This window comes from Lampetra planeri, chromosome 48 (genome assembly GCF_965212315.1).
Source record: "Lampetra planeri chromosome 48, kcLamPlan1.2.h2, whole genome shotgun sequence".
Lineage (NCBI taxonomy): Eukaryota > Metazoa > Chordata > Hyperoartia > Petromyzontiformes > Petromyzontidae > Lampetra > Lampetra planeri.
Genome location: NC_136154.1, coordinates 1,124,135 through 1,185,082, shown reverse-complemented (window position 1 = coordinate 1,185,082; position 60,948 = coordinate 1,124,135). Strand labels below are relative to the sequence as shown.

At 50.1% G+C, this 60,948-nt stretch overlaps 8 protein-coding genes across 8 annotated transcripts; all 8 read left to right on the top strand.

Moving 5' to 3' along the window:
* The first annotated feature begins 17,673 nt into the window (after nucleotides 1–17,673).
* On the top strand, nucleotides 17,674–19,032 carry LOC144733813 (histone H1.2-like). Its single transcript, XM_078615824.1, has one exon. The coding sequence runs from the start codon at nucleotides 17,737–17,739 to the stop codon at nucleotides 18,397–18,399; it is 663 nt and encodes a 220-aa protein (XP_078471950.1). The 5' UTR covers nucleotides 17,674–17,736; the 3' UTR covers nucleotides 18,400–19,032.
* A 456-nt stretch (nucleotides 19,033–19,488) lies between these two features.
* On the top strand, nucleotides 19,489–19,800 carry LOC144733680 (histone H4). The gene has a single exon (XM_078615706.1). The coding sequence runs from the start codon at nucleotides 19,489–19,491 to the stop codon at nucleotides 19,798–19,800; it is 312 nt and encodes a 103-aa protein (XP_078471832.1).
* An 836-nt stretch (nucleotides 19,801–20,636) lies between these two features.
* Nucleotides 20,637–21,118, top strand: LOC144733865 (histone H2B type 3-B). The gene has a single exon (XM_078615873.1). The coding sequence runs from the start codon at nucleotides 20,674–20,676 to the stop codon at nucleotides 21,073–21,075; it is 402 nt and encodes a 133-aa protein (XP_078471999.1). The 5' UTR covers nucleotides 20,637–20,673; the 3' UTR covers nucleotides 21,076–21,118.
* A 796-nt stretch (nucleotides 21,119–21,914) lies between these two features.
* Nucleotides 21,915–23,618, top strand: LOC144733679 (uncharacterized). Its single transcript, XM_078615705.1, has 2 exons — nucleotides 21,915–22,311; nucleotides 23,140–23,618. Exons 1-2 carry the CDS (start codon nucleotides 21,915–21,917, stop codon nucleotides 23,598–23,600), a joined length of 858 nt encoding a protein of 285 aa, XP_078471831.1. The 3' UTR covers nucleotides 23,601–23,618.
* Nucleotides 23,619–25,778: 2,160 nt separating this feature from the next.
* Nucleotides 25,779–27,135, top strand: LOC144733812 (histone H1.2-like). Its single transcript, XM_078615823.1, has one exon. It carries the CDS (start codon nucleotides 25,840–25,842, stop codon nucleotides 26,500–26,502), a length of 663 nt encoding a protein of 220 aa, XP_078471949.1. The 5' UTR covers nucleotides 25,779–25,839; the 3' UTR covers nucleotides 26,503–27,135.
* A 456-nt stretch (nucleotides 27,136–27,591) lies between these two features.
* LOC144733678 (histone H4) lies at nucleotides 27,592–27,903 on the top strand. Its single transcript, XM_078615704.1, has one exon. It carries the CDS (start codon nucleotides 27,592–27,594, stop codon nucleotides 27,901–27,903), a length of 312 nt encoding a protein of 103 aa, XP_078471830.1.
* A 712-nt stretch (nucleotides 27,904–28,615) lies between these two features.
* On the top strand, nucleotides 28,616–29,017 carry LOC144733676 (histone H2B type 3-B). Its single transcript, XM_078615703.1, has one exon. The coding sequence runs from the start codon at nucleotides 28,616–28,618 to the stop codon at nucleotides 29,015–29,017; it is 402 nt and encodes a 133-aa protein (XP_078471829.1).
* Nucleotides 29,018–29,860: 843 nt separating this feature from the next.
* On the top strand, nucleotides 29,861–31,552 carry LOC144733675 (uncharacterized). The gene is made up of 2 exons (XM_078615702.1): nucleotides 29,861–30,257; nucleotides 31,086–31,552. The coding sequence occupies exons 1-2, from the start codon at nucleotides 29,861–29,863 to the stop codon at nucleotides 31,544–31,546; spliced, it is 858 nt and encodes a 285-aa protein (XP_078471828.1). The 3' UTR covers nucleotides 31,547–31,552.
* The last annotated feature ends 29,396 nt before the right edge of the window (nucleotides 31,553–60,948 follow it).

Here is a 60,948-nt window from a genome sequence, read left to right as displayed (position 1 = left end):
TGGCTGCCGAGAAAATCCAGCGGTACCTGTCTCGCACGGCGTGGTGGCAGCCAGACATGAGCTGCCCACGTCTTCCCTTTAACACCCTTGTCGAGCGCGCACGTAAGTGTGAAAGAATTCACAGCGAACGCGCGCAGCTCCGGGGGCTGGGACGAGAGCGCGCCATTGCGAGCCTGCTCTCGGAAGACGAGGAGGAGGAACAGGAGCTCGCGAGGACGGTAAGGGGCCGGGAAAGAGAGCCTCCAGTGTCCCGCGAGACAACCCCGGGATGGGTTGCCGGTATACAAACGGGTATAAAGGATGTCTCCGGCCAGGTAACCCAGATAGACAACAAGGTAAACCAAGTAGGTGAGGAAACGAATAAAAATATGACCCAACTGCAATCCTCCGTTGAGACCATCCGATCCGAAATGGGGGACCTAGACTCCACGGTAGGAGGGCTAACTGGAAGGATAGCCCGACTAGAAGCAGAGTATGAGCAACAGCGCACGGGGGGAGGAGGGAGTGGGCAGAAAGTTCGCCACAGAGCCGCCACTCCTCCCAGGACGTGTTATGTGTGCGACCGTCGAGGGCATCTCATGAGGGACTGCCCTCAGCTCGCCCGTGCGAGGCCGATGCATAGGTCAAACACTAAGCCCCCCCTAGAGAGGGGACCACCGGGGGATGAAATCGACGTAGACCCGACCCAAACCAGCTGTAATAATAATGGCGAGCGAGTGATCCATAAACAGGTTACAACGACAACACCCAAGGGCGCAGGGACCTCGGGCGATTGGCTGCGGGAGCTGGTGGCAGGGATAACGGGAGCCACGTCGCTGGTGGAAGGCCAGGTGAACGGGCAGCGCACCCGGATCCTGTTGGACACGGGCGCCGTGGCCTCTCTCATGAGCGCCGCGCACTGCAGCATGCTCGGGGTGGACGTGGGCTGCCTGCAGGCCCCGGATCGCGCGCTGCACACGGCAAGCGGAGCCGGGATGGGGTTGCTGGGGAAGGTCTCCCTCGAGGTCCGTCTAGGAAACCAGGTGTGCACACAGGAATTCTACGTTTCGAGTGTGTTGTGCCACGAGTGCATTGCAGGAACGGACCTCCTGGAAAAGTTGGGACTTAACGTACAGCCCCGGCAACGATGCGCTACGGTGGAGGGCAGCGGGGAGCGGATTCCGTTCCTAGGACAGGAGCCGAATCGCCCACGCTTCACACCCGTGGCCGCTACGCTGGTGTCGGCCGTCACCATCGGGCCTCTCGCCGAGATGCTGGTGCCAGTGGCAACCCTCTCCACCGACCCAACCCACCGACCATCGGGCGAGGTAATGCTGACTCCTCACCCGGAGTTGGCATCGCGATACGGGGTGGTAGGGTCAGCCACACTGGTAAACGCAGATGGGGGCCGGCTGTTTATACGTGTGTTTAACCCACACAGTACCCCGGCAATGATACGACGACGCACCCCGGTAGCCACCGTACACCCCCTGCACGCTCGCCACTCGAACGACTCGGTGTTCGCACTCTGGGCGGAGGACCCTGGCCGCCCCGAGGACAGCCAGGATCTGGCCTGGCGGGTCGGCCCGACCCCCCGAGCCGAGATTGTTCCCCTGCAGGATGCGTTACATGTGCCTTGGGCAGCCTTACCTAAGGGGGAGGCCGATCAGCTGCGCGGGTTATTGCGGGAGTACGCCGACGTGTTCAGTGAGCACGATTCGGACGTGGGCCGGACCGACCTGGTCAAGCACCAAATTGACACAGGTGCAGCCCGACCCATCAAACTCCCTGCATACCGAGTGGGCGCGCCTGAACGGACCCAGATCAAAGAGGCAGTCACGGATATGCTACGCGATAACATAATCCAGCCCTCCGCGAGCCCTTGGTCTGCCCCGGTGGTACTGGTAACGAAAAAGGACGGATCGACTCGGTTCTGCGTTGATTACCGAAAATTGAACGCAGTCACCCTCGGCGACGCTTTTCCCATCCCACGCATCGACGACACCTTCGACAGTCTCGCAGGAGCGCGGTATTTTTCCACCCTCGATCTGGCGTCCGGTTACTGGCAGGTGGAGATGACGGAGGAGGATCGGCCAAAAACAGCATTCACCACCCCGATGGGCCTGTTTGAGTTTCGAGTGTTGCCGTTCGGACTCACTAACGCGCCCGCGACGTTCCAGCGGTTGATGGAGTTGGTGATGCGGGGCTTGCAGTGGGAACAGTGCCTGATTTACCTGGACGACGTAATAGTGTTCAGTAGGTCGCTGTCCGAACACTGGTCCAGGCTGCGGGAAGTATTCCAGCGACTGCGAGCAGCCCATCTCAAGCTCAAGCCACGTAAGTGTTACATTGCGCAACGCGAGGTGGGGTACCTCGGACACCGAGTCAGCGAGGCAGGGGTGAGCACCGATCCCGAGAAGGTGCGTGCCGTAGTGGATTGGCCGCGGCCGAGAAACCTGACGGAGATCAGGTCATTCTTGGGTCTCGCCACTTATTACCGTCGATTTGTAAAGGGATTCAGTGAGATTGCACGCCCCCTCACCCAACTCACCTCCCCTAAGAACCCCTATCAGTGGTCGGAGGCCTGCCAGACGGCTTTCACCACACTCAAAGACCACCTCACCCACACCCCCACCTTGGCTTTCCCAGATTTCACCACCGATTTTATTTTGGACACTGACGCCTGCAGCAGTGGGCTGGGCGCGGTGCTGTCGCAAGTGCAGGGTGGGACGGAGCGGGTCATCGCATACGCCAGTCGGACCCTGAGCGGGGCCGAACTGAACTATTGTGTAACCCGTCAGGAACTGTATGCTGTAATTTTCGCGTGTAAACAGTTCCGACCGTACTTGTACGGCAGGAAATGTCGTGTGCGCACCGATCATTATGCACTGCAGTTCCTCCTTACATTCAAGGAACCGCGGGGGCAGATGGCTCGATGGCTGGCGCAGCTGCAGGAGTACAACCTGCAGATCGAGTACCGAGCGGGGCGAACACACGCGAACGCGGACGCCTTGTCAAGACGGCCCGCGGTGCGCGCTGAGACGAGGGAGGGAGACGCCTGCCCGTGCTTCACGGGGGGACGCTGCCGCCAGGCAGCAGAACCCAAGGAGCGCGCGGAAACTAAACTCCCCCCCCCGAGAGAGAGTGCAGTGTGCGCCGCAGGAACCCCTGCAGAAGGAGCCCGGGGACAGACGGATCATCCCACCCCAACCGGGCGGATCCAAGAGGATGTCGGCTGCGCCTTCCCGGGCTTGGACGACGAGCAGCTGCGACAAACCCAGCAGCGGGATCCGGATCTGGCGGCGGTGGAGGCGGCACTGCGAGAGAGGAAGGATGCACTACCAGGGCCCTGGAGCGGTTTGTATGCCCGGTTGTGTGTAGAAAACGGGGTGGTGAGGGAACTGGCCGACGCTGGGCAGCCGGGGTGCATCTGCGTTCCCGCCCATGTGCGACCCCAACTACTACGACTGGTACACGACCACCCGCTCGGGGGCCATGATGGGGAACGGCGCACCCGGGAGACTCTGCGTCGCCAGTATCTCTGGCCTAAATTAGCGCAAGATGTGGCCGCCTGGGTGCAGGGCTGCCGGGCCTGTCAGCAGTGTGGGCAAAAGCCGGCGAGGTACCAGGTACCCCTGAGGCCGTTCCGAGTCAGTCGGACGAATCAGTTGGTCGGAATCGACCTGCAGGGGCCCTTTCCACGATCCCACCGGGGCAACCGATATATTCTTGTAGCGGTGGAGTACTTCACCCGCTACCCCGTGGCGGTGGCTATCCCGGATAAAACAGCCCTCGTAGTGGCCCGGGCCTTCGTGGAAAACTACGTACTTAAGTGCGGGATCCCCGAACGAGTCATTACCGACCAGGGTAGTGAATTCGAGGCCGAACTATTCCAGGCGCTGTGCCGAGAGTTCGGGATCCAGAAGGACCGAACCACGGCATATCACCCCCAGGCGAACGGGATGGTAGAGAGGATGAACCAGACTCTGGCCGGGAAGCTTAAACGCATGGCGGCCGCGAATCAACAGGACTGGGACGAACACCTCCCCTATGCCCTGTTCGCCTACACCACCGCCGTTCACACATCTACAGGACAGACCCCGTTCCTAATGATGTTTGGTCGCGAGTCTCGCCTGCCCGCAGATCTGCTGTTCGGTGTCCCTCCGCCGCAACGGGAGGAAGGGAGCCACCCCGTGGAGCACTTGCTGGAGACCCTGCGAGGGGCCAGGGGCCGAGCCTACCCGCACGGAGAGGCCGCGCACCAGCGGCAAGAGCAGGGTGCCCGACCCCGTATGGAGCCCCCCTTCTACACTGCGGGCTCCGAGGTGTGGCTGTACACTCCCCGCGTCGGTGCCGGACAGGTGGGGAAGCTGACCACCTTCTGGCGAGGACCCTGGATTGTGAGACGGCAGATCTCACCATGGACGGTGCTGATTCAGGGAGGAGAGAGGGGCCGGGAGATGGTGGTCAACATCCGCCGACTGAAGCCGTGGCGAGCAGCCCCCGAGGGGGGGAGCCCCGCCGTCCAAGTACCCCGAAACCCCGGGGTCCCCCCACCCCCCGTGCCCGGGGGCCTCGCGCAGTATATGGGCCCCACGGAGCCCCGGGCTCCGAGGGGCCCCGGGCGGGGCCGGGGGCGACGAGGACGGCGACCCTTAAACCCCACCGCCTCTGAGTTTGTTCCCCAGCCCGCAGGTGCCAGAGACCGAGGGGAGCCGTTGGAATGGAGGAGGAGACCACCGCCGGAGCCCCAGGAGACGGAGCCGCCACCCCCGAGGCCAGCCACAAGGGCCGGGCGAATCCCGCGGACCCCGCGGCGATACCTCGTGGGGGCAACCCAGGCGAGGTGCTCCAGTCAACCCGGGACGGGGACTGGCACCCCGGGGGGCTATGTGGTGCCACAGCGACGGGGCCGCTCGGCCGAGCCAGGGAGCCGCCCGGCTTCCACCGCCGCACTGCCCCCCATCACCCCCCCCACATAAACACGCACCCGCACCCACGTAGGGCCTCGTGGTCGGGTCACCTACCCTGAGTTTTCACCCGAGGGCCCCCTAGGGGGGTTACCCCACGGTTTCTCAGGGCCAGGGAATTGGACAGGACCCTTCCCAGGCCAAGTAACACTGCGGCGCCGTGGGCGGATTTGAGATCGCACGACCATGGCGAGCTCAGAGAGCCCCGCAGTTAGAAACGCATACAAACACAAACACGGGTCAGCAAGGCAGATAGCTGGGATCAGGACCCGGGACGACTGATTGGTCGAAAGTTCAAAGGCCGGCGGGATCGCAAAAGAGCGGGAAATCCTAGGCTCAGGATTGGTCGAGAGACCAAGGCGGTCGGGACGGGGGCGCCTAGCCTTTGATGTGAATAGTTTAAAAGAAAACGCAGGGGCAGTAGGGAACTCTCTTCTTCTGGAGTTTGGACACGGGGTCAGCGACGAAGGAGTCATCGGGCGAGCCGCTAGATTGTCTGCAGGACGATCTGAGCGCCGCAAGGTCACCAAGGACTACAGACGGTATCGTGTTGCGCGCCTTACAACACCTCAGAGCGGAGGGTAGGATCCGTAGGAGAGGGTTAGTTCGGGGTAAGGACGAGTAGGAAAGCGGTTTAGCAGAGAGCGCAGCATAGAATAGGGCTACACGGCACCAGAGTGTGGGTTAGAAGCGCCTTGCTGTCCCGCACACACACACGGGTGGCTCGGTTGGTTAGCAAGGGCTAATAAAATCTCGAGCGTAGTAACAAAACCGTGTTGTTGGGTGTTTTTGGAACGTGGTATTAGCGTGCACTGCATTCGCGAGTGTGTGGTCGTTGTACGCATAAAGGCCGTGGTCTCTGTACGATTGTGCGGGTACGGAGGTGTGTGCGTTAACGCCCGGGGAGAGCACTTTTGGTGTGTTGGCGTGACTACGCAGCCGTGTGAGAGGAGAATCGTCCTTGTACGATATTTGTGTTGACGTGCACGCGCGAGTGGGGGAGGGGACGAGTCGTCGTGTCGGCGTGTGCCCCGCTTGCGTGCGCTCGCTACTTGCGTAAGCTCTCGGCGTGCGTAATCGGCGTGCCCAAGGTGCGCGATCGTAACGTGGGCGGCCAGCGCGGCGCAGAGCGGCGCAGGAGTGGGTATCGCGTGTGGAGCTGTATGCGTGTGTGCGCGCACGTTCACGACGTGTGTAACACAGGTGCGCGATCCTAACGTGAGTGGTCAGGGTTGGGTGAGTGCCGTGCAGAGCTGTGTGTGGGTGTGCGCGTGCGTGGTTATCCATGCCTGCTACGCGGACCCGCGGTGGAGGGGAATCCTCGGGTGACGGCTCCCACACCCTGGGTGAGGAGCCTAGCGGCGGTTCGCTTAGCAGCGGGGGGGCGATTGATGATGTTAGTCCGGCCGTTAGTATTATCGAGGGAGGGATCTCGGGGGCTAGCGACCCCTACATTCCTCCTCGTCACGCGTGCCAAAACGCTGATCGAGTCGGCGCATCAGCTCCTCTAGCTGTGTCTGTGCGCTCGCGGGTAACGCTTCTACAAAATCGGCTGCCCGCCCATCAAGATTCATATTAAGTTGACGTACTGCCTGCACGTCCGTCCATCCATTAATTTCCTTAGCCCCTAAGAGATTGCGGGCGAATGCCTTCCACGAAGGGGCCCCCCTGCCGGTAAATATTAGTCTTATTTTAGCGTGAGGTAACGCGGGGGTCCGTACCGCTTCTGACACCAATTTGTGGGGTCGCTAGCCCCCGAGATCCCTCCCTCGATAATACTAACGGCCGGACTAACATCATCAATCGCCCCCCCGCTGCTAAGCGAACCGCCGCTAGGCTCCTCACCCAGGGTGTGGGAGCCGTCACCCGAGGATTCCCCTCCACCGCGGGTCCGCGTAGCAGGCATGGATAACCACGCACGCGCACACCCACACACAGCTCTGCACGGCACTCACCCAACCCTGACCACTCACGTTAGGATCGCGCACCTGTGTTACACACGTCGTGAACGTGCGCGCACACACGCATACAGCTCCACACGCGATACCCACTCCTGCGCCGCTCTGCGCCGCGCTGGCCGCCCACGTTACGATCGCGCACCTTGGGCACGCCGATTACGCACGCCGAGAGCTTACGCAAGTAACGAGCGCACGCAAGCGGGGCACACGCCGACACGACGACTCGTCCCCTCCCCCACTCGCGCGTGCACGTCAACACAAATATCGTACAAGGACGATTCTCCTCTCACACGGCTGCGTAGTCACGCCAACACACCAAAAGTGCTCTCCCCGGGCGTTAACGCACACACCTCCGTACCCGCACAATCGTACAGAGACCACGGCCTTTATGCGTACAACGACCACACACTCGCGAATGCAGTGCACGCTAATACCACGTTCCAAAAACACCCAACAACACGGTTTTGTTACTACGCTCGAGATTTTATTAGCCCTTGCTAACCAACCGAGCCACCCGTGTGTGTGTGCGGGACAGCAAGGCGCTTCTAACCCACACTCTGGTGCCGTGTAGCCCTATTCTATGCTGCGCTCTCTGCTAAACCGCTTTCCTACTCGTCCTTACCCCGAACTAACCCTCTCCTACGGATCCTACCCTCCGCTCTGAGGTGTTGTAAGGCGCGCAACACGATACCGTCTGTAGTCCTTGGTGACCTTGCGGCGCTCAGATCGTCCTGCAGACAATCTAGCGGCTCGCCCGATGACTCCTTCGTCGCTGACCCCGTGTCCAAACTCCAGAAGAAGAGAGTCCCCTACTGCCCCTGCGTTTTCTTTTAAACTATTCACATCAAAGGCTAGGCGCCCCCGTCCCGACCGCCTTGGTCTCTCGACCAATCCTGAGCCTAGGATTTCCCGCTCTTTTGCGATCCCGCCGGCCTTTGAACTTTCGACCAATCAGTCGTCCCGGGTCCTGATCCCAGCTATCTGCCTTGCTGACCCGTGTTTGTGTTTGTATGCGTTTCTAACTGCGGGGCTCTCTGAGCTCGCCGTGGTCGTGCGATCTCAAATCCGCCCACGGCGCCGCAGTGTTACTTGGCCTGGGAAGGGTCCTGTCCAATTCCCTGGCCCTGAGAAACCGTGGGGTAACCCCCCTAGGGGGCCCTCGGGTGAAAACTCAGGGTAGGTGACCCGACCACGAGGCCCTACGTGGGTGCGGGTGCGTGTTTATGTGGGGGAGGTGATGGGGGGCAGTGCGGCGGTGGAAGCCGGGCGTCTCCCTGACTCGGCCGAGCGGCCCCGTCGCTGTGGCACCACAGAGCACATCAGCTCAGGGTTGTGGCCGGTGTTAGCTGATAGTAAGCAAAAAAGTACTGGTAAACGCTGGGGATGTCAACACTCGGTAAAGTATAATATTACTTGTCAAATAAGATGGTACAAATATGTGTAGTTAAATATTTTTTACATGGTTAATAACATCTTTCCAATGATTACTCATTCGTGTTACTTAGTGCAGTAAATACGTGTTACTTATTGCAGTAAAAACAACCCATCGGATGAACCATCCTGCGCTCCTAGAATATCAACTCTGTCGGTGCATTAAACGTAAGATTATATATTTTCTTTAAACATTCGACTGCAGAGTCACTTGAGTTGAATTTGAGTGGTGATGATTGTGCACCTGTGGTGCCACAGCGACGGGGCCGCTCGGCCGAGCCAGGGAGCCGCCCGGCTTCCACCGCCGCACTGCCCCCCATCACCCCCCCCACATAAACACGCACCCGCACCCACGTAGGGCCTCGTGGTCGGGTCACCTACCCTGAGTTTTCACCCGAGGGCCCCCTAGGGGGGTTACCCCACGGTTTCTCAGGGCCAGGGAATTGGACAGGACCCTTCCCAGGCCAAGTAACACTGCGGCGCCGTGGGCGGATTTGAGATCGCACGACCACGGCGAGCTCAGAGAGCCCCGCAGTTAGAAACGCATACAAACACAAACACGGGTCAGCAAGGCAGATAGCTGGGATCAGGAACCGGGACGACTGATTGGTCGAAAGTTCAAAGGCCGGCGGGATCGCAAAAGAGCGGGAAATCCTAGGCTCAGGATTGGTCGAGAGACCAAGGCGGTCGGGACGGGGGCGCCTAGCCTTTGATGTGAATAGTTTAAAAGAAAACGCAGGGGCAGTAGGGAACTCTCTTCTTCTGGAGTTTGGACACGGGGTCAGCGACGAAGGAGTCATCGGGCGAGCCGCTAGATTGTCTGCAGGACGATCTGAGCGCCGCAAGGTCACCAAGGACTACAGACGGTATCGTGTTGCGCGCCTTACAACACCTCAGAGCGGAGGGTAGGATCCGTAGGAGAGGGTTAGTTCGGGGTAAGGACGAGTAGGAAAGCGGTTTAGCAGAGAGCGCAGCATAGAATAGGGCTACACGGCACCAGAGTGTGGGTTAGAAGCGCCTTGCTGTCCCGCACACACACACGGGTGGCTCGGTTGGTTAGCAAGGGCTAATAAAATCTCGAGCGTAGTAACAAAACCGTGTTGTTGGGTGTTTTTGGAACGTGGTATTAGCGTGCACTGCATTCGCGAGTGTGTGGTCGTTGTACGCATAAAGGCCGTGGTCTCTGTACGATTGTGCGGGTACGGAGGTGTGTGCGTTAACGCCCGGGGAGAGCACTTTTGGTGTGTTGGCGTGACTACGCAGCCGTGTGAGAGGAGAATCGTCCTTGTACGATATTTGTGTTGACGTGCACGCGCGAGTGGGGGAGGGGACGAGTCGTCGTGTCGGCGTGTGCCCCGCTTGCGTGCGCTCGTTACTTGCGTAAGCTCTCGGCGTGCGTAATCGGCGTGCCCAAGGTGCGCGATCGTAACGTGGGCGGCCAGCGCAGCGCAGAGCGGCGCAGGAGTGGGTATCGCGTGTGGAGCTGTACGCGTGTGTGCGCGCACGTTCACGACGTGTGTAACACAGGTGCGCGATCCTAACGTGAGTGGTCAGGGTTGGGTGAGTGCCGTGCAGAGCTGTGTGTGGGTGTGCGCGTGCGTGGTTATCCATGCCTGCTACGCGGACCCGCGGTGGAGGGGAATCCTCGGGTGACGGCTCCCACACCCTGGGTGAGGAGCCTAGCGGCGGTTCGCTTAGCAGCGGGGGGGCGATTGATGATGTTAGTCCGGCCGTTAGTATTATCGAGGGAGGGATCTCGGGGGCTAGCGACCCCCACAAATTGGTGTCGGAAGCGGTACGGACCCCCGCGTTACCTCACGCTAAAATAAGACTGATATTTACCGGCCGGGGGGCCCCTTCGTGGAAGGCATTCGCCCGCAATCTCTTAGGGGCCAAGGAAATTAATGGATGGACGGACGCGCAGGCAGTACGTCAACTTAATATGAATCTTGATGGGCGGGCAGCCGATTTTGTAGAAGCGTTACCCGCGAGCGCACAGACACAGCTAGAGGAGCTGATGCGCCGACTCGATCAGCGTTTTGGCACGCGTGACGAGGAGGAAGCAAAATCGGCCTTAGAGGCGCGCCGTCGCCAACCTGGCGAAGATCTCCGTGATTACGCCGAGGATGTGCGCGAGTTAACAAAGATCGCACGCCCGGGGTACGCAACTGAGGTTATTGAGGAACTGGCTGCCGAGAAAATCCAGCGGTACCTGTCTCGCACGGCGTGGTGGCAGCCAGACATGAGCTGCCCACGTCTTCCCTTTAACACCCTTGTCGAGCGCGCACGTAAGTGTGAAAGAATTCACAGCGAACGCGCGCAGCTCCGGGGGCTGGGACGAGAGCGCGCCATTGCGAGCCTGCTCTCGGAAGACGAGGAGGAGGAACAGGAGCTCGCGAGGACGGTAAGGGGCCGGGAAAGAGAACCTCCAGTGTCCCGCGAGACAACCCCGGGATGGGTTGCCGGTATACAAACGGGTATAAAGGATGTCTCCGGCCAGGTAACCCAGGTAGGTGACAGGGTAACCCAGGTAGGTGACAGGGTAACCCAAGTAGACAACAAGGTAACCCAAGTACGGGCACACATGACTGCGCTGGAGACAATGGTAGAGACGGTCCAGGCCGAGGTAGGAGGATTAACTGGGAGGATAGCCCGACTAGAAGCAGAGTATGAGCAACAGCGCACGGGGGGAGGAGGGAGTGGGCAGAAAGTTCGCCACAGAGCCGCCACTCCTCCCAGGACGTGTTATGTGTGCGACCGTCGAGGGCATCTCATGAGGGACTGCCCTCAGCGCGCCCGTGCGAGGCCGATGCATAGGTCAAACACTAAGCCCCCCCTAGAGAGGGGACCACCAGGGGATGAAATCGACGTAGACCCGACCCAAACCAGCTGTAATAATAATGGCGAGCGAGTGATCCATAAACAGGTTACAACGACAACACCCAAGGGCGCATGGACCTCGGGCGATTGGCTGCGGGAGCTGGTGGCAGGGATAACGGGAGCCACGTCGCTGGTGGAAGGCCAGGTGAACGGGCAGCGCACCCGGATCCTGTTGGACACGGGCGCCGTGGCCTCTCTCATGAGCGCCGCGCACTGCAGCATGCTCGGGGTGGACGTGGGCTGCCTGCAGGCCCCGGATCGCGCGCTGCACACGGCAAGCGGAGCCGGGATGGGGTTGCTGGGGAAGGTCTCCCTCGAGGTCCGTCTAGGAAACCAGGTGTGCACACAGGAATTCTACGTTTCGAGTGTGTTGTGCCACGAGTGCATTGCAGGAACGGACCTCCTGGAAAAGTTGGGACTTAACGTACAGCCCCGGCAACGATGCGCTACGGTGGAGGGCAGCGGGGAGCGGATTCCGTTCCTAGGACAGGAGCCGAATCGCCCACGCTTCACACCCGTGGCCGCTACGCTGGTGTCGGCCGTCACCATCGGGCCTCTCGCCGAGATGCTGGTGCCAGTGGCAACCCTCTCCACCGACCCAACCCACCGACCATCGGGCGAGGTAATGCTGACTCCTCACCCGGAGTTGGCATCGCGATACGGGGTGGTAGGGTCAGCCACACTGGTAAACGCAGATGGGGGCCGGCTGTTTATACGTGTGTTTAACCCACACAGTACCCCGGCAATGATACGACGACGCACCCCGGTAGCCACCGTACACCCCCTGCACGCTCGCCACTCGAACGACTCGGTGTTCGCACTCTGGGCGGAGGACCCTGGCCGCCCCGAGGACAGCCAGGATCTGGCCTGGCGAGTCGGCCCGACCCCCCGAGCCGAGATTGTTCCCCTGCAGGATGCGCTACATGTGCCTTGGGCAGCCTTACCTAAGGGGGAGGCCGATCAGCTGCGCGGGTTATTGCGGGAGTACGCCGACGTGTTCAGTGAGCACGATTCGGACGTGGGCCGGACCGACCTGGTCAAGCACCAAATTGACACAGGTGCAGCCCGACCCATCAAACTCCCCGCATACCGAGTGGGCGCGCCTGAACGGACCCAGATCAAAGAGGCAGTCACGGATATGCTACGCGATAACATAATCCAGCCCTCCGCGAGCCCTTGGTCTGCCCCGGTGGTACTGGTAACGAAAAAGGACGGATCGACTCGGTTCTGCGTTGATTACCGAAAATTGAACGCAGTCACCCTCGGCGACGCTTTTCCCATCCCACGCATCGACGACACCTTCGACAGTCTCGCAGGAGCGCGGTATTTTTCCACCCTCGATCTGGCGTCCGGTTACTGGCAGGTGGAGATGACGGAGGAGGATCGGCCAAAAACAGCATTCACCACCCCGATGGGCCTGTTTGAGTTTCGAGTGTTGCCGTTCGGACTCACTAACGCGCCCGCGACGTTCCAGCGGTTGATGGAGTTGGTGATGCGGGGCTTGCAGTGGGAACACTGCCTGATTTACCTGGACGACGTAATAGTGTTCAGTAGGTCGCTGTCCGAACACTGGTCCAGGCTGCGGGAAGTATTCCAGCGACTGCGAGCAGCCCATCTCAAGCTCAAGCCACGTAAGTGTTACATTGCGCAACGCGAGGTGGGGTACCTCGGACACCGAGTCAGCGAGGCAGGGGTGAGCACCGATCCCGAGAAGGTGCGTGCCGTAGTGGATTGGCCGCGGCCGAGGAACCTGACGGAGATCAGGTCATTCTTGGGACTCGCCACTTATTACCGTCGATTTGTAAAGGGATTCAGTGAGATTGCACGCCCCCTCACCCAACTCACCTCCCCTAAGAACCCCTATCAGTGGTCGGAGGCCTGCCAGACGGCTTTCACCACACTCAAAGACCACCTCACCCACACCCCCACCTTGGCTTTCCCAGATTTCACCACCGATTTTATTTTGGACACTGACGCCTGCAGCAGTGGGCTGGGCGCGGTGCTGTCGCAAGTGCAGGGTGGGACGGAGCGGGTCATCGCGTACGCCAGTCGGACCCTGAGCGGGGCCGAACTGAACTATTGTGTAACCCGTCAGGAACTGTATGCTGTAATTTTCGCGTGTAAACAGTTCCGACCGTACTTGTACGGCAGGAAATGTCGTGTGCGCACCGATCATTATGCACTGCAGTTCCTCCTTACATTCAAGGAACCGCGGGGGCAGATGGCTCGATGGCTGGCGCAGCTGCAGGAGTACAACCTGCAGATCGAGTACCGAGCGGGGCGGACACACGCGAACGCGGACGCCTTGTCAAGACGGCCCGCGGTGCGCGCTGAGACGAGGGAGGGAGACGCCTGCCCGTGCTTCACGGGGGGACGCTGCCGCCAGGCAGCAGAACCCAAGGAGCGCGCGGAAACTAAACTCCCCCCCCCGAGAGAGAGTGCAGTGTGCGCCACAGAGACCCTCGCAGGTGGCACTGAGGATCCCGTCGACCGCCCGGCAAGCGCGGGACCCGCGGCTCGGGACCCGATCGGACGGACCCAGGAGGACGTCGGCTGTGCCTTCCCGGGCCTAAACGACGAGCAGCTGAGACAGACCCAGCAGCGAGATCCGGATCTGGCGGCAGTGGAGGCGGCACTGCGGGAGGAAAAGAGCGCCCTACCAGGACCCTGGAGCGGTTTGTATGCCCGGTTGTGTGTACAGAACGGAGTGGTACGGGAGTTAACCGAGGCCGGCCAGCCGGGGTGTATCTGTGTTCCTGCCCAGGTGCGACCCCAGCTGCTACGACTGGTACACGACCACCCGCTCGGGGGCCATGATGGGGAACGGCGCACCCGGGAGACTCTGCGTCGCCAGTATCTCTGGCCTAAATTGGCGCAAGATGTGGCCGCCTGGGTGCAGGGCTGCCGGGCCTGTCAGCAGTGTGGGCAAAAGCCGGCGAGGTACCAGGTACCCCTGAGGCCGTTCCGAGTCAGTCGGACGAATCAGTTGGTCGGAATCGACCTGCAAGGGCCCTTTCCACGATCCCACCGGGGCAACCGATATATTCTTGTAGCGGTGGAGTACTTCACCCGCTACCCCGTGGCGGTGGCTATCCCGGATAAAACAGCCCTCGTAGTGGCCCGGGCCTTCGTGGAAAACTACGTACTTAAGTGTGGGATCCCCGAACGAGTCATTACCGACCAGGGTAGTGAATTCGAGGCCGAACTATTCCAGGCGCTGTGCCGAGAGTTCGGGATCCAGAAGGACCGAACCACGGCATATCACCCCCAGGCGAACGGGATGGTAGAGAGGATGAACCAGACTCTGGCCGGGAAGCTTAAACGCATGGCGGCCGCGAATCAACAGGACTGGGACGAACACCTCCCCTATGCCCTGTTCGCCTACACCACCGCCGTTCACACATCTACAGGACAGACCCCGTTCCTAATGATGTTTGGTCGCGAGTCTCGCCTGCCCGCAGATCTGCTGTTCGGTGTCCCTCCGCCGCAACGGGAGGAAGGGAGCCACCCCGTGGAGCACTTGCTGGAGACCCTGCGAGGGGCCAGGGGCCGAGCCTACCCGCACGGAGAGGCCGCGCACCAGCGGCAAGAGCAGGGCGCCCGACCCCGTATGGAGCCCCCCTTCTACACTGCGGGCTCCGAGGTGTGGCTGTACACTCCCCGCGTCGGTGCCGGACAGGTGGGGAAGCTGACCACCTACTGGCGAGGACCCTGGATTGTGAGACGGCAGATCTCACCATGGACGGTGCTGATTCAGGGAGGAGAGAGGGGCCGGGAGATGGTGGTCAACATCCGCCGACTGAAGCCGTGGCGAGCAGCCCCCGAGGGGGGGAGCCCCGCCGTCCAAGTACCCCGAAACCCCGGGGTCCCCCTACCCCCCGTGCCCGGGGGCCTCGCGCAGTATATGGGCCCCACGGAGCCCCGGGCTCCGAGGGGCCCCGGGCGGGGCCGGGGGCGACGAGGACGGCGACCCTTAAACCCCACCGCCTCTGAGTTTGTTCCCCAGCCCGCAGGTGCCAGAGACCGAGGGGAGCCGTTGGAATGGAGGAGGAGACCACCGCCGGAGCCCCAGGAGACGGAGCCGCCACCCCCGAGGCCAGCCACAAGGGCCGGGCGAATCCCGCGGACCCCGCGGCGATACCTCGTGGGGGCAACCCAGGCGAGGTGCTCCAGTCAACCCGGGACGGGGACTGGCACCCCGGGGGGCTATGTGGTGCCACAGCGACGGGGCCGCTCGGCCGAGCCAGGGAGCCGCCCGGCTTCCACCGCCGCACTGCCCCCCATCACCCCCCCCACATAAACACGCACCCGCACCCACGTAGGGCCTCGTGGTCGGGTCACCTACCCTGAGTTTTCACCCGAGGGCCCCCTAGGGGGGTTACCCCACGGTTTCTCAGGGCCAGGGAATTGGACAGGACCCTTCCCAGGCCAAGTAACACTGCGGCGCCGTGGGCGGATTTGAGATCGCACGACCACGGCGAGCTCAGAGAGCCCCGCAGTTAGAAACGCATACAAACACAAACACGGGTCAGCAAGGCAGATAGCTGGGATCAGGAACCGGGACGACTGATTGGTCGAAAGTTCAAAGGCCGGCGGGATCGCAAAAGAGCGGGAAATCCTAGGCTCAGGATTGGTCGAGAGACCAAGGCGGTCGGGACGGGGGCGCCTAGCCTTTGATGTGAATAGTTTAAAAGAAAACGCAGGGGCAGTAGGGAACTCTCTTCTTCTGGAGTTTGGACACGGGGTCAGCGACGAAGGAGTCATCGGGCGAGCCGCTAGATTGTCTGCAGGACGATCTGAGCGCCGCAAGGTCACCAAGGACTACAGACGGTATCGTGTTGCGCGCCTTACAACACCTCAGAGCGGAGGGTAGGATCCGTAGGAGAGGGTTAGTTCGGGGTAAGGACGAGTAGGAAAGCGGTTTAGCAGAGAGCGCAGCATAGAATAGGGCTACACGGCACCAGAGTGTGGGTTAGAAGCGCCTTGCTGTCCCGCACACACACACGGGTGGCTCGGTTGGTTAGCAAGGGCTAATAAAATCTCGAGCGTAGTAACAAAACCGTGTTGTTGGGTGTTTTTGGAACGTGGTATTAGCGTGCACTGCATTCGCGAGTGTGTGGTCGTTGTACGCATAAAGGCCGTGGTCTCTGTACGATTGTGCGGGTACGGAGGTGTGTGCGTTAACGCCCGGGGAGAGCACTTTTGGTGTGTTGGCGTGACTACGCAGCCGTGTGAGAGGAGAATCGTCCTTGTACGATATTTGTGTTGACGTGCACGCGCGAGTGGGGGAGGGGACGAGTCGTCGTGTCGGCGTGTGCCCCGCTTGCGTGCGCTCGTTACTTGCGTAAGCTCTCGGCGTGCGTAATCGGCGTGCCCAAGGTGCGCGATCGTAACGTGGGCGGCCAGCGCGGCGCAGAGCGGCGCAGGAGTGGGTATCGCGTGTGGAGCTGTATGCGTGTGTGCGCGCACGTTCACGACGTGTGTAACACAGGTGCGCGATCCTAACGTGAGTGGTCAGGGTTGGGTGAGTGCCGTGCAGAGCTGTGTGTGGGTGTGCGCGTGCGTGGTTATCCATGCCTGCTACGCGGACCCGCGGTGGAGGGGAACCCTCGGGTGACGGCTCCCACACCCTGGGTGAGGAGCCTAGCGGCGGTTCGCTTAGCAGCGGGGGGGCGATTGATGATGTTAGTCCGGCCGTTAGTATTATCGAGGGAGGGATCTCGGGGGCTAGCGACCCCCACACACCGTGCCTCGATCTTGTTCAAGGCGCGCGACCCTTCTGCAGTGCGTGAGCTACTCACCTCTTGCCACGTAAAATGTTAAACTTTCTATTTAATGTCGGTTAATTTTGAGTAAATTTCTTCAGTTTGTTGTCCATCTGAAAATCCATATATTTATTCATTTCAAAGTTCGATTAAAACGTCCAGTTAAAAGTTCGGTGACAAGGGACTGTTGACATGGCGCGCAGTCCTCACCATAGCGCGAGAGGAGGAATCGCGAGCGCGCGAGGCAAAACTTAAATAGAAAATATTTCGTTGGAATTAAATATGAGTAGTCTGTTGAAGCATCTTGTCTTGCAAAAAATTCGAGTGCGTTTTAAATAGTGTTCATCAGTAACACTTTTGAAAACCGACAATCGTCATAGCATGCCCTGACCGAACAATGTCTCCCAAATGTTGGTTGTTCACTTGTTTTGAATTATAATTTATATCGTGAGCATTGTCGTATATTGCATAAGTAACGTACATTAAAGAAGTGATCTTCGTGATAATGTATCAACTAGATGCATGTAAGTATGAACGTTACGGGAGTAATCGAGCCCAAAGGCAGGCGTGATAAACACAGTGAGTATGGTGGCAACTCCCTCACCAGAGCTGAGTTCTGGATGATCTCAGCGACGTCCGCATTCAGTACGCCGCTTCTATAATAACCTCGGGCCTGGAGAACACTCGTTTCGAATTCGTGAGAGCGCTGATTTCGATTTCAAAGAGGCGAGGCGATAAAAGCGACGTCTTGAGATGGCGGAAACTGCTCCTGCTCAACCACCAGCTGCGGCTACTTCAGCGCCTAAAAGCCCCAAGAAGAAGCGCGCCGCTCCAAAGGCCAAGAAGGTCGGCCCCAGCGTGTCCGAGCTCATCCTCAAGGCTCTGGCCAGCAGCAAGGAGAGGAACGGCGTGTCTCTTCCTGCGCTCAAAAAGTCGCTTGCTGCCGGAGGATACGACGTGGAGAAGAACAATGCCCGCGTGAAGTTGGCCATCAAGAAGCTCGTGGCCAAAGACGCCGTGGCGCAAGTGAAGGGCAGCGGCGCGTCTGGCTCTTTCAAACTCAACAAGGAAAAGGCTGCCGCAAAGGCGAAGCCCAAGTCGTCAACGGCAAAGCCCGCAGCTAAAAAGCCCGCGGCAGCCAAGAAGGTGAAGAAGCCCGCGGCAGCCAAGAAGACCGCGCCCAAGAAGTCTCCCAAGAAAGCAAAGAAGCCCGCGGCTGCCAAGGCGGCCAAGAGCCCCAAAAAGGTGAAGTTGGCTGTTAAGCCCAAGAAGGCGGCGAAGAGCCCAGCCAAGCCCAAGGCTGCGAAGCCCAAGGTCGCTAAGCCCAAGACCGTCAAGGCCAAGGCCGCCAAACCCAAGGTGGCCAAGCCCAAGAAGGCCGCGGCCAAGCCCAAGAAGACTGCGCCAAAGAAGTGAATCCGATCGGACGACGCTCGATTCACTCCACCTCAACGGCTCTTTTCAGAGCCACCCACTTAGTTAAAAAAGTGAACCAGATGCTGCTGCGCTTCCATTAGTTCATCGGTAACACATGACAGTGTATTACGTTGCTGTTGAATGCGTGCCATATTCTGTAAGTCAAACCCATTTACGGCGTGGCGATGGTTGCTCGCCTTGCCTCGGCCCTGATCAAGGAGCTCGACGCTTGGTGCAGTTCAATCGTGAGGATTTGTGTAGATTGGATAAGTTACGTACATTCGCCAAATTAACTATAACATTTTACCCACTCGATGTGTTTTAAGCATTGATGTGATGGGAGTAATCGAGCCCGAAAGCAGGGATCACAAACACAGGCGAGGCGGGTGGCAGCTCCCTCACTCGAACGGAGTGCAGAGTAATCTCAGCGACGTCCGAATTATGTGTTGCACCTCTTCATTCCGTCATCATGTTACTGGTGCCAAATATGGAATTTAGTCTAAAAAGGTATTGATTCCAGACAGCTTTACTCAATTTGCCTTCATTCGCTCGTTCTCGCCTTTTCACTTTGTTTTGTAAACATTGCGGTGCACCATCTAAACTTCTCTATTAAAATTAATTTCTATACGTAAATATCGCATTGTTTGCAATGTCTTTCTTACTTTGGGAGAACTAGTTGGTGACGTTCACTCAACTATTGTGTTGGAAGCCGTTTAGCTTCACACGATTATAAAGTTAGTTCATCTTGTTCACTTGAAAACAAGACCTTACACCGATTATTCACTCCACGTGCAATCTTGCAACAGATCGCGTTCCTCTCGCGTTCGCTGCGGGTGTGCCAATATCATTACAGAGTGCTTCGAAGAAGGGTCATTGCCCAAAACGTCGCATATTATACATGTCAAGGAAGTGTTATTGACGACAGTGGAGGGTTTTCTTCGTCACAGAGGTTAAAGGTCTAAGGTTTAAGGCGGAGCCATCGCGGAGGGCAGGGGTGGTCGGTGACGTCACCACGCTTCGGGTATAAAGGCGGCTGCTGCTGCAAGCTGAGCGCGCAGTCTCTCGCGAGCTTTGTCAGAAGTAGTCGGAATGTCTGGACGCGGTAAAGGCGGTAAGGGGCTCGGCAAGGGAGGCGCAAAACGCCATCGCAAGGTGCTGCGCGACAACATCCAGGGCATCACCAAGCCCGCCATCCGCCGCCTCGCTCGCCGCGGCGGTGTGAAGCGCATCTCGGGCCTCATCTACGAGGAGACCCGCGGCGTCCTGAAGGTCTTCCTTGAGAACGTCATCCGCGACGCCGTCACCTACACGGAGCACGCCAAGCGCAAGACCGTCACCGCCATGGACGTGGTCTACGCCCTCAAGCGCCAGGGCCGCACTCTCTACGGCTTCGGAGGCTGAGCGCCCATCTCTCGCACACTAAGCCAACCCAAAGGCTCTTTTCAGAGCCACCCACCTCTTCGAAACTGCTTGCGCCAGTGTTGCCAAACACTTTCTAAATGGAGCACATGTCCTGGGTTGTTGCGCGCCAATTCCTCGTGAGCGTGGTGGACGTTTGCTTGTTGAGTTGGCGAATCTTCATCTGCTTCCACATGAATGAAAGAAATCATGATATTCACGACACGTCACATTTAACAAGGCGTAATTCTTGAACGCGTTAATACAGTACCCATTTCTGGTATTTTTGCGTTAATTATTTCCAGCTGCAGCCGATTCCGATATTACGTGGAGCATTTGGCGCCACAATCTTACAGCACACTCGTCCTAATTGACGTAGCGTGCCGGAATGCTAATCTCCACCTGTACAGCACAACAGCGAAGTTATTTTTCTCCACCGAGCGCTTGTATTTTTCCAAATTGCGTTCTTAAAACGCCCGTGCGCCGTATTAGACGAGTGGTGAAACAATCCCTCGTAAGAAACAAAAAAACCCACGCTCAAAACACAATATACTGTATTGGGTTTTCCAGTCATCCTTATTAAAACAAAGGCAATGGCCATGGCTGCAATTCACTAATATACATGTTTGGACATTACATTGTGTTATATTCACAAGTCCTTTTTGCAGTAAAAACGATATTAAAGTGAGCATCGCGTCCGCGTTTCTCATTGGAGGCTGATGGAGAGGGATGGTACTAAAAGAGCCACTCAGCAGCGCCGCGCACTACGATCCTCTGATTTGCATCTCGCCTCCTATAAAAGGAGCTCATCGCCCGACCGACATCCACATTCGCTTCCCGTCTGTTCTGACCTGAAGCTGCCTACAACGCGTCGACATGCCCGATCCTCCCGCATCAAAGAGCGCTGGGCCGGCCAAGGTTCCTGCTCCCAAGAAGGGCTCCAAGAAGGCTGTGACCAAGGCAACGCGCAAGGATGGCAAGAAGCGACGCCACCGCAGGAAGGAGAGCTACGCCATTTACATCTACAAGGTGATGAAGCAGGTGCACCCCGATACCGGCATCTCGTCCAAGGCAATGAGCATCATGAACTCGTTCGTCAACGACATCTTCGAGCGCATCGCTTCCGAGGCGTCCCGCCTGGCGCACTACAACAAGCGCTCCACCATCACTTCTCGGGAGATCCAGACCGCAGTGCGACTGCTGCTCCCCGGCGAGCTGGCCAAGCACGCCGTGTCGGAGGGCACCAAGGCCGTCACCAAGTACACAAGCTCCAAGTGAAGCCTCGACTCCACCATTAATTACAAAGGCTCTTTTCAGAGCCACCCACCTCTCCGAACCTGCTTGTACCAGTCCTAGCAGGAGTACAAAACGAAACTTCCAACAAAGCCCCGGTTCACGCGGGGACATTGTTCGCTCATTGAGTGAAGTGGAGAGATCGAACGCATTTTAACATGTTTCCACGTGAATAAAAGCGATAACAATATTCATGGCACATCATTCACCAGCAGGCATTTCTTGGACTTGATTGTCCATTGATTTCATCTGCAGCCCATTCAGATATTACATTGGATATTTGGCGCCAAAACCTTGCAATGCAATATTTAATTCGTGGTTGTTTTTTCGGGCAGGAACTAACATTTTGCACGTGTACATATATGTAAAAGTAAGCGCCTAGCATGGATGACTCGTGCAGTATAATTGATCATCATCTCAATGCCAAGAGAATATATATCTATTCCTGTGATCACCTCTTTCCGACATTTTTACGTATTACTGTTTCCAATGAAGTGCAGTTTCTTCACACTTTATTTAGATCATGCAGAGCACTGTAAAGTTGTTTTCGGAAAGGTGTTTGCTTGAGAAAAGAACATCCGTTAAAGACATCGACGGCGCTCAAACGGTACTACTGCATCGTGATGCGGCATTCTGAAATGATCCAAACTGTGAACATTTTGTTGATTAAGAAGAGTTGACGACTCGAGATCATTGCACGCTGCCAACCAATCAGCACGCTCTCCTTCTTCGCACGTCACGACTCCGCTGACCAGTGAGCGCGCGCTCTGGGCTACATAAGCCGCCTTCTCCCCGCCTGTGAGAATCTTTGCCCTCACCAAGCCATGGCTCGCACCAAGCAGACGGCTCGCAAGTCCACGGGCGGCAAGGCCCCCCGCAAGCAACTCGCCACCAAGGCGGCCCGAAAGAGCGCTCCGGCCACGGGCGGCGTCAAGAAGCCTCACCGCTACAGGCCCGGCACCGTCGCTCTGCGCGAGATCCGCCGCTACCAGAAGTCCACCGAGCTGCTCATCCGCAAACTGCCCTTCCAGCGCCTCGTCAGGGAGATCGCGCAGGACTTCAAGACCGACCTGCGCTTCCAGAGCTCCGCTGTCATGGCTCTGCAGGAGGCCAGCGAAGCGTACCTTGTCGCGCTCTTCGAGGACACCAACCTGTGCGCCATCCACGCCAAGCGCGTCACCATCATGCCCAAGGACATTCAGCTCGCCCGCCGCATTCGTGGCGAGCGCGCTTGAACGCCCAGCTCGGCCCTCAAAGCACAACACAAAGGCTCTTTTCAGAGCCACCACTTACTCATGAAAACGCTTCCATGTGTGTCCTTCAAAGTTCGGGTGCCGGAAACCTTCGTTTGCTGGTCACGGCTCTCACGAGTCGTCAGGCGTAAGCGACAATGAAGTTCATTTTCTATACCCCGCCGCTCATATTTTTCAACATCACACGTTGGTGTCGTGTATAAGCGTTGGGAAACCATGTTTACATAATGTACAACAAAAGGGTTATTTTGGTTAAATATATTAACTATTAAACCCAAAGATATTGGTTTATGTTGTTTCAAGCCCGAGCTGATAAGAAGTTCACATTTTGCAAACTAAGAGACTGAATTATTCACGCACATATATTTTTAGGCATTGCCCGAACAGGCGGTTAAAGGAAAATATATATACACCGTATAGGCACGTGGGCGATCAAGCACGAGCTCAAGGCTATCACAATGATTTCTTATAACCAATGCGGTCCCTCAAAATGATGATTATAATCAATAATACATTGATATTTGCGGAATCCGCTTATAAGTTTGACTTGCCAGCACGTGCCCATAAATTAACTCTATCATGCTTAAAACTTGAACCTATTAAGTACGTGTATCGCATTGTTTCATTCATAAGATGCGTGTCCGCATTAAAATATATATGGATACAAATAATTAAAGTCAACATCGAATCCTCGCGTCCCGGCTTTTCATTGGTGGCTCAAGGAGAGGGCGGGACTCGACCGAGAGGAGCCAATCAGCAGCGGCGCGCTCTACGATCCTCGTCTCCGCTATAAAAGCCGCTCCGGTGGTGCGTGTCAACGTCACAAATCGTTCGTACTTTGTCTCCAGTGCTTTTTGCATCCTAGGTCCCTTAACAATGTCTGGACGCGGCAAGACCGGTGGCAAGTCTCGCGCCAAGGCAAAGTCCCGCTCTTCCCGCGCCGGCCTGCAGTTCCCCGTGGGTCGCGTTCACAGGCTGCTCCGCAAGGGCAATTACGCCCAGCGGGTCGGCGCTGGAGCACCCGTCTACCTGGCCGCCGTGCTCGAGTACCTTTCTGCCGAGATCCTCGAGCTGGCTGGCAATGCCGCCCGCGACAACAAGAAGACGAGGATCATCCCCCGACACCTGCAGCTCGCCGTGCGAAACGACGAGGAGCTCAACAAGCTCATGGGCGGCGTGACTATCGCCCAGGGCGGTGTGCTGCCCAACATCCAGGCCGTGCTGCTGCCCAAGAAGACCTCTCAGGCAAAGAAGTGAACGCGCCGCCGCCTCTACCACCACAACAACGGCTCTTTTCAGAGCCACCCACTTACTTGCAAAGAGCTTGGACAGTCGTACACAGGAGTTTTGTTATACTGGTAGGAACGAAATGGACCAGACCACCAACAGATTAATGTGTCCGTCCGTCAACATCGCCCCCTACTGCAAACATTTGGCATGACCCTACGAAAACCTTTAGACTCAGTGACGCTATCCTGGCTAAACAAGTGTAACATTCCCTTATAATTCCCTCAGCTTTTAATTAAAACATTTAAATTAATGAGGCTTTCCTGGCTAAACACGTGTAACATTCCCTAATAATTCCCTGAGATAGCTTTTAATTAAAACTTTGAAATTAAATAAAACAACTAACAGCGCCCTAATAATTCCCTGAGATAGCTTTTAATTAAAACTTTGAAATAAAAAAAAAACTCACAGCGCCCTAAAGCCTACAGCTAGGCCTAAAGCCTAGAACTAGGCCTGAAACTCTCCATTCGTGTCGTACCCCCGCGTGTGTGAAAGGGAGTTATGTTTAACAATGTTACATTCCCTCATGTTTTTAAATAGAAACATTTAAATTTAAAGCTTTTACATGAATCATTAAAACATTTAAATTAAAAATTAACTCACAGCGCCCTAAAGCATACAGCTAGGCCTAAAGCCTAGAACTAGGCCTCAATCTCTCCCTTCGTATCGTCCGATTAGGTGTAGCAACATCGCCCCCTACTGCAAACACTTGGCAGGACCCTACAAAAACCTTTTGACTCAGTGGGGCTTTCCTGGCTTAACAAGTGTAATAATACATTATGTTTATATTATTTGGTTATTCGTTCCTACCAGCCCACCCCGCAGGGTCCTGTTTAATAAGGACACCGTCGTCGAGTTGCCCTCGTCCCAAATTGCTCACAATTAAACGAATGCTCTGCTCATTCCAGATACCCTTTATGTCTAATTTAGGAACGGTATTTGAGCAGCATTCCAACATTGCATCAATCATGGAACATGGTTTAGAATAAATTGGGATGCCTATTGGAAGAAAGAATCGTGTTTTTTAAAGAATAAAACTCGCTCTTTTTGAGCGGTCAGAAAAGGGATCAAATGAGCACATCAGCTCAGGGTTGTGGCCGGTGTTAGCTGATAGTAAGCAAAAAAGTACTGGTAAACGCTGGAGATGTCAACACTCGGTAAAGTATAATATTACTTGTCAAATAAGATGGTACAAATATGTGTAGTTAAATATTTTTTACATGGTTAATAACATCTTTCCAATGATTACTCATTCGTGTTACTTAGTGCAGTAAATACGTGTTACTTATTGCAGTAAAAACAACCCATCGGATGAACCATCCTGCGCTCCTAGAATATCAACTCTGTCGGTGCATTAAACGTAAGATTATATATTTTCTTTAAACATTCGACTGCAGAGTCACTTGAGTTGAATTTGAGTGGTGATGATTGTGCACCGTGCCTCGATCTTGTTCAAGGCGCGCGACCCTTCTGCAGTGCGTGAGCTACTCACCTCTTGCCACGTAAAATGTTAAACTTTCTATTTAATGTCGGTTAATTTTGAGTAATTTTCTTCAGTTTGTTGTCCATCTGAAAATCCATATATTTATTCATTTCAAAGTTCGATTAAAACGTCCAATTAAAAGTTCGGTGACAAGGGACTGTTGACATGGCGCGCAGTCCTCACCATAGCGCGAGAGGAGGAATCGCGAGCGCGCGAGGCAAAACTTAAATAGAAAATATTTCGTTGGAATTAAATATGAGTAGTCTGTTGAAGCATCTTGTCTTGCAAAAAATTCGAGTGCGTTTTAAATAGTGTTCATCAGTAACACTTTTGAAAACCGACAATCGTCATAGCATGCCCTGACCGAACAATGTCTCCCAAATGTTGGTTGTTCACTTGTTTTGAATTATAATTTATATCGTGAGCATTGTCGTATATTGCATAAGTAACGTACATTAAAGAAGTGATCTTCGTGATAATGTATCAACTAGATGCATGTAAGTATGAACGTTACGGGAGTAATCGAGCCCAAAGGCAGGCGTGATAAACACAGTGAGTATGGTGGCAACTCCCTCACCAGAGCTGAGTTCTGGATGATCTCAGCGACGTCCGCATTCAGTACGCCGCTTCTATAATAACCTCGGGCCTGGAGAACACTCGTTTCGAATTCGTGAGAGCGCTGATTTCGAATTCAAAGAGGCGAGGCGATAAAAGCGACGTCTTGAGATGGCGGAAACTGCTCCTGCTCAACCACCAGCTGCGGCTACTTCAGCGCCTAAAAGCCCCAAGAAGAAGCGCGCCGCTCCAAAGGCCAAGAAGGTCGGCCCCAGCGTGTCCGAGCTCATCCTCAAGGCTCTGGCCAGCAGCAAGGAGAGGAACGGCGTGTCTCTTCCTGCGCTCAAAAAGTCGCTTGCTGCCGGAGGATACGACGTGGAGAAGAACAATGCCCGCGTGAAGTTGGCCATCAAGAAGCTCGTGGCCAAAGACGCCGTGGCGCAAGTGAAGGGCAGCGGCGCGTCTGGCTCTTTCAAACTCAACAAGGAAAAGGCTGCCGCAAAGGCGAAGCCCAAGTCGTCAACGGCAAAGCCCGCAGCTAAAAAGCCCGCGGCAGCCAAGAAGGTGAAGAAGCCCGCGGCAGCCAAGAAGACCGCGCCCAAGAAGTCTCCCAAGAAAGCAAAGAAGCCCGCGGCTGCCAAGGCGGCCAAGAGCCCCAAAAAGGTGAAGTTGGCTGTTAAGCCCAAGAAGGCGGCGAAGAGCCCAGCCAAGCCCAAGGCTGCGAAGCCCAAGGTCGCTAAGCCCAAGACCGTCAAGGCCAAGGCCGCCAAACCCAAGGTGGCCAAGCCCAAGAAGGCCGCGGCCAAGCCCAAGAAGACTGCGCCAAAGAAGTGAATCCGATCGGACGACGCTCGATTCACTCCACCTCAACGGCTCTTTTCAGAGCCACCCACTTAGTTAAAAAAGTGAACCAGATGCTGCTGCGCTTCCATTAGTTCATCGGTAACACATGACAGTGTATTACGTTGCTGTTGAATGCGTGCCATATTCTGTAAGTCAAACCCATTTACGGCGTGGCGATGGTTGCTCGCCTTGCCTCGGCCCTGATCAAGGAGCTCGACGCTTGGTGCAGTTCAATCGTGAGGATTTGTGTAGATTGGATAAGTTACGTACATTCGCCAAATTAACTATAACATTTTACCCACTCGATGTGTTTTAAGCATTGATGTGATGGGAGTAATCGAGCCCGAAAGCAGGGATCACAAACACAGGCGAGGCGGGTGGCAGCTCCCTCACTCGAACGGAGTGCAGAGTAATCTCAGCGACGTCCGAATTATGTGTTGCACCTCTTCATTCCGTCATCATGTTACTGGTGCCAAATATGGAATTTAGTCTAAAAAGGTATTGATTCCAGACAGCTTTACTCAATTTGCCTTCATTCGCTCGTTCTCGCCTTTTCACTTTGTTTTGTAAACATTGCGGTGCACCATCTAAACTTCTCTATTAAAATTAATTTCTATACGTAAATATCGCATTGTTTGCAATGTCTTTCTTACTTTGGGAGAACTAGTTGGTGACGTTCACTCAACTATTGTGTTGGAAGCCGTTTAGCTTCACACGATTATAAAGTTAGTTCATCTTGTTCACTTGAAAACAAGACCTTACACCGATTATTCACTCCACGTGCAATCTTGCAACAGATCGCGTTCCTCTCGCGTTCGCTGCGGGTGTGCCAATATCATTACAGAGTGCTTCGAAGAAGGGTCATTGCCCAAAACGTCGCATATTATACATGTCAAGGAAGTGTTATTGACGACGGTGGAGGGTTTTCTTCGTCACAGAGGTTAAAGGTCTAAGGTTTAAGGCGGAGCCATCGCGGAGGGCAGGGGTGGTCGGTGACGTCACCACGCTTCGGGTATAAAGGCGGCTGCTGCTGCAAGCTGAGCGCGCAGTCTCTCGCGAGCTTTGTCAGAAGTAGTCGGAATGTCTGGACGCGGTAAAGGCGGTAAGGGGCTCGGCAAGGGAGGCGCAAAACGCCATCGCAAGGTGCTGCGCGACAACATCCAGGGCATCACCAAGCCCGCCATCCGCCGCCTCGCTCGCCGCGGTGGTGTGAAGCGCATCTCGGGCCTCATCTACGAGGAGACCCGCGGCGTCCTGAAGGTCTTCCTTGAGAACGTCATCCGCGACGCCGTCACCTACACGGAGCACGCCAAGCGCAAGACCGTCACCGCCATGGACGTGGTCTACGCCCTCAAGCGCCAGGGCCGCACTCTCTACGGCTTCGGAGGCTGAGCGCCCATCTCTCGCACACTAAGCCAACCCAAAGGCTCTTTTCAGAGCCACCCACCTCTTCGAAACTGCTTGCGCCAGTGTTGCCAAACACTTTCTAAATGGAGCACATGTCCTGGGTTGTTGCGCGCCAATTCCTCGTGAGCGTGGTGGACGTTTGCTTGTTGAGTTGGCGAATCTTCATCTGCTTGCACATGAATGAAAGAAATCAAGGTATTCGCGACACGTCACATTTAACAAGGCGTGATTCTTGAACGCGTTAATACAGTACCCATTTCTGGTATTTCACCGAGCGCTTGTATTTTTCCAAATTGCGTTCATAAAACGCCCGTGCGCCGTATTAGACGAGTGGTGAAACAATCCCTCGTAAGAAACAAAAAAACCCACGCTCAAAACACAATATACTGTATTGGGTATTCTCGTCATCCTTTTTAAAACAAAGGCAATGCCATGGCTGCAATTCACTAATATACATGTTTGGACATTACATTGTGTTATATTTGCAGTAAAAATCGATATTAAAGTGAACATCGCGTCCGCATTTCTCATTGGACGCTGATGGAGAGGGATGGTACTAAAAGAGCCACTCAGCAGCGCCGCGCACTACGATCCTCTGATTTGCATCTCGCCTCCTATAAAAGGAGCTCAACGCGCGACCGACATCCACATTCGCTTCCCGTCTGTTCTGACCTGAAGCTGCCTACAACGCGTCGACATGCCCGATCCTCCCGCATCAAAGAGCGCTGGGCCGGCCAAGGTTCCTGCTCCCAAGAAGGGCTCCAAGAAGGCTGTGACCAAGGCTACGCGCAAGGATGGCAAGAAGCGACGCCACCGCAGGAAGGAGAGCTACGCCATTTACATCTACAAGGTGATGAAGCAGGTGCACCCCGATACCGGCATCTCGTCCAAGGCAATGAGCATCATGAACTCGTTCGTCAACGACATCTTCGAGCGCATCGCTTCCGAGGCGTCCCGCCTGGCGCACTACAACAAGCGCTCCACCATCACTTCTCGGGAGATCCAGACCGCAGTGCGACTGCTGCTCCCCGGCGAGCTGGCCAAGCACGCCGTGTCAGAGGGCACCAAGGCCGTCACCAAGTACACAAGCTCCAAGTGAAGCCTCGACTCCACCATTAATTACAAAGGCTCTTTTCAGAGCCACCCACCTCAACGAACCTGCTTGTACCAGTCCTAGCAGGAGTACAAAACGAAACTTCCAACAAAGCCCCGGTTCACGCGGGGACATTGTTCGCTCATTGAGTGAAGTGGAGAGATCGAACGCATTTTAACATGTTTCCACGTGAATAAAAGCGATAACAATATTCATGGCACATCATATTCACCAGCAGGCATTTCTTGGACTTGTTTGTCCATTGATTTCATCTGCAGCCCATTCAGATATTACATTGGATGTTTGGCGCCAAAACCTTGCAATGCAATATATTTAATTCGTGGTTGTATTTTCGGGCAGGAACTAACATTTTGCACGTGTACATATATGTAAAAGTAAGCGCCTAGCATGGATGACTCGTGCAGTATAATTGATCATCATCTCAATGCCAAGAGAATATATATCTATTCCTGTGATCACCTCTTTCCGACATTTTTACGTATTACTGTTTCCAATGAAGTGCAGTTTCTTAACACTTTATTTAGATCATGCAGAGCACTGTAAAGTTGTTTTCGGAAAGGTGTTTGCTTGAGAAAATAACATCCGTTAAAGACATCGACGGCGCTCAAAGGGTACTACTGCATCGTGATGCGGCATTCTGAAATGATCCAAACTGTGAACATTTTGTTGATTAAGAAGAGTTGACGACTCGAGATCATTGCACGCTGCCAACCAATCAGCACGCTCCCCTTCTTCGCACGTCACGACTCCGCTGACCAGTGAGCGCGCGCTCTGGGCTACATAAGCCGCCTTCTCCCCGCCTGTGAGAATCTTTGCCCTCACCAAGCCATGGCTCGCACCAAGCAGACGGCTCGCAAGTCCACGGGCGGCAAGGCCCCCCGCAAGCAACTCGCCACCAAGGCGGCCCGAAAGAGCGCTCCGGCCACGGGCGGCGTCAAGAAGCCTCACCGCTACAGGCCCGGCACCGTCGCTCTGCGCGAGATCCGCCGCTACCAGAAGTCCACCGAGCTGCTCATCCGCAAACTGCCCTTCCAGCGCCTCGTCAGGGAGATCGCGCAGGACTTCAAGACCGACCTGCGCTTCCAGAGCTCCGCTGTCATGGCTCTGCAGGAGGCCAGCGAAGCGTACCTTGTCGCGCTCTTCGAGGACACCAACCTGTGCGCCATCCACGCCAAGCGCGTCACCATCATGCCCAAGGACATTCAGCTCGCCCGCCGCATTCGTGGCGAGCGCGCTTGAACGCCCAGCTCGGCCCTCAAAGCACAACACAAAGGCTCTTTTCAGAGCCACCACTTACTCATGAAAACGCTTCCATGTGTGTCCTTCAAAGTTCGGGTGCCGGAAACCTTCGTTTGCTGGTCACGGCTCTCACGAGTCGTCAGGCGTAAGCGACAATGAAGTTCATTTTCTATACCCCGCCGCTCATATTTTTCAACATCACACGTTGGTGTCGTGTATAAGCGTTGGGAAACCATGTTTACATAATGTACAACAAAAGGGTTATTTTGGTTAAATATATTAACTATTAAACCCAAAGATATTGGTTTATGTTGTTTCAAGCCCGAGCTGATAAGAAGTTCACATTTTGCAAACTAAGAGACTGAATTATTCACGCACATATATTTTTAGGCATTGCCCGAACAGGCGGTTAAAGGAAAATATATATACACCGTATAGGCACGTGGGCGATCAAGCACGAGCTCAAGGCTATCACAATGATTTCTTATAACCAATGCGGTCCCTCAAAATGATGATTATAATCAATAATACATTGATATTTGCGGAATCCGCTTATAAGTTTGACTTGCCAGCACGTGCCCATAAATTAACTCTATCATGCTTAAAACTTGAACCTATTAAGTACGTGTATCGCATTGTTTCATTCATAAGATGCGTGTCCGCATTAAAATATATATGGATACAAATAATTAAAGTCAACATCGAATCCTCGCGTCCCGGCTTTTCATTGGTGGCTCAAGGAGAGGGCGGGACTCGACCGAGAGGAGCCAATCAGCAGCGGCGCGCTCTACGATCCTCGTCTCCGCTATAAAAGCCGCTCCGGTGGTGCGTGTCAACGTCACAAATCGTTCGTACTTTGTCTCCAGTGCTTTTTGCATCCTAGGTCCCTTAACAATGTCTGGACGCGGCAAGACCGGTGGCAAGTCTCGCGCCAAGGCAAAGTCCCGCTCTTCCCGCGCCGGCCTGCAGTTCCCCGTGGGTCGCGTTCACAGGCTGCTCCGCAAGGGCAATTACGCCCAGCGGGTCGGCGCTGGAGCACCCGTCTACCTGGCCGCCGTGCTCGAGTACCTTTCTGCCGAGATCCTCGAGCTGGCTGGCAATGCCGCCCGCGACAACAAGAAGACGAGGATCATCCCCCGACACCTGCAGCTCGCCGTGCGAAACGACGAGGAGCTCAACAAGCTCATGGGCGGCGTGACTATCGCCCAGGGCGGTGTGCTGCCCAACATCCAGGCCGTGCTGCTGCCCAAGAAGACCTCTCAGGCAAAGAAGTGAACGCGCCGCCACCTCTACCACCACAACAACGGCTCTTTTCAGAGCCACCCACTTACTTGCAAAGAGCTTGGACAGTCGTACACAGGAGTTTTGTTATACTGGTAGGAACGAAATGGACCAGACCACCAACAGATTAATGTGTCCGTCCGTCAACATCGCCCCCTACTGCAAACATTTGGCATGACCCTACGAAAACCTTTAGACTCAGTGACGCTATCCTGGCTAAACAAGTGTAACATTCCCTTATAATTCCCTCAGCTTTTAATTAAAACATTTAAATTAATGAGGCTTTCCTGGCTAAACACGTGTAACATTCCCTAATAATTCCCTGAGATAGCTTTTAATTAAAACTTTGAAATTAAATAAAACAACTAACAGCGCCCTAATAATTCCCTGAGATAGCTTTTAATTAAAACTTTGAAATAAAAAAAAAACTCACAGCGCCCTAAAGCCTACAGCTAGGCCTAAAGCCTAGAACTAGGCCTGAAACTCTCCATTCGTGTCGTACCCCCGCGTGTGTGAAAGGGAGTTATGTTTAACAATGTTACATTCCCTCATGTTTTTAAATAGAAACATTTAAATTTAAAGCTTTTACATGAATCATTAAAACATTTAAATTAAAAATTAACTCACAGCGCCCTAAAGCATACAGCTAGGCCTAAAGCCTAGAACTAGGCCTCAATCTCTCCCTTCGTATCGTCCGATTAGGTGTAGCAACATCGCCCCCTACTGCAAACACTTGGCAGGACCCTACAAAAACCTTTTGACTCAGTGGGGCTTTCCTGGCTTAACAAGTGTAATAATACATTATGTTTATATTATTTGGTTATTCGTTCCTACCAGCCCACCCCGCAGGGTCCTGTTTAATAAGGACACCGTCGTCGAGTTGCCCTCGTCCCAAATTGCTCACAATTAAACGAATGCTCTGCTCATTCCAGATACCCTTTATGTCTAATTTAGGAACGGTATTTGAGCAGCATTCCAACATTGCATCAATCATGGAACATGGTTTAGAATAAATTGGGATGCCTATTGGAAGAAAGAATCGTGTTTTTTAAAGAATAAAACTCGCTCTTTTTGAGCGGTCAGAAAAGGGATCAAATGAGCACATCAGCTCAGGGTTGTGGCCGGTGTTAGCTGATAGTAAGCAAAAAAGTACTGGTAAACGCTGGAGATGTCAACACTCGGTAAAGTATAATATTACTTGTCAAATAAGATGGTACAAATATGTGTAGTTAAATATTTTTTACATGGTTAATAACATCTTTCCAATGATTACTCATTCGTGTTACTTAGTGCAGTAAATACGTGTTACTTATTGCAGTAAAAACAACCCATCGGATGAACCATCCTGCGCTCCTAGAATATCAACTCTGTCGGTGCATTAAACGTAAGATTATATATTTTCTTTAAACATTCGACTGCAGAGTCACTTGAGTTGAATTTGAGTGGTGATGATTGTGCACCGTGCCTCGATCTTGTTCAAGGCGCGCGACCCTTCTGCAGTGCGTGAGCTACTCACCTCTTGCCACGTAAAATGTTAAACTTTCTATTTAATGTCGGTTAATTTTGAGTAATTTTCTTCAGTTTGTTGTCCATCTGAAAATCCATATATTTATTCATTTCAAAGTTCGATTAAAACGTCCAATTAAAAGTTCGGTGACAAGGGACTGTTGACATGGCGCGCAGTCCTCACCATAGCGCGAGAGGAGGAATCGCGAGCGCGCGAGGCAAAACTTAAATAGAAAATATTTCGTTGGAATTAAATATGAGTAGTCTGTTGAAGCATCTTGTCTTGCAAAAAATTCGAGTGCGTTTTAAATAGTGTTCATCAGTAACACTTTTGAAAACCGACAATCGTCATATCATGCCCTGACCGAACAATGTCTCCCAAATGTTGGTTGTTCACTTGTTTTGAATTATAATTTATATCGTGAGCATTTGTGGGGGTCGCTAGCCCCCGAGATCCCTCCCTCGATAATACTAACGGCCGGACTAACATCATCAATCGCCCCCCCGCTGCTAAGCGAACCGCCGCTAGGCTCCTCACCCAGGGTGTGGGAGCCGTCACCCGAGGATTCCCCTCCACCGCGGGTCCGCGTAGCAGGCATGGTTAACCACGTACGCGCACACCCACACACAGCTCTGCACGGCACTCACCCAACACTGACCACTCACGTTAGGATCGCGCACCTGTGTTACACACGTCGTGAACGTGCGCGCACACCCATACAGCTCCACACGCGATACCCACTCTTGCGCTGCTCTGCGCCGCGCTGGCCGCTCACGTTACGATCGCGCACCTGGGGTACGCCGCTTACGCACGCCGAGAGCTTACGCAAGTAACGAGTGCACGCAAGCGGGGCACACGCCGACACGACGACTCGTCCCCTCCCCCACTCGCGCGTGCACGTCAACACAAATATCGTACAAGGACGATTCTCCTCTCACACGGCTGCGTAGTCACGCCAACACACAAAAGTGCTCTCCCCGGGCGTTAACGCACACACCTCCGTACCCGCACAATCGTACAGAGACCACGGCCTTTATGCATACAACGACCACACACTCGCGAATGCAGTGCACGCTAATACCACGTTCCAAAAACACCCAACAACACGGTTTTGTTACTACGCTCGAGATTTTATTAGCCCTTGCTAACCAACCGAGCCACCCGTGTGTGTGTGCGGGCCAGCAAGGCGCTTCTAACCCACACTCTGGTGCCGTGTAGCCCTATTCTATGCTGCGCTCTCTGCTAAACCGCTTTCCTACTCGTCCTTACCCCGAACTAACCCTCTCCTACGGATCCTACTCTCCGCTCTGAGGTGTTGTAAGGCGCGCAACACGATACCGTCTGTAGTCCTTGGTGACCTTGCGGCGCTCAGATCGTCCTGCAGACAATCTAGCGGCTCGCCCGATGACTCCTTCGTCGCTGACCCCGTGTCCAAACTCCAGAAGAAGAGACTTCCCTACTGCCCCTGCGTTTTCTTTTAAACTATTCACATCAAAGGCTAGGCGCCCCCGTCCCGACCGCCTTGGTCTCTCGACCAATCCTGAGCCTAGGATTTCCCGCTCTTTTGCGATCCCGCCGGCCTTTGAACTTTCGACCAATCAGTCGTCCCGGGTCCTGATCCCAGCTATCTGCCTTGCTGACCCGTGTTTGTGTTTGTATGCGTTTCTAACTGCGGGGCTCTCTGAGCTCGCCGTGGTCGTGCGATCTCAAATCCGCCTACGGCGCCGCAGTGTTACTTGGCCTGGGAAGGGTCCTGTCCAATTCCCTGGCCCTGAGAAACCGTGGGGTAACCCCCCTAGGGGGCCCTCGGGTGAAAACTCAGGGTAGGTGACCCGACCACGAGGCCCTACGTGGGTGCGGGTGCGTGTTTATGTGGGGGGGGTGATGGGGGGCAGTGCGGCGGTGGAAGCCGGGCGGCTCCCTGGCTCGGCCGAGCGGCCCCGTCGCTGTGGCACCACATTGCCCCCCGGGGTGCCAGTCCCCGTCCCGGGTTGACTGGAGCACCTCGCCTGGGTTGCCCCCACGAGGTATCGCCGCGGGGTCCGCGGGATTCGCCCGGCCCTTGTGGCTGGCCTCGGGGGTGGCTGCTCCGTCTCCTGGGGCTCCGACGGTGGTCTCCTCCTCCATTCCAACGGCTCCCCTCGGTCTCTGGCACCTGCGGGCTGGGGAACAAACTCAGAGGCGGTGGGGTTGAAGGGTCGCCGTCCTCGTCGGCCCCGGCCCCGCCCGGGGCCCCTCGGAGCCCGGGGCTCCGTGGGGCCCATATACTGCGCGAGGCCCCCGGGCACGGGGGGTGGAGGGACCCCGGGGTTTCGGGGTACTTGGACGGCGGGGCTCCCCCCCTCGGGGGCTGCTCGCCACGGCTTCAGTCGGCGGATGTTGACCACCATCTCCCGGCCCCTCTCTCCTCCCTGAATCAGCACCGTCCATGGTGAGATCTGCCGTCTCACAATCCAGAGTCCTCGCCAGTAGGTGGTCAGCTTCCCCACCTGTCCGGCACCGACGCGGGGAGTGTACAGCCACACCTCGGAGCCCGCAGTGTAGAAGGGGGGCTCCATACGGGGTCGGGCGCCCTGCTCTTGCCGCTGGTGCGCGGCCTCTCCGTGCGGGTAGGCTCGGCCCCTGGCCCCTCGCAGGGTCTCCAGCAAGTGCTCCACGGGGTGGCTCCCTTCCTCCCGTTGCGGCGGAGGGACACCGAACAGCAGATCTGCGGGCAGGCGAGACTCGCGACCAAACATCATTAGGAACGGGGTCTGTCCTGTAGATGTGTGAACGGCGGTGGTGTAGGCGAACAGGGCATAGGGGAGGTGTTCGTCCCAGTCCTGTTGATTCGCGGCCGCCATGCGTTTAAGCTTTCCGGCCAGAGTCTGGTTCATCCTCTCTACCATCCCGTTCGCCTGGGGGTGATATGCCGTGGTTCGGTCCTTCTGGATCCCGAACTCTCGGCACAGCGCCTGGAATAGTTCGGCCTCGAATTCACTACCCTGGTCGGTAATGACTCGTTCGGGGATCCCGCACTTAAGTACGTAGTTTTCCACGAAGGCCCGGGCCACTACGAGGGCTGTTTTATCCGGGATAGCCACCGCCACGGGGTAGCGGGTGAAGTACTCCACCGCTACAAGAATATATCGGTTGCCCCGGTGGGATCGTGGAAAGGGCCCCTGCAGGTCGATTCCGACCAACTGATTCGTCCGACTGACTCGGAACGGCCTCAGGGGTACCTGGTACCTCGCCGGCTTTTGCCCACACTGCTGACAGGCCCGGCAGCCCTGCACCCAGGCGGCCACATCTTGCGCCAATTTAGGCCAGAGATACTGGCGACGCAGAGTCTCCCGGGTGCGCCGTTCCCCATCATGGCCCCCGAGCGGGTGGTCGTGTACCAGTCGTAGTAGTTGGGGTCGCACATGGGCGGGAACGCAGATGCACCCCGGCTGCCCAGCGTCGGCCAGTTCCCTCACCACCCCGTTTTCTACACACAACCGGGCATACAAACCGCTCCAGGGCCCTGGTAGTGCATCCTTCCTCTCTCGCAGTGCCGCCTCCACCGCCGCCAGATCCGGATCCCGCTGCTGGGTTTGTCGCAGCTGCTCGTCGTCCAAGCCCGGGAAGGCGCAGCCGACATCCTCTTGGATCCGCCAGGTTGGGGTGGGATGATCCGTCTGTCCCCGGGCTCCTTCTGCAGGGGTTCCTGCGGCGCACACTGCACTCTCTCTCGGGGGGGGGAGTTTAGTTTCCGCGCGCTCCTTGGGTTCTGCTGCCTGGCGGCAGCGTCCCCCCGTGAAGCACGGGCAGGCGTCTCCCTCCCTCGTCTCAGCGCGCACCGCGGGCCGTCTTGACAAGGCGTCCGCGTTCGCGTGTGTTCGCCCCGCTCGGTACTCGATCTGCAGGTTGTACTCCTGCAGCTGCGCCAGCCATCGAGCCATCTGCCCCCGCGGTTCCTTGAATGTAAGGAGGAACTGCAGTGCATAATGATCGGTGCGCACACGACATTTCCTGCCGTACAAGTACGGTCGGAACTGTTTACACGCGAAAATTACAGCATACAGTTCCTGACGGGTTACACAATAGTTCAGTTCGGCCCTGCTCAGGGTCCGACTGGCGTACGCGATGACCCGCTCCGTCCCACCCTGCACTTGCGACAGCACCGCGCCCAGCCCACTGCTGCAGGCGTCAGTGTCCAAAATAAAATCGGTGGTGAAATCTGGGAAAGCCAAGGTGGGGGTGTGGGTGAGGTGGTCTTTGAGTGTGGTGAAAGCCGTCTGGCAGGCCTCTGACCACTGATAGGGGTTCTTAGGGGAGGTGAGTTGGGTGAGGGGGCGTGCAATCTCACTGAATCCCTTTACAAATCGACGGTAATAAGTGGCGAGTCCCAAGAATGACCTGATCTCCGTCAGGTTCCTCGGCCGCGGCCAATCCACTACGGCACGCACCTTCTCGGGATCGGTGCTCACCCCTGCCTCGCTGACTCGGTGTCCGAGGTACCCCACCTCGCGTTGCGCAATGTAACACTTACGTGGCTTGAGCTTGAGATGGGCTGCTCGCAGTCGCTGGAATACTTCCCGCAGCCTGGACCAGTGTTCGGACAGCGACCTACTGAACACTATTACGTCGTCCAGGTAAATCAGGCACTGTTCCCACTGCAAGCCCCGCATCACCAACTCCATCAACCGCTGGAACGTCGCGGGCGCGTTAGTGAGTCCGAACGGCAACACTCGAAACTCAAACAGGCCCATCGGGGTGGTGAATGCTGTTTTTGGCCGATCCTCCTCCGTCATCTCCACCTGCCAGTAACCGGACGCCAGATCGAGGGTGGAAAAATACCGCGCTCCTGCGAGACTGTCGAAGGTGTCGTCGATGCGTGGGATGGGAAAAGCGTCGCCGAGGGTGACTGCGTTCAATTTTCGGTAATCAACGCAGAACCGAGTCGATCCGTCCTTTTTCGTTACCAGTACCACCGGGGCAGACCAAGGGCTCGCGGAGGGCTGGATTATGTTATCGCGTAGCATATCCGTGACTGCCTCTTTGATCTGGGTCCGTTCAGGCGCGCCCACTCGGTATGCGGGGAGTTTGATGGGTCGGGCTGCACCTGTGTCAATTTGGTGCTTGACCAGGTCGGTCCGGCCCACGTCCGAATCGTGCTCACTGAACACGTCGGCGTACTCCCGCAATAACCCGCGCAGCTGATCGGCCTCCCCCTTAGGTAAGGCTGCCCAAGGCACATGTAACGCATCCTGCAGGGGAACAATCTCGGCTCGGGGGGTCGGGCCGACCCGCCAGGCCAGATCCTGGCTGTCCTCGGGGCGGCCAGGGTCCTCCGCCCAGAGTGCGAACACCGAGTCGTTCGAGTGGCGAGCGTGCAGGGGGTGTACGGTGGCTACCGGGGTGCGTCGTCGTATCATTGCCGGGGTACTGTGTGGGTTAAACACACGTATAAACAGCCGGCCCCCATCTGCGTTTACCAGTGTGGCTGACCCTACCACCCCGTATCGCGATGCCAACTCCGGGTGAGGAGTCAGCATTACCTCGCCCGATGGTCGGTGGGTTGGGTCGGTGGAGAGGGTTGCCACTGGCACCAGCATCTCGGCGAGAGGCCCGATGGTGACGGCCGACACCAGCGTAGCGGCCACGGGTGTGAAGCGTGGGCGATTCGGCTCCTGTCCTAGGAACGGAATCCGCTCCCCGCTGCCCTCCACCGTAGTGCATCGTTGCCGGGGCTGTACGTTAAGTCCCAACTTTTCCAGGAGGTCCGTTCCTGCAATGCACTCGTGGCACAACACACTCGAAACGTAGAATTCCTGTGTGCACACCTGGTTTCCTAGACGGACCTCGAGGGAGACCTTCCCCAGCAACCCCATCCCGGCTCCGCTTGCCGTGTGCAGCGCGCGATCCGGCGCCTGCAGGCAGCCCACGTCCACCCCGAGCATGCTGCAGTGCGCGGCGCTCATGAGAGAGGCCATGGCGCCCGTGTCCAACAGGATCCGGGTGCGCTGCCCGTTCACCTGGCCTTCCACCAGCGACGTGGCTCCCGTTATCCCTGCCACCAGCTCCCGCAGCCAATCGCCCGAGGTCCCTGCGCCCTTGGGTGTTGTCGTTGTAACCTGTTTATGGATCACTCGCTCGCCATTATTATTACAGCTGAATTTTTCTTTTACTGGTCTCTTTTTTTTTATGGGCCACCTACCTCCTCGTCCGCCTCCTCATCCGCCTGCTCGTCCGCCTCCTCGTCCGCCTCCTCGTCCGCCTCCTCGTCCGCCTCCTCGTCCGCCTCCTCGTCCGCCTCCTCGTCCGCCTCCTCGTCCGCCTCCTCGTCCGCCTCCTCGTCCGCCTCCTCGTCCGCCTCCTCGTCCGCCTCCTCGTCCGCCTCCTCGTCCGCCTCCTCGTCCGCCTCCTCATCCGCCTCCTCGTCCGTCTCCTCGTCTGTCTCCTCGTCCGTCTCCTCGTCCGCCTCCTCCTCCGCATCCTCCACCACCTCACTTTTTGTGATGGCCAATTATTTTTTTACTGACCAATTTTTTTTGACTTTTTTTCTTTTTTAATTGCCACTCATTTTTTAACTGGTAATTTTTTTTGATGGCCACATTCTTTAACTCACCACATTTTTTTGACTGGTCTTTCTTTTTTTACCGGCCAATTTTTTTCACTTTTTTTTTAAGACAACTTTTTTTTAGCAGTCAATTTTTTCTTTAATGGTCACCCTTTTTTAACCAGTCACTTTTTTTGATGGCCACTTTTTTTAACCAGTCACTCTTTTTGATGTCCACTTATATTTTTATTGCCCAAATTAATTTTTTACTGGTCTCTCTTTTTTTACGGGCCACTTACCTCCTCCTCCTCTGCCTCCTCTGCTCCGATTCCTCCGCCTACGCTGCCTCCGCCTCACTTTGTGTGATGGCCAATTATTTTTTTACGGACCAATTTTTTTGGACTGTTTTTTTATTTTATAATTGCCACATTTTTTTAACCAGTAATTTTTTTTAATGGCCATTCTTTTTTAACCGGTCACTTTTTTTAATGGCCACATCTTTTTTACTGGCCAATTTTTTTGGACTGGTCTTTTTATAGGCCAATTCTTTTTTGGTCGGCCACTTCATTTTTAATGGCCACTCTTTTTAAACCAGTAATTTTTTTTGATGGCCATTATCTTTTATAGCAGCCAATTTTTTTCACTTTTTTTATGGCCACTTTTTTTTTACCAGTCAAGTTTTTTCTTTAATGGCCACTCTCTTTTTGAACCGGTCACTTTTTTTGATGGCCACGTATCTTTTTTAATGGCCCCTTTTTTTTAACCGGTATTTTTTTTGATAGCCAACTATTTTTTACTGACCAATCTTTTTTTGACTGGTCTTTTTTTTCTTAGGGGCCAATTTGATGTGGTCAATCTTTTTTTAATGGCCATTCTTTTTTAACCGGTATTTTTTTTTATTGCCACTTATCTTTTTTAATGTCCAATTTGTTTTGACTGGTCTTTTTTATGGCCCAATTCCTTTTTTGGTCGGCCACTTTTTTTTAATGGGCACTCTTTTTTTAACCAGTAATTTTTTTTGATAGCCATTTATATTTTTTACCAGCCAATTTTTAAACTTCTTTTTATGGCCACTTTTTTTTACCAGTCAATTTTTCTTTTACTGGTCTCTTTTTTTTACGGACCACCTACCTCCTCCTCCTCTGCCTCCTCTGCTCCGACTCCTCCGCCTACGCTGCCTCCGCCTCACTTTGTATGATGGCCAATTATTTTTTTACTGACCAATGTTTTTGGACTGTTTTTTTTTTTATAATTGCCACATTTTTTTAACTAGTAATTTTTTTTCATGGCCACATGCTTTAACTCACCAATTTTTTTTGACTGGTCTTTCTATTTTTAGGGGCCAATTTTTTGTGGTCACTCTTTTTTTAATGGCCATTCTTTTTAACCTGTCACTTTTTTTAATGGCCACATCTTTTTTACTGGCCAATTTTTTTCGACTGGTCTTTTTATAGGCCAATTCTTTTTTGGTCGGCCATTTCATTTTTAATGGCCACTCTTTTTTAACCAGTCATTTTTTTTGATGGCCATTATCTTTTTTAGCAGCCAATTTTTTTCACTTTTTTTATGGCCACTTTTTTTTTACCAGTCAAGTTTTTTCTTTAATGGCCACTCTTTTTGAACCGGTCACTTTTTTTGATGGCCACGTATCTTTTTTAATGGCCCCTTTTTTTTAACCGGTATTTTTTTTGATAGCCAACTATTCTTTACTGACCAATATTTTTTTGACTGGTCTTTTTTTTTTAGGGGCCAATTTGATGTGGTCAATCTTTTTTTAATGGCCATTCTTTTTTAACCGGTATTTTTTCTTTATTGTCACTTATCTTTTTTAATGTCCAATTTGTTTTGACTGGTCTTTTTTATGGCCCAATTCCTTTTTTGCTCGGCCACTTTTTTTTTAATGGGCACTCTTTTTTAACCGGTAATTTTTTTTGATGGCATTTATATTTTTTACCAGCCAATTTTTAAACTTCTTTTTATGGCCACTTTTTTTTTACCAGTCAATTTTTTTTTACTGGTCTCTTTTTTTGACGGGCCACCTACCTCCTCGTCCGCCTCCTCGTCCGCCTCCTCGTCCGCCTCCTCGTCCGCCTCCTCGTCCGCCTCCTCGTCCGCCTCCTCGTCCGCCTCCTCGTCCGCCTCCTCGTCCGCCTCCTCGTCCGCCTCCTCGCCCGCCTCCTCGTCCGCCTCCTCGTCCGCCTCCTCGTCCGCCTCCTCGTCCGCCTCCTCGTCTGTCTCCTCGTCCGCCTCCTCCTCCGCATCCTCCACCACCTCACTTTTTGTGATGGCCAGTTATTTTTTTACTGACCAATTTTTTTTGACAGTTTTTTTCTTTTTTAATTGCCACATTTTTTGACTAGTCATTTTTTTTCATGGCCACATTCTTTAACTCACCATTTTTTTTGACTGGTCTTTCTTTTTTACGCGCCAATTTTTTGTGGTCACTCTTTTTTTAATGGCCATTCTTTTTTAACCGGTCACTTCTTTTTGATGGCCATTTATCTTTTTTACCGGGCAATTTTTTTCACTTTTTTTATGACCACTTTTGTTACCAGTCAATTTTTTCTTTAATGGCCATTCTTTTTTAACCGGTCACTTTTTTTGATGGCCACATCTTTTTTACTGGCCAATTTTTTTTGACAGGTCTTTTTTATGAGCTAATTCTTTTTTGGTCAACTTCTTTTTAATGTCCACTCTTTTTTAACCGGTATTCTTTTTTTGATGGCCATTTATCTTTTTTACCGGCCAATTTTTTTCACTTTTTTTATGACCACTTATTTTTTTACCAGTCAATTTTTCTTTAATGGCCACTCTTTTTTAACCAGTCACTTTTTTTAATGGCCACGTCTTTAATGGCCACTTTTTTTTACCGGTTATTTTTTTTGATGGCCACATTCTTTTACTGGCCAATTTTTTTGACTGGTCTTTTTTTACGGGCCAATTTTTTGTGGTCAATCTTTTTTTAATGGCCATTCTTTTTTAACCGGTCACTTTTTCTTATCTTATCTTTTTTACTGACCAATTTTTTTAGACTGGTCTTTTTTATGGCCCAATTCCTTTTTTGGTCAGCCACTTTTTTTAATGGCCACTCTTTTTTAACCGGTCATTTTTTTTGATGGCCATTTATCTTTTTTACCGGCCAATTTTTAAACATTTTTTTATGACCACTTTTTTTTTTACAAGTAAATATTTTTTTTACTGGTCTCTTTTTTTTTACCGGCAACCTACCTCCTCCTCCGCCGCCGCCTCCGCCGTCTCCGCCTCACTTTGTGTGATGGTCAATTATATTTTTATTGACCAATTTTTTTTGACTGGTCTTTCTTTTTTTACGGGCCAATTTCTTGTGATAACTTTTATTAATGGCCATTCTTTTTTAACCGGTCACTTCTTTTTGATGGCCACATCTTTTTTACTGGCCATTTTTTTTGACAGGTCTTTTTTTATGGGCCAATTCTTTTTTGGTCAGCCACTTTTTTTTAATGGCCACTCTTTTTTAACCAGTCACGTTTTTTCATGGCCACTTATCTTTTTTACTGACCAATTTATTTGGCCTGGTCTTTCTTTTTTTACGGGCCAATTTTTTGTGGTCCATCTTTTTTTAATGGCCATTCTTTTTTAACCGGTCACTTTTTTTCATGGCCATTCATCTTTTTTACCGGCCAATTTTTTAACTTCTCTTTATGACCACTTTTTTTTTACCAGTCAATTTTTCTTTTACTGGTCTCTTTTTTTTTATGGGCCACCTACCTCCTCGTCCGCCTCCTCATCCGCCTCCTCGTCCGCCTCCTCGTCCGCCTCCTCGTCCGCCTCCTCGTCCGCCTCCTCGTCCGCCTCCTCGTCCGCCTCCTCGTCCGCCTCCTCGTCCGCCTCCTCGTCCGCCTCCTCGTCCGCCTCCTCGTCCGCCTCCTCGTCCGCCTCCTCGTCCGCCTCCTCGTCCGCCTCCTCGTCCGTCTCCTCGTCCGTCTCCTCGTCTGTCTCCTCGTCCGTCTCCTCGTCCGCATCCTCCACCACCTCACTTTTTGTGATGGCCAATTATTTTTTTACTGACCAATTTTTTTTGACTTTTTTTCTTTTTTAATTGCCACTCATTTTTTAACTGGTAATTTTTTTTGATGGCCACATTCTTTAACTCACCACATTTTTTTGACTGGTCTTTCTTTTTTTACCGGCCAATTTTTTTCACTTTTTTTTTTAAGACAACTTTTTTTTTAGCAGTCAATTTTTTCTTTAATGGTCACCCTTTTTTAACCAGTCACTTTTTTTGATGGCCACTTTTTTTAACCAGTCACTCTTTTTGATGTCCACTTATATTTTTATTGCCCAAATTCATTTTTTACTGGTCTCTCTTTTTTTACGGGCCACTTACCTCCTCCTCCTCTGCCTCCTCTGCTCCGATTCCTCCGCCTACGCTGCCTCCGCCTCACTTTGTGTGATGGCCAATTATTTTTTTACGGACCAATTTTTTTGGACTGTTTTTTTATTTTATAATTGCCACATTTTTTTAACCAGTAATTTTTTTTCATGGCCACATTCTTTAACGCACCAATTTTTTTTGACTGGTCTTTCTTTTTTTAGGGGCCAATTTTTTGTGGTCACTCTTTTTTTAATGGCCATTCTTTTTTAACCGGTCACTTTTTTTAATGGCCACATCTTTTTTACTGGCCAATTTTTTTGGACTGGTCTTTTTATAGGCCAATTCTTTTTTGGTCGGCCACTTCATTTTTAATGGCCACTCTTTTTAAACCAGTAATTTTTTTTGATGGCCATTATCTTTTTTAGCAGCCAATTTTTTTCACTTTTTTTATGACCACTTTTGTTACCAGTCAATTTTTTCTTTAATGGCCATTCTTTTTTAACCGGTCACTTTTTTTGATGGCCACATCTTTTTTACTGGCCAATTTTTTTTGACAGGTCTTTTTTATGAGCTAATTCTTTTTTGGTCAACTTCTTTTTTAATGTCCACTCTTTTTTAACCGGTATTTTTTTTTTTGATGGCCATTTATCTTTTTTAACCAGTCACTTTTTTTAATGGCCACGTCTTTAATGGCCACTTTTTTTTACCGGTTATTTTTTTTGATGGCCACATTCTTTTACTGGCCAATTTTTTTGACTGGTCTTTTTTTACGGGCCAATTTTTTGTGGTCAATCTTTTTTTAATGGCCATTCTTTTTTAACCGGTCACTTTTTCTTATCTTATCTTTTTTACTGACCAATTTTTTTAGACTGGTCTTTTTTATGGCCCAATTCCTTTTTTGGTCAGCCACTTTTTTTTAATGGCCACTCTTTTTTAACCGGTCATTATTTTTGATGGCCATTTATCTTTTTTACCGGCCAATTTTTAAACTTTTTTTTATGACCACTTTTTTTTAACAAGTAAATCTTTTTTTTACTGGTCTCTTTTTTTTTTACCGGCAACCTACCTCCTCCTCCGCCGCCGCCTCCGCCGTCTCCGCCTCACTTTGTGTGATGGTCAATTATATTTTTATTGACCAACTTTTTTTTGACTGGTCTTTCTTTTTTTACGGGCCAATTTCTTGTGATAACTTTTATTAATGGCCATTCTTTTTTAACCGGTCACTTCTTTTTGATGGCCACATCTTTTTTACTGGCCATTTTTTTTGACAGGTCTTTTTTATGGGCCAATTCGTTTTTGGTCAGCCACTTTTTTTTAATGGCCACTCTTTTTTAACCAGTCACGTTTTTTCATGGCCACTTATCTTTTTTACTGACCAATTTATTTGGCCTGGTCTTTCTCTTTTTTACGGGCCAATTTTTTGTGGTCCATCTTTTTTTAATGGCCATTCTTTTTTAACCGGTCACTTTTTTTCATGGCCATTCATCTTTTTTACCGGCCAATTTTTTAACTTCTCTTTATGACCACTTTTTTTTTACCAGTAAATTTTTCTTTTACTGGTCTCTTTTTTTTTATGGGCCACCTACCTCCTCGTCCGCCTCCTCATCCGCCTCCTCGTCCGCCTCCTCGTCCGCCTCCTCGTCCGCCTCCACGTCCGCCTCCACGTCCGCCTCCTCGTCCGCCTCCTCGTCCGCCTCCTCGTCCACCTCCTCATCCGCCTCCTCGTCCGCATCCTCCACCAACTCACTTTTTGTGATGGCCAATTATTTTTTTACTGACCAATTTTTTTTGACTTTTTTCTTTTTTAATTGCCACTCATTTTTTAACTGGTAATTTTTTTTGATGGCCACATTCTTTAACTCACCACATTTTTTTGACTGGTCTTTCTTTTTTTACCGGCCAATTTTTTTCACTTTTTTTTTAAGACAACTTTTTTTTTAGCAGTCAATTTTTTCTTTAATGGTCACCCTTTTTTAACCAGTCACTTTTTTTGATGGCCACTTTTTTTAACCAGTCACTCTTTTTGATGTCCACTTATATTTTTATTGCCCAAATTTATTTTTTACTGGTCTCTCTTTTTTTACGGACCACCTACCTGCTCCTCCTCCGCCTCCTCTGCTCCGCCTCCGCCTCACTTTGTGTGATGGCCAATTATTTTTTTACTGACCAATTTATTTGGACTGTTTTTTTCTTTTATAATTGCCACATTTTTTTCACTAGTAATTTTTTTTCATGGCCACATTCTTTAACTCACCAATTTTTTTATTTACTGGTCTTTCTTCTTATGGCCCAATTCCTTTTTTGGTCGGCCACTTTTTTTTAATGGCCACTCTTTTTTAACCAGTCATTTTTTTGATGTCCATTTTTCTTTTTTACTGGCCAATTTTTTTCACTTTTTTTTATGACCACTTTTTTTTTTACCAGTTAATTTTTTCTTTAATGGCCACTTTTTTTTAACCAGTCAATTTTTTTTTTACTGGTCTCTTTTTTTTACTGGCCACCTACCTCCTCCTCCGCCGCCATCACCTCCGCCCGCTTTCGCCTCTGCCCCACTTTTGTGATGGTCAATTATATTTTTTATTGACCAATTTTTTTTTGACTGGTCTTTCTCTTTTTACGGGCCAATTTCTTGTGGTCACTTTTTTTTAATGGCCATTCTTTTTTAACCAGTCACTTTTTTTGATGGCCACATCTTTTTTACTGGTCTTTTTTTATGGGCCAAATCTTTTTTGGTCAGCCACTTTTTTTAATGGCCACTCTTTTTTAACCAGTCACTTCTTTTTGATGGCCACATCTTTTTTAATGGCCACTTTTTTTTACCGGTTATTTTTTTTGATGACCACTTATCTTTTTTACTGGCCAATTTTTTTTGACTGCTCTTTTTTTATGGCCCAATTCTTTTTTGGTCAGCCACTTTTTTTTTAATGGCCACTCTTTTTAACCAGTCATTTTTTCATGGCCATTTATCTTTTTTACCAGCCAATTTTTAAACTTTTTTTTATGACCACTTTTTTTTTACGAGTCAATTTTGTTTTTACTGGTCTCTTTTTTTTTTACCGGCGACCTACCTCCTCCTCCTCCGCCGCCTCCACCGCCGTCTCCGTCGCCTCCGCCGCCTCACTTTGCGTAATGGTCAATTATATTTTTTATTGACAAATTTTTTTTTGACTGGTCTTCCTTTTTTACGGGCCAATTTCTTGTGGTCACTTCTTTTAATGGCCATTCTTTTTTAACCGGTCACTTCTTTTTGATGGCCACATCTTTTTTACTGGCTAATTTTTTTGACAGGTCTTTTTTCATGGGCCAATTCTTTTTTGGTCAGCCATTTTTTTTTAATGGCCACTCTTTTTTAACCCGTCACTTTTTTTGATGGCCACTTATCTTTTTTACTGGCCAATTTTTTTACTTCTCTTTATGACCACTTTTTTTTTACCAGTCAATTTTTATTTTACTGGTCTTTTTTTTTGACGGGCCACCTACCTCCTCGTCCGCCTCCTCGTCCGCCTCCTCGTCCGTCTCCTCGTCCGCCTCCTCGTCCGCCTCCTCGTCCGCCTCCTCGTCCGCCTCCTCGTCCACCTCCTCGTCCGTCTCCTCGTCCGTCTCCTCGTCCGCCTCCTCCGCATCCTCCACCACCTCACTTTTTGTGATGGGCAATTATTTTTTTAATGACCAATTTTTTTTTACTTTTTTTCTTTTTAATTGCCACTCATTTTTTAACTAGTAATTTTTTTTGATGGCCACATTCTTTAACTCACCACATTTTTTTGACTGGTCTTTCTTTTGTTACCGGCCAATTTTTTTCACTTTTTTTTTATGACCACTTTTGTTTTTAGCAGTCAATTTTTTCTTTAATGGTCACCCTTTTTTAACCAGTCACTTTTTTTGATGACCACTTTTTTTTAACCAGTCACTCTTTTTGATGTCCACTTATATTTTTATTGCCCAAATTAATGTTTTACTGGTCTCTCTTTTTTTACAGACCACCTACCTGCTCCTCCTCCGCCTCCTCTGCTCCGCCTCCTCCGCCTCACTTTGTGTGATGGCCAATTATTTTTTTACTGACCAATTTTTTTGGACTGTTTTTTTCTTTTATAATTGCCACATTTTTTTCACTAGTAAATTTTTTTCATGGCCATATTCTTTAACTCACCAATTTTTTTTGACTGGTCTTTCTTTTTATGGCCCAATTCCTTTTTTGGTCGGCCACTTTTTTTTAATGGCCACTCTTTTTTAACCAGTCATTTTTTTATGGCCATTTATCTTTTTTACCAGCCAATTTGTAAACTTTTTGTGAGCAATTTTTTTTTTACTGGTCTCTTTTTTTTACCGGCCACCTACCTCCTCCTCCGCCAACCTCCGCCGCCATCACCTCCGCCGCTGCCACCTCTGTCCCACTTTTGTGATGGTCAATTATATTTTTTATTGACCAATTTTTTTTTGACTGGTCTTTCTCTTTTTACGGGCCAATTTCTTGTGGTCACTTTTTTTTAATGGCCATTCTTTTTAACCGGTCACTTTTTTTTACGGCCACTTATCTTTTTTACTGGACAATTTTTTTTGACTGGTCTTTTTTTATGACCCAATTCCTTGCTTAGTCGGCCACTTTTTTTTAATGGCCACTCTTTTTTAACAAGTCATTTTTTTGATGGCCATTTATCTTTTTTACTGGCCAATTTTTTAACTTCTCTTTATGACCACTTTTTTTTTACCAGTCAATTTTTCTTTTACTGGTCTCTTTTTTTTCATCACGGGCCACCTACCTCCTCGTCCGCCTCCTCATCCGCCTCCTCGTCCGCCTCCTCGTCCGCCTCCTCTTCCGCCTCCTCGTCCGCCTCCTCGTCCGCCTCCTCGTCCGCCTCCTCGTCTGTCTCCTCGTCTGTCTCCTCGTCCGCCTCCTCCTCCGCATCCTCCACCACCTCACTTTTTGTGATGGCCAGTTATTTTTTTACTGACCAATTTTTTTTGAGTTTTTTTCTTTTTTAATTGCCACATTTTTTAACTAGTCATTTTTTTTTCATGGCCACATTCTTTAACTCACCAATTTTTTTTGACTGGTCTTTCTTTTTTACGCGCCAATTTTTTGTGGTCACTCTTTTTTTAATGGCCATTCTTTTTTAACCGGTCACTTCTTTTTGATGGCCATTTATCTTTTTTACCGGGCAATTTTTTTCACTTTTTTTATGACCACTTTTGTTACCAGTCAATTTTTTCTTTAATGGCCATTCTTTTTTAACCGGTCACTTTTTTTGATGGCCACATCTTTTTTACTGGCCAATTTTTTTTGACAGGTCTTTTTTTATGAGCTAATTCTTTTTTGGTCAACTTCTTTTTTAATGTCCACTCTTTTTTAACCGGTATTTTTTTTTTGATGGCCATTTATCTTTTTTAACCAGTCACTTTTTTTAATGGCCACGTCTTTAATGGCCACTTTTTTTTACCGATTATTTTTTTTGATGGCCACATTCTTTTACTGGCCAATTTTTTTGACTGGTCTTTTTTTACGGGCCAATTTTTTGTGGTCAATCTTTTTTTAATGGCCATTCTTTTTTAACCGGTCACTTTTTCTTATCTTATCTTTTTTACTGACCAATTTTTTTAGACTGGTCTTTTTTATGGCCCAATTCCTTTTTTGGTCAGCCACTTTTTTTTAATGGCCACTCTTTTTTAACCGGTCATTATTTTTGATGGCCATTTATCTTTTTTACCGGCCAATTTTTAAACTTTTTTTTATGACCACTTTTTTTTAACAAGTAAATATTTTTTTTACTGGTCTCTTTTTTTTTTACCGGCAACCTACCTCCTCCTCCGCCGCCGCCTCCGCCGTCTCCGCCTCACTTTGTGTGATGGTCAATTATATTTTTATTGACCAACTTTTTTTTGACTGGTCTTTCTTTTTTTACGGGCCAATTTCTTGTGATAACTTTTATTAATGGCCATTCTTTTTTAACCGGTCACTTCTTTTTGATGGCCACATCTTTTTTACTGGCCATTTTTTTTGACAGGTCTTTTTTATGGGCCAATTCGTTTTTGGTCAGCCACTTTTTTTTAATGGCCACTCTTTTTTAACCAGTCACGTTTTTTCATGGCCACTTATCTTTTTTACTGACCAATTTATTTGGCCTGGTCTTACTCTTTTTTACGGGCCAATTTTTTGTGGTCCATCTTTTTTTAATGGCCATTCTTTTTTAACCGGTCACTTTTTTTCATGGCCATTTATCTTTTTTACCGGCCAATTTTTTAACTTCTCTTTATGACCACTTTTTTTTTACCAGTCAATTTTTCTTTTACTGGTCTCTTTTTTTTTTTTCACGGGCCACCTACCTCCTCGTCCGCCTCCTCATCCGCCTCCTCGTCCGCCTCCTCGTCCGCCTCCTCGTCCGCCTCCACGTCCGCCTCCTCGTCAGCCTCCTCGTCCGCCTCCTCGTCCGCCTCCTCGTCCACCTCCTCATCCGCCTCCTCGTCCGCATCCTCCACCACCTCACTTTTTGTGATGGCCAATTATTTTTTTACTGACCAATTTTTTTTGACTTTTTTCTTTTTTTATTGCCACTCATTTTTTAACTGGTAATTTTTTTTGATGGCCACATTCTTTAACTCACCACATTTTTTTGACTGGTCTTTCTTTTTTTACCGGCCAATTTTTTTCACTTTTTTTTTAAGACAACTTTTTTTTTAGCAGTCAATTTTTTCTTTAATGGTCACCCTTTTTTAACCACTTTTTTTGATGGCCACTTTTTTAACCAGTCACTCTTTTTGATGTCCACTTATATTTTTTTTGCCCAAATTTATTTTTTACTGGTCTCTCTTTTTTTACGGACCACCTACCTGCTCCTCCTCCGCCTCCTCTGCTCCGCCTCCTCCGCCTCCGCCTCACTTTGTGTGATGGCCAATTATTTTTTTACTGACCAATTTTTTTGGACTGTTTTTTTCTTTTATAATTGCCACATTTTTTTCACTAGTAAATTTTTTTCATGGCCACATTCTTTAACTCACCAATTTTTTTTTACTAGTCTTTCTTTTTATGGCCCAATTCCTTTTTTGGTCGGCCACTTTTTTTTAATGGCCACTCTTTTTTAACCAGTCATTTTTTTGATGGCCATTTTTCTTTTTTACAGGAAAATTGTTTTCACTTTTTTTTATGACCACTTTTTTTTTACCAGTCAATTTTTTCTTTAATGGCCACTCTTTTTTAACCGGTCACTTTTTTTATGGCCATTTATCTTTTTTACCAGCCAATTTGTAAACTTTTTTTTACGAGCTATTTTTTTTACTGGTCTCTTTTTTTTACCGGCAACCTACCTCCTCCTCCGCCGCCGCCACCGCCTCCTCCTCCGCCTCCTCCGCCTCCTCCTCCGCCGCCTCCTCCTCCTCCGCCTCCTCCGCCTCCACCTCACTTTGTGTGATGGCCAATCATTTTTTTACTGACCAATTTTGTTCGACTGTTTTTTTCTTTTTTAATTGCCAATTTTTTTTAACTATTAATTTCTTTTGATGGCCACATTCTTTAACTCACCAATTTTTTTTACTGGTCTTTCTTTTTTTACGGGACTATTTTTGTGGTCACTTTTTTTAATGGCCATTCTTTTTTAACCGGTCACTTTTTTTTACGGCCACTTATCTTTTATACTGGCCAATTTTTTTTGACTGGTCTTTTTTATGGCCCAATTCCTTGTTTGGTCGGCCACTTTTTTTTAATGGCCACTCTTTTTTAACAAGTCATTTTTTGATGGCCATTTATCTTTTTTACTGGCCAATTTGTAAACTTTTTTTATGACCAATTTTTTTTACTGGTCTCTTTTTTTTTACCGGCAACCTACCTCCTCCTCCGCCACCGCCACCGCCTCCGCCGTCTCCGCCTCACTTTGTGTGATGGTCAATTATATTTTTTATTGACCAATTTTTTTTGACTGGTCTTTCTTTTTTTCCAGGCCAATTTCTTGTGGTCACTTTTTTAATGGCCATTCTTTTTTAACTGGTCACTTTTTTATGGCCACTTATCTTTTTTACCGGCCAATTTTTTAACTTCTCTTTATGACCACTTTTTTTTTACTAGTCAATTTTTCTTTTACTGATCTCTTTTTTTTTTACGGGCCACCTACCTCCTCGTCCGCCTCCTCGTCCGCCTCCTCGTCCACCTCCTCGTCCGTCTCGTCCGTCTCGTCCGTCTCCTCCTCCGCCTCCTCCTCCGCATCCTCCACCACCTCACTTTTTGTGATGGCCAATTATTCTTTTACTGACCAATTTTTTTTTACTTTTTTTCTTTTTTAATTGCCACTCATTTTTAAACTAGTAATTTTTTTATGGACACATTCTTTAACTCACCACATTTTTTTGACTGGTCTTTCTTTTTTTACCGGCCAATTTTTTTCACTTTTTTTTTTATGACCACTTTTTTTTTAGCAGTCAATTTTTTCTTTAATGGTCACCCTTTTTTAACCACTTTTTTTGATGGCCACTTTTTTATAACCAGTCACTCTTTTTGATGTCCTTATATTTTTATTGCCCAAATTTATTTTTTACTGGTCTCTCTTTTTTTACGGACCACCTACCTGCTCCTCCTCCGCCTCCTCTGCTCCGCCTCCTCCGCCTCACTTTGTGTGATGGCCAATTATTTTTTTACTGACCAATTTTTTTGGACTGTTTTTTTCTTTTATAATTGCCACATTTTTTTCACTAGTACATTTTTTTCATGGCCACATTCTTTAACTCACCAATTTTTTTTGACTAGTCTTTCTTTTTATGGCCCAATTCCTTTTTTGGTCGGCCACTTTTTTTTAATGGCCACTCTTTTTTAACCAGTCATTTTTTTGATGCCCATTTTTCTTTTTTACTGGAAAATTGTTTTCACTTTTTTTATGACCACTTTTTTTTTTACCAGTCAATTTTTTCTTTAATGGCCACTCTTTTTTAACCGGTCACTTTTTTTGATGGCCACTTATCTTTTTTACTGACCAATTCATTTGGCCTGGTCTTTCTTTTTTTACGGGACTATTTTTGTGGTCACTCTTTTTTTAATGGCCATTCTTTTTTAACCGGTCACTTTTTTTTACGGCCACTTATCTTTTTTACTGGCCAATTTTTTTTGACTGGTCTTTTTTCATGGCCCAATTCCTTGTTTGGTCGGCCACTTTTTTTTAATGGCCACTCTTTTTTAACAAGTCATTTTATTGATGGCCATTTATCTTTTTTACTGGCCAATTTTTAAACTTTTTTTACAACCAATTTTTTTTACCGGTCTCTTTTTTTTTTACCGGCAACCTACCTCCTCCTCCGCCGCCGCCACCGCCTCCGCCGTCTCCGCCTCACTTTGTGTGATGGTCAATTATATTTTTTATTGACCAATTTTTTTTGACTGGTCTTTCTTTTTTTCCAGGCCAATTTCTTGTGGTCACTTTTTTAATGGCCATTCTTTTTTAACCGGTCACTTCTTCTTGATGGCCACATCTTTTTTACTGGCCATTTTTTTTGACAGGTATTTTTTTATAGGCCAATTCTTTTTTGGTCAGCCACTTTTTTTTAATGGCCACTCTTTTTTAACCGGTCACGTTTTTTGATGGCCACTTATCTTTTTTTACTGAACAATTTATTTGGCCTGGTCTTTCTTTTTTTACCGGCCAATTTTTTTCACTTTTTTTATGACCACTTTTTTTTTAGCAGTCAATTTTTTCTTTAATGGTCACCCTTTTTTAACCACTTTTTTGATGGCCACTTTTTTATAACCAGTCACTCTTTTTGATGTCCTTATATTTTTTTTGCCCAAATTTATTTTTTACTGGTCTCTCTTTTTTTACGGACCACCTACCTGCTCCTCCTCCGCCTCCTCTGCTCCGCCTCCTCCGCCTCCGCCTCACTTTGTGTGATGGCCAATTATTTTTTTACTGACCAATTTTTTTGGACTGTTTTTTTCTTTTATAATTGCCACATTTTTTTCACTAGTAAATTTTTTTCATGGCCACATTCTTTAACTCACCAATTTTTTTTGACTGGTCTTTCTTTTTATGGCCCAATTCCTTTTTTGGTCGGCCACGTTTTTTTAATGGCCACTCTTTTTTAACCAGTCATTTTTTTGATGGCCATTTTTCTTTTTTACTGGCCAATTTTTTCACTTTTTTTTATGACCACTTTTTTTTTACCAGTCAATTTTTTCTTTAATGGACACTATTTTTTAACCAGTCATTTTTTATGGCTATTTATCTTTTTTACCAGCCAATTTTTACACTTTTTTTGTGAGCACTTTTTTTTTAAAGTACTGGTCTCTTTTTTTTACCGGCCACCTACTTCCTCCTCCGCCGCCTCCGCCGCTATCACCTCCGCCGCTGCCGCCTCTGCCCCACTTTTGTGATGGTGAATTATATTTTTTATTGACCAATTTTTTTTTGACTGGTCTTTCTCTTTTTACGGGCCAATTTCTTGTGGTCACTTTTTTTTAATGGCCATTCTTTTTTAACCGGTCACTTTTTTTGATGGCCACATCTTTCTTACTGGCCAATTTTTTTTGACTGCTCTTTTTTTATGGCCCAATTCTTTTGTGGGCGGCCACTTTTTTTTAATGGCCACTCTTTTTTTAACCAGTCATTTTTTTATGGCCATTTATCTTTTTTACCAGGCAATTTTTAAACTTTTTTTTATGACCACTTTTTTTTTACAAGTCAATTTGTTTTTTTACTGGTCTCTTTTTTTTTTACCAGCGACCTACCTCCTCCTACGCTGCCTTCGCCGCCTCCCCTGCCTCCGCCGCCTCACTTTGCGTGATGGTCAATTATATTTTTTATTGACCAATTTTTTTTTGACTGGTCTTTCTTTTTTTATGGGCCAATTTCTTGTGGTCACTTTTTTTAATGGCCATTCTTTTTTAACCGGTCACTTCTTCTTGATGGCCACATCTTTTTTACTGGCCATTTTTTTTGACAGGTATTTTTTTATAGGCCAATTCTTTTTTGGTCAGCCACTTTTTTTTAATGGCCACTCTTTTTTAACCGGTCACGTTTTTTGATGGCCACTTATCTTTTTTTACTGAACAATTTATTTGGCCTGGTCTTTCTTTTTTTACCGGCCAATTTTTTTCACTTTTTTTATGACCACTTTTTTTTTAGCAGTCAATTTTTTCTTTAATGGTCACCCTTTTTTAACCACTTTTTTGATGGCCACTTTTTTATAACCAGTCACTCTTTTTGATGTCCTTATATTTTTTTTGCCCAAATTTATTTTTTACTGGTCTCTCTTTTTTTACGGACCACCTACCTGCTCCTCCTCCGCCTCCTCTGCTCCGCCTCCTCCGCCTCCGCCTCACTTTGTGTGATGGCCAATTATTTTTTTACTGACCAATTTTTTTGGACTGTTTTTTTCTTTTATAATTGCCACATTTTTTTCACTAGTAAATTTTTTTCATGGCCACATTCTTTAACTCACCAATTTTTTTTGACTGGTCTTTCTTTTTATGGCCCAATTCCTTTCTTGGTCGGCCACGTTTTTTTAATGGCCACTCTTTTTTAACCAGTCATTTTTTTGATGGCCATTTTTCTTTTTTACTGGCCAATTTTTTCACTTTTTTTTATGACCACTTTTTTTTTACCAGTCAATTTTTTCTTTAATGGACACTATTTTTTAACCAGTCATTTTTTTATGGCTATTTATCTTTTTTACCAGCCAATTTTTACACTTTTTTTGTGAGCACTTTTTTTTTAAAGTACTGGTCTCTTTTTTTTTACCGGCCACCTACTTCCTCCTCCGCCGCCTCCGCCGCTATCACCTCCGCCGCTGCCGCCTCTGCCCCACTTTTGTGATGGTGAATTATATTTTTTATTGACCAATTTTTTTTTGACTGGTCTTTCTCTTTTTACGGGCCAATTTCTTGTGGTCACTTTTTTTTAATGGCCATTCTTTTTTAACCGGTCACTTTTTTTGATGGCCACATCTTTCTTACTGGCCAATTTTTTTTGACTGCTCTTTTTTTATGGCCCAATTCTTTTGTGGGCGGCCACTTTTTTTTAATGGCCACTCTTTTTTTAACCAGTCATTTTTTTATGGCCATTTATCTTTTTTACCAGGCAATTTTTAAACTTTTTTTTATGACCACTTTTTTTTTACAAGTCAATTTGTTTTTTTACTGGTCTCTTTTTTTTTTACCAGCGACCTACCTCCTCCTACGCTGCCTTCGCCGCCTCCCCTGCCTCCGCCGCCTCACTTTGCGTGATGGTCAATTATATTTTTTATTGACCAATTTTTTTTTGACTGGTCTTTCTTTTTTTATGGGCCAATTTCTTGTGGTCACTTTTTTTAATGGCCATTCTTTTTTAACTGGTCACTTTTTTTGATGGCCACATATTTTTACTGATCAATTTTTTTTGACAGATCTTTTTTTATGGGCCAATTCTTTTTTGGTCAGCCACTTGTTTTTTAATGACCACTCTTTTTTAACCGGTCACTTTTTTTGATGGCATTTATTTTTTGTTACCGGCCAATTTTTTTCAATTTTTTTTTATGACCACTCATTCTTTTACCAGCCAATTTTTTCTTTAATGGCCACTGTTTTTTAACCAGTCACTTTTTTTAATGGCCACATCTTTAATGGCCACTTTTTTTTACCGGTTATTTTTTTTGATGACCACATTCTTTTACTGGCCAATTTTTTTGACTGGTCTTTCTTTTTTTACGGGCCAATTTTTTGTGGTCAACCTCTTTTTTTAATGGCCATTCTTTTTTAACCGGTCACTTTTTTTATGGCCACTTATCTTTTTTACTGGCCAATTTTTTTCGACTGGCCTTTTTTATGGCCCAATTCCTTTTTTGGTCGGCCACTTTTTTTTTATAATGGCCACTCTTTTTTAACCAGTCATTTTTTTTGATGGCCATTCATCTTTTTTACCGGCCAATTCTTTTTCACTTTTTTTTTTTTTTTCCAGGTAAATTTTTTTTTACCGGTCTCTTTTTTTTTACCGGCAACCTACCACCTCCTCCTCCGCCGCCGCCGCCGCCGCCTCCGCCGTCTCCGCCGCCGCCTCCGTCGCGCCTCCGCCGCGCCTCCGCCGCCTCCGCCTCACTTTGCGTGATGGCCAATTATATTTTTTATTGACCAATTTTTTTTTGACTGGTCTTTCTTTTTTTATGGGCCAATTTCTTGTGGTCACTTTTTTTTAATGGCCATTCTTTTTTAACCGGTTACTTCTTTTTGATGGCCACATCTTTTTTACTGGCCATTTTTTTGGACTGGTCTTTCTTTTTTATGGGCCACGCGCGTGAACGTGACACTCACACTCGTGAACGCGACACACACTCGTGAACGCGACATACACACTCGTAAACGTGACACATGAGTGAACGTGACACAGACACACACTCGTGAACGCGACACTCACAATCGTGAAAGCGACACAGACACACACTCGTGAACGCGACACTCACAATTGTGAACGCGACACTCGCGCTCGTGAACGCGACACCCGCGCTCGTGAACGCGACACCCGCGCTCGTGAACGCGACACACACGCTCGTGAACGCGACACACGCGCTCGTGAACGCGACACTCACAATTGTGAACGCGACACCTGCGCTCGTGAACGCGACACTCACAATTGTAAACGCGACACTCACAATTGTGAACGCGACACCCGCGCTCGTGAAGGCGACACCCGCGCTCGTGAAGGCGACACCCGCGCTCGTGAACGCGACACTCGCGCTCGTGAAGGCGACACCCGCGCTCGTGAACGCGACACCCGCGCTCGTGAACGCGACACCCGCGCTCGTGAACGCGACACCCGCGCTCGTGAACGCGACACCCGCGCTCGTGAACGCGACACTCGCGCTCGTGAAGGCGACACCCGCGCTCGTGAAGGCGACACCCGCGCTCGTGAACGCGACACCCGCGCTCGTGAACGCGACACCCGCGCTCGTGAACGCGACACCCGCGCTCGTGAAGGCGACACCCGCGCTCGTGAACGCGACACCCGCGCTCGTGAACGCGACACCCGCGCTCGTGAACGCGACACCCGCGCTCGTGAACGCGACACCCCGCGCTCGTGAACGCGACACCCGCGCTCGTGAACGTGACACCCGCGCTCGTGAACGCGACACACATCAGTGAACGCGACAAACACACCAGTGAACGTGACACACACACACACGAGTGAACGTGACACACACACACGAGTGAATGTGACACACACTCGTGAACGTGACACTGTTGTATATGTGAGCCTTTTTCCTAATAAATTGCGAGGTCACTTGGGAGCGCAAACAACGGAACCCCCCCCCCCCCCTTGCGATCAGCTGCCGTGAAACGCTCGCGACAGGAAGCCGGATATGAACCATACAAAATAATGAAAGGACCCCCCCCCCCCCCCATACAAAGGAGAGACAAAGGTGACACCCCTCCCTCCCACCAACGGAAAGGGGTCAGTCATAAAAAAGAAAACACACGCCCCCCCCCCCCCCCCCCGGACGAAAGAGAACACAGGAGTTTCGTTGTAGTTAACTTTTTCATGGTTCTTCCAATAACGAAAATCCAAACTTAGCGACGAAGATTAAGTGAACATTATCGCAGTACGCCTCACACTCACTCCAAGTAAACAAAAACCAGGCTAAAATCTACATCAGTTACTATTATTTCCCATTCATTTTTTTTATATAAATATCATTTATTTTTATCTTTATCTACGCGACCCAAGCCAAAATGAATTCCCTTGCCTCGGGATATCAGATAATAATAATAACTCGAGAACAAACAGCACAAACCCAGGATACAGGCAGTGGAACGAAGGTTAGTAAAACCCTATGAATATACGTGGGAATAATAATGCTAAATCACAAATCTTGAATAAACACAAACCAAATAATAATTATGAGTAATAGGCAAATAGTCATCTAGAAGAATGAAAGGTGAAATAAGTCAGTCATAACTAACCAAGATAGAATGTACTCCATAGGGAAAGAGCCTCCCAACCGCCTTTGTCTTCCCGCAGCACGGATAGCAAGATTTGCATACACAAGCAAAGAACATCTCCCCATAAAAACAACAACATACCTTGAATCACTTACAATCAAAATTACAAGTAATGTTATAAGAAGTAAAGTGAGTCTCATTTTAACTTCCAAACAGAAAATGGAAAAAATTGGAAGTTTGTGTAAGACAAACAGTCACACCCACCGCCGGAGACGGAGAAATCCCCCTCCTTCCAAGTTAATCATTAGAGGCTGAGGAGAGGCACGAGTGGGGGCTATCTGGAGCAAATTCCTTTGTTGGCGAGAGAACCCGAGAAAGCCAATTATCACCCCCAATAAAATGGAACACACGGACACACATACCACTCCCCCTCCCCACAGCAAGCGACATCAAAGTCAGGCCTTTTGTGAAGAAAGAGAGGGGAGGGATTATACAATTCGAAGTACGAACACGATTCACAAATTGTCAGTCTTACTACAGCTGGGTTCGGCATGAGCCGACAAGAGTATCACTGAAAGTGTTATGCTACATTTACGCTGATGTGTTGATACATTCGCAAAGTCAAGGATTGCGACAAGTGGTAATGTCCTAAGCTTTCACAGCTGTTTAAAAGGTGTGCGAATACAATTCACAACTTTTGAAAGTGAGCGCGCAGCAAAAGCGCCGTGAGATCATCATCACCACCGACGCAGGAGACCATCACCACCGACACAGGAGATCATCACCACCAACACAGGAGAAGCGCCAACAGAAGAAGTATCGCTCCACCGAGCCGCTGCCGTGCGAGTAAAGCTGGCGAAAATTCCAGCTATTACTCTCGTGAAATAGCGGAAAGTGCCCAACATCGATCAAGCAATGAACGAGAGCATCGTTCATCGCCAGATAACCCGGAGCCGGAGCGCGCGCACAGCCGCATCGCCCAGTGCCCAGAGCACAGGTGTCAGCCACCAGCACACGAGCGAACGAGCACCGCCAAGCGCCGCCGGGCACCACCAGGGCCACCGGGCACCACCGGAGGTCACCGGGAACCACCGGGGGCCACCGGGCACCACCAAGCGCTACGAACGACCGATACTCTTCAAGCACAACATCGTGCCGACGCCGCTCATCTAGCACCGGAGAGAGAAAACTGGCGGCTCACTGCAGCCACGCCCGAGCGAGAGGAAAACTCCAAGCCGTTCGTATCCCACCCCCCCACACTCACAAACCCACGACGCGCCCGGCGTCTGATTAATATAAAGAATTGACCCAAGGAATCAAAATCACACACGCACACATCTACATCCCCAGACTCACACGATAATTTATCAAAGAGACAAGCTACCTCACCCACACAATGGAACCAACCCTAGCCAATCATAAGAAGACTAATCATAAAAGTGCATGAACTATCAGCTGGCTGTGAAGGCATCGTGGCTCATCGAGTGATAAGAATAGGTCGTTTCTAAGTGCATTAGTTGTTTTTATTATTTTACTTCTAAATCGCATTAATTACCAATAGATTCATCGAGACGAACTAAACCCTTGAAACCTTCGTCACCTTCATCACGAATCTACACGCTCATGAAGAGAGAATATCGTTTTAAACCTGTTTCTTTGTCATGGAACCTTGTCCACGAATTAATTAAAGCTTAGCTAGAGATAATAATCTTCCGTAAGAGGGCACACGCACGCCTTCGTACACCATTGTTCCAAGACATTTCGTTAAACATATATATATAATCTTGCCTATGAATCTATTGACATATACTTTTGCCTTTGGGGTATAGTAATTTGCTTTTATTGCCTTTCGTATGAATATCATTGCATACCTGTTTTAAAGACTCTACCTGTCGCCGGATATGCTCGCGTTACTCCGTGGAATTAATTGATTGTTCTGATTACCCAGTTTGACAACGTAATCACTGAGGGTTAATTGCACGGATCAATAAGGAGAACTTCTCCAGGATTACTGTGTTAAAAATTCAAGCATGAGAGTTCGCATATTAGAGTGTTATGTTTTTGTTCCTAAGTTCATGCATAACATCTTATTTATAAGAACTGTATCCTGCGTTGAGATATGAATTTGGAGACT

Bases quoted from the DNA above. Each gene is read 5' to 3' on its own strand.
- LOC144733813 (XM_078615824.1), top strand. From the start codon at position 17,737: ATGGCGGAAACTGCTCCTGCTCAACCACCAGCTGCGGCTACTTCAGCG.
- LOC144733680 (XM_078615706.1), top strand. From the start codon at position 19,489: ATGTCTGGACGCGGTAAAGGCGGTAAGGGGCTCGGCAAGGGAGGCGCA.
- LOC144733865 (XM_078615873.1), top strand. From the start codon at position 20,674: ATGCCCGATCCTCCCGCATCAAAGAGCGCTGGGCCGGCCAAGGTTCCT.
- LOC144733679 (XM_078615705.1), top strand. From the start codon at position 21,915: ATGGCTCGCACCAAGCAGACGGCTCGCAAGTCCACGGGCGGCAAGGCC. The intron at 22,312-23,139 runs GCGAGCGCGCTT...CCGCTATAAAAG, and splicing joins GCTCGCCCGCCGCATTCGTG to CCGCTCCGGTGGTGCGTGTC.
- LOC144733812 (XM_078615823.1), top strand. From the start codon at position 25,840: ATGGCGGAAACTGCTCCTGCTCAACCACCAGCTGCGGCTACTTCAGCG.
- LOC144733678 (XM_078615704.1), top strand. From the start codon at position 27,592: ATGTCTGGACGCGGTAAAGGCGGTAAGGGGCTCGGCAAGGGAGGCGCA.
- LOC144733676 (XM_078615703.1), top strand. From the start codon at position 28,616: ATGCCCGATCCTCCCGCATCAAAGAGCGCTGGGCCGGCCAAGGTTCCT.
- LOC144733675 (XM_078615702.1), top strand. From the start codon at position 29,861: ATGGCTCGCACCAAGCAGACGGCTCGCAAGTCCACGGGCGGCAAGGCC. The intron at 30,258-31,085 runs GCGAGCGCGCTT...CCGCTATAAAAG, and splicing joins GCTCGCCCGCCGCATTCGTG to CCGCTCCGGTGGTGCGTGTC.